The following is a 72,089-nucleotide window of genomic DNA, read 5'->3' on the forward strand; positions in this document are numbered from 1 at the left end:
TATCCTAAGTGAATTAAGTCTCACGAATATGATAATTAAAACAACAAAAGTTAATCTTTGGATAATAAAGAAAAACCCTCAAAAATTGTCGTAGTGTTAAACTTTGTCTACATTCTTTGATTGTAATGTATGATTTCAAACCGGTTTTTATGTATATAACAGCGATGCTTTAAGTGTATTGTGTAGTGGATATATCAGTGAAAAAAATATCTTTTACAAACTACACCTTCATTACTTAAGTATCTAAACTATCCGTTCTAAAACCAATGAAAAAAACATTTCCAAAACACTAGTCTATGTTCATATAAAAAGATTATAAACTTCATGATATAGAAAACCAGGAAGGTAACAGCTAGTCTGCGAAGATGGATGATTATTGAAATCAACACGGGATATTTATAGTTACATCTATCTTGTATGGGATTGATAAAGAAGTTTGTAAACAAAATTTTCAAATGAAAAAATAAAACTAAATATCACGTTTTCCGTCACAGTGAGTGATTGGAATTGAAAATAAGTTATACACATCTATAATATACACTCGGGAATGACACATTGTCAGACATAGAAATAAGATCCCTTACCAAGTGTAGAGTTACGTCCCTGACTAGATATCACAGCCCACATAAATATAAATGCCAAACATAAACATTTATAAGGAAGCACAATCATTTCATTATATCTTTTTTTTATCTTCGGTGCATTGTGCAGTTCATAGAGAAAAATTCAGTTTTCAACTTCTTACCGTATATGTCTTTAAAAACTCATCTGTAAGACTAAAGTGACGGATGAAAAATTCCAAATGTTCATCAAAGTTATTGAAATATAGTTAGGGCCTATCTAATTTTTTAGTCAAGAGATTTGTTACGGGGTTTTGTTTGAAGGAAAACAAGTTATGGTATATGAATTTATTGGAAGTCTATTAAAATGGTAAAATGCCTTATTTTGGCTAAGAAGTTTTAAGTTAAAAGTCGCAGCCTTATTCAGGCTTAATAATCATGGCTTACATGTATATAAGACTTAAGTCAGCGTTCCTTATTTAGAAAACCGCAGCTCTTATTCAGAGCTGAGCAAAGCAATAATTCCCTCAAAATCAAAACAATTAAAGAACAAAAAATACAATTGAAATTGATAATTTAAGTCTCTTCAATATTGTTTATAAAAAGAAAAGTCCTTAACAGATTTATTGACTGTGAATTTTAGAAAATCTAAATTGAGACAAATGAACCTTATATATGTTTATTGTGTATATGAAATACAATGGATACCAACATTATGCTACGTTTCTGAAGATTACTACTGGTTTCAAGATATCATGCGCTGGTTGATAATATTTTTTCTGATGAAGCAAACCTACATGTAATAACACCTGTAAGAAAATTCTCAAAATACTGCAGGCTTTCTCCTGATTTTGTGTGTTGTGTACAATTAAGGAAATGCCTGACAGAAAGAAAGTGAAATTGCTTAATTAATAATGAACAGAAAACATTTTTGAAAACGATAGTTTCAATAAATTTTACTAATCAGAGTCAATACATCTTGTTTAATTCATTAGTTATATGGATTATCATTTATCCTAGAGACACCAACAATAAGCAGCAAACAATATGATTTAAGGTTTGTTGATAATACAGCAATAACATTTTGCTGATCATAATCTAATAATTTATAGAATGTACAAGACCAAGGGAAGTGCCACCTGCCTAGGAATAAATGACTCGGAGTTTATGGTCAGACATCAGAGGAATCCATCTTTTTTTTATCCCCAAATACTATCAAATTAATTTGTCTGTACAAAATAACCCGCTATTTATACCTTATATTTTTATGTAAGTTTTAATTTTTCTTAAACCGAGCCATACGTAAACTTTCAGTCAATAAATGAATTAATTTCTAAATTTTCATCATACAGTAATGCGCGTTGCTGTCGTAACAAAAATGTTTGCAGAATATCAAGCATCGCTGAATACCCAGTGCATAACAATGTGTTATATCATAAGAAAACATCTGCTTCTTGGCTATATAAGCATCGTCCAATTAAGAATTAAAACATCAAAGTTTATAAACTGGTCGGCCCTTTTCTTTTTCATTTACTAGATTAGATACGCAAATATTTTGTTCTTCTCAATACCCCTTCACACCTCACCAGATCAAGCTACTAGACGTCTTTTGGAAGACTTGTTTTTTTTTTCAATGCGTTTGCTTTCATTTGAAAGCATTTCTTCCTATTTTTGCTAGCAAATAGTAATGGCTATGTGTGTATGTACATTTTATATATGCGAGTGCCACGTACACGCATGATTAAGGAAATCGAATGGTGTGGTTTTTACTTTATTATGCCTCCTCGTATATAAAACAACTACCAAGGGATAGCACTTCTAGAGATAGACAATCTAAAATACCATATAATACAAAAATTATTGGACTAATAAATAAACCGCGTTAGCGGGTTATGTACATTTTTTTGCAATTACCTCTACCTTTACATGTATAACCCACATGGATTACCAAAAAAACCATTTTTTAAAATATAACTTTAAATAATTCTTCTTCTAATTTTATTCTTTATATTTACATTTTATATTTTTAACAAATTAAAAAATTAATTGTTAAAGTAAGTATAATACACAAAATTACTGTTAATGCTTAAGTACATCAGTATGTTAGCTTAAAGAATCAGCCAAATTGTCTCCTATGAGAATTTGAGTCTGACATAATCATGAATATTTCGTGCATTCCGTAAATTGTTTGTAGTTTGCTGTAGGTTTGGACTAATCGATAAACGGGGCGTGTAGGTTTAGTCTGGCTGTTTCTATAGAGCTTTGAATCAACTAAAAGTTTCCGTAAGAAAAGAGGGAATCATATTCGTTTGATGTAAATATGATAAAATGAGTGATAAAGAGGTAAAAGTCAGTTCTAGAAATCTACAGAGACATTATGTTTTAGTTACTGATTTGTAATTTTGTATTATTTACGTGAATCACTTTATTTGTTAATATAATCTTCATTAGTTCTACAAGTAGCATAAGTATACAGAAAATATGGCAACAACTTACAGAGTGCATGTATCATTTGGTATCCCCGTCGGAACATTTTTCAGGCCTTCTCCCCAGCAACTCACAGTTTTACACGTTTCCATATTGCAATAACAGCGAGCAGGACAACCATTAGTCATACCAATAAAACACACTGCATATAGAAGGCGCGACCAAAGGATACAATAAGGTCCATTCATTTTAAGGCTCACGAAATAACTGTTCATTCCTAAATCGTTATACCAGTACTTCAAGTTCCAAAACTTGTTTTCACTAATAACCTTTAATAAAGTGAATAAGCGCAGTGTTTTAGTGAAAACGCAGTTTGATTTTGTAATGTCGTTTTGCTTATATAACACAGAAATAAACAAATGAAACACAATCTCGATTGAAAACCATTAAAATGATTGGGTAATTTTAATGTGCAATCATTTTCAACGTTAGGTCAGCTTTAGGGACCAATAGAATTGCTTTTAACATTACAGGAAAGTGTCAATAATGTAAATGATTAATTTATATTTTAGGTTTTAATTATGTTCAGGAACTACCGATGAAATAGTATACCTGGTATTGACATTTTGAATTGTATTAATTTTGGCTATTTGTAACGTGTTATTTTTTAACATATGCATTACATAATAAAATTTTATAACTGTTTAAATAATGACTTTTATGAAGACTTAAATATGTGCTGAATAATTCATTTACTGCTCTCAAATATGTTTGTTCTGGGTGATATCCCGCGCAATCGTGAGAGTTTACACTTTACACATTAAAATGATACTATGCTTACTAAGTAGTGTAACCTTTTGTTCATTTTTGTATATCATATACTGTGTCCAATTTTTTCTTCATTCTTTATTTGAAAATTCTTTAAAATTGAAATAAAAAACAACATGGCAGGATATTTCGAAAAAGCATACTGTGAGTAATGGCAATAATTGGGGGATTCCAGGGGAAAATATCTTATAACATAAATTGTAATTTTTCAAGAAAAAGATATACATTTATGAAGAAACGCATATTTTACATTGTAATAAAACAGAAATTTCAAAATATGATTTGTTCATCTAATTTGAAATTTAAATGCAAATCTTGAGCATTTTTGTAACAACCATTATGTTGTGTCATAACAAATTTGAAAATAAAATTGTAGAACCGTTGCTTTAGTAAATAAGGAGAATTCTAATATTTTTAGGCATTTTGACAAGGTGATAATCAATTATTAAATTTTGGAATTTTGCATCAATTGTTGAGAAAACAAATCAAGTATATCCTCAACCTTAGTGCAACTTGAAATAAAATTGAATTTTGCTAAAAAGAAGAAAAACAAATTCCGTTGCTATGGAATTTTCAAAAATTAAGAAAAAACAAATGTGTGATTTTTTTATGGAACTTTAATTTCCATAGCAGATCTGTTTTTCATAACAAAAAAAAAATAAACAGTTTCTCATACATTTATTTTAGGTTTAAACTGGAATTTTCACTTCAACATGAACAAAAGCTTTGTATATATAGTAAAGAATTGTAAGATCTCAAACTCGCTTATAACTCAATGAATGACACTTAACTTTTTTTTGCCTATGAAAAATGCCTTACTGAAACATTGTAAGCACTATTACTTCAATCGTAAAATCAATTTTTTACCAGAATTGTGAGCATGGTTAACAAATTCGGTTCTAAAAATAATACTAAAAACGTTTTTAAAAACTACTTTAATAATCATTTATGGTTTCCATGGTAATATCATAAAAGTATTGGTTTCGTCAATGTTTTTCCTACAATGAGAATTGCCAATGCACTTAAGGCTGTTTTTTTCTTTGATTGCATATCTTAGTGGGCAAAACCGTATTTCATGGCTTCAAATTATGTAAGGTTAGCTAATGTTTCATTATTTAAATGATGTTACAAACGTTTCATGGCTTCAAATTAGGTAAGGTTAGCTATTTTTTTCATTATTTAAATGACGTTACAAACGTTGAATAGGATAAAGGTACAACATCACAAGTGAAAATCAAAGTTTATAATAACACACCAGGCTGTGTATACAAAGTATTATACCACGCTCAGTTTGTAAACACGACCGGAAGTGTTATAGGACCGAAGATATCCAAAAATATGCATTCGATGCTTAAATTTGACATGAATTCATTAAAGTATTTGGCCAGCATACTAGTTTCGATCACACCTCAAATGCCATTGAGGTATATATACAGGCCGAGTTAGTTACGGTCGGTTGCTTTTTAATCAAACAGACTTCTAAAAGATAAAACTACACACTGTAGTGATATGACTGTAAAAAATGAATGAAGGAAACTACAATCAATAAAAAATGGCTTATTTTTAGAATTTCCAATGTATCCGCAATATCTTGCACAGACAGTGTTGTCTTACTTCGCATGCACATAGAACATGTATGTAATTCATACTGAGTGCATAACGTCTTCATCTTATTATAGACCACGGCTGCAATAAATCAAAAACAGTAGATAAATGATACTTAATCCAAGAATGTACAAACAGCGTACCATTGCTTTTACATGTATCAGATTCTTAACAGAGCAATCTGTTTTCTTAGCTCCATTCTGTCACTGCACGATCTGCTACAGTGCGTTGTTAGCGCGTGTGCAGTAGTCTAACAGTAACACACATGAGAACGTTCTTCATTGATCGAGGGTTTTTGAAATATGTGTACCTGGATTTTGGTCTTGTTTGTTTCGTCTTTCATTCCTTACCAGTGCAGTGATTGTCATACTATTTTTGTTTAATGCGCTTTTTTTAAAACTTTGCCTCCAGTGTAACGTGTTCGAGTGAATGAAATACATGAATGCGTTAAAGCATTAATATGGATTTGGGCCTTTTATATGGGGTGTGTAACGATGAGCAGAACAATAGAAATTGACATCTAATATGGCGAACGTCGGAGATAAAAGAGAGGAATCAATATATATTTGTGAATCCATGTCCAAGTAAATGCTGTCAATCGACTTTAATGTGAACAACTGAAACTCACTATTCTTTATCAGATGGATAAGTGCCATGATGTGAACGGTGCAAGTAGATTCGTAAATGATGTTCACAACCCGAAAAAAGTCCTCACTTGGTATGTAAATTATCATTGGTTGTAACTTAAAACCTCCCGATTTTTGAGAAGCAAGAAATACCATCAAACATAATTTATGGAAGCACGGAAACAATAATCAAAGTACCGAAGAACTGACGGGAGTTGATTTTATCGATGTTAACTTATTTTAAAATCAATGATATGTTATTTTGAATGACAAGTACATGTGGTTTCTAATCTGTATTTGAATTATGCACATTTTTATAATATGAATTTTTGGACTTTTTCGACACAAGAATGTTGATAAAACTCTATATGAATCATGTTAAGTAATATTTAAAGATAGAATAATTTCAATCAAACTATTTATCAGTGATAGAAAAATTTATGGAAATTATGGATCCAAGCAATATTGAACTCTCGTCTCGTTTAACCAAACGCTCGGCTATCGCCGTTAATCCCCGACAAACAAGAGAGACTCTTTGCTTGTCGGAGATTTGCGGAGACAGCCGAGCGTCGAGTTGAACTAGACGATATTGAACTCTGGCGTTAGAATACATACAACTACAACAAATATCTAAATTGTTCGTACCATTTAAAATCTGACTATTTTCAAGGTATTTATAAATATGTTTCCTTGAAAAACAATGCTTTAGTATACATTATTTCAAATTTATCAATTATTCTCAAGAACTATTCTTGTCAGCGGCGATGATTTATGCTTTGGTCCAAACACTGCTTCACTTTCGGTTTGTCAGAGAGTTGATTAAATTCAACTCCAAAAAAAGCATAAAGCATTTTATGTTTTAAGTGCCATTGAGAAAATAAAAATTGGTTAACCAAAACTAACGCTACAGAAGGTAACAATTTGTTAAAAACAACAAATATATCATCTACAAGTTTTTGGGTTTTTTTTGTTTACAGTTTACGTGATTAATTCTGAGCTTTTGTAAGAATGTCAAATGTATCTTCCGATGGAATGAAGAGATTTTTAAGTCAAGATATAAATATTCCGTAATCAATGATGAAATAATGCTGTTCTTGAATTTTAAGAAGAAATAAATACCCAATATGTGCTTTGTTCCTCTTACATTTTAATCGACATGCTTTCATCCACCCCCCCCCCCCTCAAAAACAATACAGCCTCAAAAGCAGAAATGCTCCAGTTTTATAGAAGTGAGCCTTATATATCCCCGTTACCCTAGCAAAGTTTAATTTCCATTCCGATCAAACAAAAACTGATATAAAGTTTGAGCTTTGAATGCTATATGTATGGATTGCAACATTAAACTCATGTCAGTGCCTACTGACATGAAAGTCCCTACTTTTAAGAAAATTTCCTCACTTCTAGAAATCCAAGGTAGACCAAAATTAAATACATCAGAATTAAAACAAATAACTTGTTAAACCTTAATATTTGTTTAAACAAGTAAAACACCGCTCTTGTTAATTATATTCATACAATATTTTTTATATATCGATCGTCGATTTCACATTTTCAAAAACTTAAGAATCTACTCTTTCCTTATTTCATTGGTGAATTAGGAATAATAAATATTTATGAAAACAGGACAGGTTTAACATGCTGACTAACTGTAGGTAAGTATATGCGTTTCAGTGGGTTTCCGACTATAGTTCTTATACAATTGCAGCCTAACTTCTACATGTAACTTCTTTTAACGATCATTTTCCACTAATTTCTTTATAAGCAGCATTTGAAGGTTCTTAGTCTTCCTTTGACATGTTCCTGCTTTTTGGTCTCTCCGGCCGTGCGATTCCTGTCCGATTGTTTCATGATTAAGATTTGTTAATTTTCACTATGATATATGCGAGCTGCTATTTTTTTAAGCAGGTAGCATCACCTTTTATTCAATATAACAAATCGAAATATGATTTTAAAGGAACTGATTCGATTGTTTTGCTACATATAAACTTTCATGGGAATTTGTATATTTTCATAATGACTGCAATGAAATGAAAAACTAGCATATATTTGTTAAATCTTTGATGAACTAGATTTCATCAATAAATATGTGTAGTAATTGTGTTTTGAATCTTATTCCCCACGAAATCTCATGACGATAAACTGAATACGTTAACCACATGGCAAGCACTGTACAACCTGATTCATTGAATATTGTCTCCCATAGAAATATTCATGTGAACTTTCAACACATGTCCAACAATTGTCATAGCTTAGCACCAGCCAGCATAGTACAGCAAAAGCACACTTAAAACCATGAAAAGTTGAATTTCTATAAACTCCTTATTTTTTTCAAACATAGTGTTATGTCTTGTTGCCTTTATGAGCCTGCAAATTAATGACGTTTAAAAACTAGCATATAATGAGGAAAACATTTAAATCGTGCATGCATTGCTTTTTTGTTATATGAATTGCAAAGCTAACTCCATTTTGGCCTCCTAAGTGTCATTATAAATGGTTTTAATGTACATATTACAACTAGTAACTCAAGGACTAGTCACAAACCGGAAGTTTCTAATTAAATTATATGGACGATGAGGAAGAATTGTTCGCTATTTCAGTCTTTTGTGGGACAAGGAGACTGGTACAGACCGATATCAGATGTGTTTATTGAGTAATATGTCCCCATAATTAAAAGGGTTCGAGAAAGGTTTCAGTTATCGTGATTAAACGTATAATCAATACTTGATTAATATCAATATACGAATGGGAAACTCTCAATTTAAGTATCCCCACACTCCCATTTATTTCTGTAAATATTGCAGCTTGACATTAAACAAATAATTTGATTTAATGAGCCACACTCGTTGTACGTAGCTTAAATACACACATTCTGTTTGCATAAATATCAAAACAATAACAATAGTACATTAGTTAGTTCAGATATCCAAATAGATGGAAGAGTATTAACATTTACTAAAAACAAAGTCTTGATTATTCAAATTTCACAAAATTGACCGACACTGCATTTTAAACGTTAAAAATGATTGACTTTCCGCTTTAAACCTATAACTCAAGGTATTATAAATGCACACGAAGATCATGTTTATATCAAAAGATTGTACTTTACTAACAGGTGATCTATAAATCATGTATTCAGAAGAATTTTTATAATTTGCTTTTATTTTAAATCACACTATCATTAAAGGAAAGTAATATAAAAAAAGTTTGCGATATTGTATATGATAAACGTCACGGTTATGAACAAATGTTATTATTGAGTTGGTAGGTATATAATAAAATATAATGCTTCAAAATATCTGTCTAATGCAATTTAAAAGCCGTACGTTGAAAACTTTTATATGTATATACAGGAAAAAATAAATAAAGAGATATTAGTTTTTGCACATTTCAATTAGGAATACAAAGGCATTAAAACTCCTATAAACATTTTAATCATTGTCAATAATGTTTGCATTAATCGAATGCATAAAAATCATTCAATCTTTTAAATGAAGACTAAAGTCTTGACCAAATACTGGCTTAAGGCAGATCCATGAAAAATTGTAAACACTGAGAATTCTTTAATGATCAGTTTCAAATAAAGAATATTTCAAATTTTGAATTCCTAAAACGAATAAATATTAAAGATAACAATATCTAAACACAGGTAAAAGGTGTGAGCTGTATTTGTTATGGCATAAAGCGAGCACATTTTATAGTTGCATATACTATTCACAAACCTGCATTGCCTAGAAAGGGTATATCCATGCATATGTGCATAGATATGTTCGACAAACAAAATTATCATTCAGAATCCCCCCGAAAGATTTTCTTTATCCGCACATGATCTCAGATGCCGAAAAGACTTTCATATATGCGTTTTCATAATGACTATAAAATAAATCTCTCTCTCTCTCTCTCTCTCTCTCTCTCTCTCTCTCTTCGTCCGAACAAATACCTAATTCTTCAAAACAGATGAGGTATTCGTCCGAAAATATATCTTATTCGTCCTAATTCGTTCGAGCATTGACGACTTCCGAAGCAGTAAAGCTCGCCTGGATAAGAATTATAAATGCGTCGTTGTTGGATAGAAATGAAATACGTCTTTACGGGTCATAAGTTATGAAAATAATGTTATCCTAAGTGTAGTCTTATTGATACAAATAGAAAAACTATATGCATCGTATGAAACGTATTATGATATAGAAGACACGATAAATTAAAGTAAATTAAAAGGCATAAAACGATACAAATACAACAAAAATCCCAAGCCAATCCAGTGTGGCAAGATATTTTGTTTACATCGAAGTTGAACTTGTGCGTGTTTAAAAATTTATCTTTGGGACTTTTCACTCCCCATGGAACAACATCAATCGAAAGCTAAAAAAAGCTAGTATTATTACGAATATGAGACAATAGAATACCCAGCATTGTGATTTTATTTTCATAAAAAAGTGTCATATATCGCAGTCAAAATACAGCGAAAATCATCAGGTGAAATTGGAATTATTTTGTCTCAGCCATGTTTTGACGTGAAGCTTCGAAGAATACAACAATCGCAATAAAAAATGTCGGATTAGCTCACCTGAACTTTGTCGAAATTTAAGATTTCACAATGATATAGGGGTGAAAAGCGGGCCATTATCTCTTTTATCTTTGAAGTGTGCATCAAACGGATACCAGGGCAGTGTAGGGGACTTATGGGGCTATTATTTCCCGGTCTCAAATTTGGGCTGTAGGGGTACCACTAAGTGGCTCCCATGGGTTCTGGTCCATTTCAGGGGTTTATATCTCACTTGAGATTGACCACAAGAACTTGCAAACAGTAAGATTAGGTAGAGGACCTCAAAAAGTATTCATAATAAGCGTTAGAGGGCACCTATGACCCCAACAAGGATCGAGTTAGCTCACCCGAACTTTGTCATATTTTAGCATTTCACAATGATAAAGGGGTAAAAGGCGGGCCATTATCTCCTTTATCTTTGAAGTGTGCATCAAACGGATACTAGGGCAGTGTAGGGGACCTATGTGGCTATTATTTCCGGTCACAAATTTGAGCTGTAGGGGTACCACCAAGTGGCTCCTAGGGGTTCTGGCTCAATTCAGGGGTTTATAACTCCTTTGATTTTGATTTTAAAAATTTGGAAGAACTGCAGGTTAAGCTGAAGATTTCAAGAGGTACTTAGGACAAGCGTTGGAAAGCGCATATAACATAAAAGGGTAGATTTAGTTCGGTTCGGTTGAGCTAAACTGATCTTAATATGGGTCATATGACCTTTTAAACACTTGTTATCAAGACCAATGAGGTCTTTTACTTTATTTTTTATTCTTAGGTTCTTGTGATCGAAACCAAATCAGATTAAAACCACTGTAATGAGCCAGAAGTCCTTGGAGCCACTTGGTGGAACCCCTCCAGCTCAAATTTGAAACCGGGAAAGAATAGCCTCATATGCCCCCTACACTGTCCTGGTATCCGTTTGATGCACACTTCAAAGATAAGGAAGAAATTACACCACTTTTAACCCCTATATCGTTGTGAAATGCTAAAATATGACAAAGATCGGGTAAGCTAACTGACCCCTTGCAGGGTCATAGGTGCTCTCTTACGCTGATATGAATTCCTCTTGAGGTCCTCTCCCTATTCCTAGTATTTCAAGTTCTTGTGGTCAATCTCAAGTGAGATATAAACCCCTAATATGAGTCAGAACCCCTGGGAGACACTTGGTGGTATCCCTACAGCCCAAATTTGAGACCGGGAAATAATAGCCCCATATGTCCCTTACACTGCCCTGGTATCCGTTTCATGCACACTTCAAAGATAAAAGAGATAATGGCCCGCTTTTTACCCCTTTATCATTATGAAATACTTAAATATGACAACGCTCAGGTGAGCTAACTAAACCTTTGTAAGGGTCATAGGTGCCCTTTAAGGCTTAATATGAATACCTCTTGAGGCCTTATACCTAATCCTACTGTTTGCAAGTTCTTGTGGTTAATTTCAAGTGAGATACAACCCCTGAAATGAGCCAGAACCCCTGGGAGCCACTTGGTAGTACCCCTACAGCCTAAATTTGACACCCGGAAATAATAGATCCATACGTCTCCTACACTGCCCTGGTATCCGTTTGATGCACACTTCAAAGATAAACGAGATAATGGTCCACCTTTTATCCCTATATCATTGTGAAATGCTAAAATATGACAAAGTTCGGGTGAGCTAACTCAACCGACCCTTTTCCTTGTCCTTGTTGTATTCTTCGAAGGTTCACGTCAAAACATGGCTGAGACAAAATAATTCCAAATTCACCTGATGATTTTCGCTGTTTTTGACTACGACATATGATAATTTTTTTATGAGAATAAAATAACTATGCTGGGTGTTCTATTGTCTCATATTCGTAATAATACTAGCTTTTTTTAGCTTTCGATTGGTGTTGTATCCGGGGGAGTGAAAAGGCCCGAGGATAAATTTGTAAACACGCACATGTTCAACTTCGATGTAAACAAATTGTCTTTTCACACTGAATTGGCTTTGGGTTATTAATGTTTTGCATCGTTTTATGCCTTTTAATTTACTTTAATTTATTGTGTCTTTTATATCATAATACGTTTGCATATCACTTTATACGATGCATATAGATTTTCTATTTGTATCAATAAGACTATACTTATGATAACATAATTTTCATAACTTATGACCCGTAAAGACGTACTTCATTTCTATTCAACAAAGACGCATTTATAACTCTTATCCAGGCGAGCTTTACTGCTTCGGAAGTCGTCAATGCTCGTAAGAATTATTTAGCATTAATCAGTTTTATATTAATTAAAAAATGTCGATAATTAAGTAAAATATAATTTTCTGTTCGAGTACTCTCGGTACTTTGATGAATTCCCTTATTGGCTGCTAGCTTCTACGGGCTTAGTGGCTGCTGTTTGTGGCTGCTAGCTTCAGCCTGGTATTCTCATCTTTATTCCCTAATGCAATATTTAGCATAAATTTGTTAAACGTGTTATGCGAGGGTTTTTTTTTATTTTCATTTGTTTCTGCTCCAAAACAAAAGCTATTTTACAAGACTCAAGATTAATATCATAGACAATTGAAGCCAAAAAAAGAGCAAAAGTCTACATTCAAATTTTATTCGGACATTGGTAATCATTCAGTCTTTTTTTCTGTGCAGTCTATCCCGGTATATCCTGTTTCACACTTACAATAACGTCCCGTCTGGTGTTCCTTACACTGGCACGTGCAGGTGGACTCGTCCAATGCCGCGCCATTGAAGCAGTAAATATTACAGAGACTGCCACAGTCAGCCCCTATTAATGCGACAGAAATATCAGGTGTCATTGTATTTACTTTCAGAAGCTGGATGGTCACCAAATTAAGGTATTCAATATATAACATCCACATTTTGTTCCCAATAAATGAATGGCCCTATATTCTTAATCATGATATCATTTTGTAGGTGTTATCAAATAAAAATACTCCACCATAATTTTGATTATGGTTTAATTAATCATACTTTAAATTCACACTGAAGTCTATTGGCAAGGTATGTTTTAGCAAGATATTGTAAAAAGGAATTTAAATCCGTAAAACTCTTTTGGTTAATACATGCAGAAACTTTCTCTTTATTAAAATGTAAAATAAAATGAATCATTAACCGCAGATAACTTGACAAATCTAAAAAAAAATTCATCTAGAGGAAATAACTCTTAAAAAAATCAATTTCCAAATAACCGGCTTCTTATATGTAGTCAGTCATGTGAATTTAGTTTATTTCAATTCATTGTTATCTAGCAATACATATTGAACTTGTGTAAAATAATTCTCATTGTTCAACATCCCATCATTATACATTGAATTCCTTTTAATCTAGACATAGATGTTGTATTTTTAAATCTCTTATTAAGTAACAAAGAATTCATTACATTTTAGCTTCAATTTTGATAATTTTTTAAGATTTAAACAAAGCTTATCAATACGTAAGTTCTTCAAAACCAGGTCCCAGAATCATGAACAAACTTAGACTTAAGTGAAAAATTGTAAACTGTCTTGATATCTCTTGATTAAAAATACTGACAAAATTGAAATGCTATTGAAAGTGATATGTCTTGATATAATGTTTTCAATTATAAATTTCCATTGTAATTTTATGATAAACCATTATTTTGTGACTGGTTGAAATTTTGACTGAAGTCTGAAATCGCTTTATGATCCCGAGGCCTACAACGTTTGTCCTACCATCTAACGGTATGCTAATCTTTTATGAATAATTACGTTGAATTACACTTTTTAGGTTTTATTAATTTTTGAGATGCAAATGACATTTTTCTTTAAGAAATCATCTTCTCACATCAATTTTCTGATACCGAATGGAATTTGGATTGAAATTGAATGTTAATACTTTATATTGGATCTTTCATGATTTGGGTGGGTATATGATTTCTATCTAGCAAGTTGTGTTCTTTCTATTCCCGAGGCTTGGCGAGGGGATAGTAAACACAACACGAGTTTGATATAAATCATTAACCTTTGCAGATCATGAGAGTTATGCAGAACGTCACAACTTTACGCATGGAAAAGTTTCCTTAACGATTTAACAAAGATGCTTTAACATTTTATTTCCGAAACTATTTTTTTTTTATCGATTCATGAAAACAATGAATAAAACGACAAAAAATGATTCACAAGTACAACTCCACACTTTTCAACTAAATAATGTTTGTACTTTTATTCTATGTCAATCAAGAACCATAACTATGAAGTCACATGACGTAAGAATACAGTGTAATATCACCAATTAATCCCATGAGTGATATCCACCGCATACTGAGCTAAGCATGTGATAGAATTATTTATCTAACGTAAAATTTGCATCAATGTACCACATGCATGGCATCATTTTCGCATATATCCTCTCGTTCTATTTTTGCTAACACATCTATAAAATAAACAAAATATCCCATATATTTTATTACCGTAAAATCCAGTAGGACAGTCACAAGTACGCAGTTTAAGGTTGTATGTCCCGCTATTCTTACATTCACCTTAAATAAATGTTAAAATAAATCTTGTAGAATTAGTTGTATTTAAAGATACATAGACAATGACCTTTGTCAATCTAAAAAACTGAAACCCTTATTGTCTAAATATGTTGTTATCATTCTGTACCGTTAATATTAATGAAGGTTAATAGCAATAAATTGTCTTTTTAACACTTTTTATACACGATTTTCAAAGGAAATTTGCTCTACAAATTGATGGATTATATTATAAAACATGCATTTTAGACAATATAAGATAGCGTATTTTATATAATCTTTTATTCCTATTGATTAAAATTAAGAATATAAGATAATCATATTGAATCAGCTGTTTATTAAAACTCACCAGTTTTGGGTAAAGAATAAGCGTAATGAATGCCTTTGTTTTCCAAAGCGTTCTTTTGATAAAGCTGAAATCAATAAAAAAAAATGCAATTACGGACCATTTTCATTTGGTAGAAAAATATCGCTTTGAAGACTTTTTGTGATCGGCTTCGGTCGATCACTATTGTGTCCATATGAGGCATCCGACAAATGCGTCCACGTGCGCACACATTCCGCTTGCATAAGTAGTTCTTATTTAAAAACTTGAAGCGTTGGTTTAGTTTTTATATAACATTTCACTCAGTTTTATTTTCAATTCATTTACCTTAAGAGATGCAAACATACATTAAATACAGTTCGACCTGTTTATTAACGAATGCACATTTTGTCTCACGCGTAAGAATTTCGATCGAAAATCATTCAGTAATGCAGTTGACCTCGATGAACTGACCTCGATCATGAGAAGATGCTCCATGAACTGAACTCGATCTATTGATGTTGCATAATAGTAGCTAGGAATTGACTTGATTTATAAACAAGGTTACGTTATGATGCGACCTCAATAACAAGTTATGGTGGCATTCAAATTTTTTTCAGTCGCATTAAATTATTTTATTACAACTCTTTCTTTGTATACGTGTTATTGCTCTTTGAAGAGCCCTACTCAGTATTCTGAAGAAGAAGAAGAAGAAGAAGAAGAAGAAGAAGAAGAAGAAGAAGAAGAAGAAGAAGAAGAAGAAGATACATTGATATTTACTAATTACGTTAAAAATATAAAACTACACAATGAGTTTACGAACGGCTTTCCCAAATTTATTTCAAAATTAAATTTGTTGACGGTTTATAATGATGAAATTATGGTATACAGATTCAAAATAATCTATGTTTTGTAAAAATTCTGTCCTTTTGTAATTATTTTACATCAAACTGATCATGTTGCTTGCTTCTAGCTATCTATATATCGTTATTTCCGATCATTCCTTTAAATGGAATACTTGTTGCAGAGCTTACCTACGTTGATGAATCGAGGTAATCTTATTAAATTATACGTAATGTCTATGACCTAGTTTAATAACCATGCATATTGCCTCAATATTTCTCTTAATAATCACTAATAGATTAATAGAACAAGTTTGTAAAAATTACCGTTTCAAAGTTTCTTCTCACATGGTGATGAAATGTTATTTTTGAAAATTTAGTTAATTTTTGAATGTGGATTAAAGGAAGTAAGTTTCTTAATGTGAAATCATACCTTGATGATAGCAGGCTCGGAGATAGGTCCCGTTGTATACAAGTACTCAAAAAATTTATAATGCCAGTAGGTGTTGGCAAAATTGACCGGATTTTTACTCTCATCCGTGTTCCACACCCAGCTGCTTCCAACATGGCTGACGATAACGGGGACATCATCTTTATCGTACATCTCTTTTGTAATGAAAAAGTCAAACTGTAAGAGAGAGAGAGAGAGAGAGAGAGAGAGAGAGAGAGAGAGAGAGAGAGAGAGACGGGGAATAAAACGAAATAAAGAGTTAAAGAGAAATAAAAATTCAAGGAACGAGTGAGAGAGAGACAGATAAAGAGAGAATGAGAGTTAGAATGATAAGGAATTTAATCTTGACTATAAATTAACAATGCCTGGATATTAGCTTGACATAATATCTGAGTTGAACATATTTTATTGACATATGATGCCAAAAGGATTGGACACAATTTCCAGAAACTTAGAGAGTCCTCTCCTTGTACATAATATATTACAATTACAAAATTACAATGCCATACGATGCTAGTTAACATTTATAACAGTTATAGTACACTTAATGAAACACAAATAAATAATTAGTTTTGAATGCTGCAACACTGTGCAAATCTAGAATTAAAATTAGTATGGATAATAAAGTTATGCAAATAATTAGAAAAAACTTACATAAATCTTTCACACTTTTGTATAAATATATGAACTTCTTTAAATATTTTTATATTTTCATCATAAGATCAAGTTTTGCCACATCAAAGTACATCAATTGTATTCAAAAAGTTCAACGATAAAAGGTCATACAGAAATGATTGTCTTAATTCATAATGAATATTTTTTTTCAAACGAAGAACAAGTAAAGAGCACCTTCCAAACTTCCACATAAACGCATTGGGTTGGCTCAATGTTACATCGATAAAGGTCAAAATTGATAACACAGCTATGCCTTAATTTCGTATGAATGATATTTTAATTTTTTTACCAAAAGAGAAAGTATCTTATCCAGCGTTTTCTCTTTTCAAAATCAATAGGTTAATAGCAGGGAAACTATCAGATTAATAGACTTTTTTGTATAATAACGATGATTATTGACAGTGAATACATCTTTACTTACCTATGAAGTTATTTTCCATTATCCACCAGTTAAACCAAATTTGTATATTATATGCTCCTTTCGGTATCTCAATCATGAGAGTTCTATTACCTGCAAAAAGTGTTTTATCTACATTGAAATATTAGTAAAACCCTTTTTTGAAATTGTGTACAGGATGACAATAATTTTTTTATACTTATCAAAACCCATTAAAAAAGACATTAGAGCATTCTATCTGGCATTGGTTAAAAGTTAATTTCAATGTTACAATATAGAATGAATTTTCATCCCATTAGATACGGAGGGGATACGTATTAAAACATTGTAACACTTCCGTAGGGCTACAGTCTTGTTGTTTTGAAATTAGGCGGCACTACCCATATAAGGTAAAGTTAAATGTCGCGAAACAAGTTACCTTCTCCAGGTATACCCGTGAATGTTCCCTGTATGACGTCACATGTGGACCCATCCCCACCACAAACACCACATTCATCAAACTCTTTTGTCCCTCCCAGGAAAGCATCGTCGCACCCAAAGATCTAAACATAAAGATATATCATAAACATGCAAGCATTGAAAAAAAAAATCTTGAAACATTGAAACAAAAGGTGAATTATAAGTACATGTGTACGTGCTTTCAGTACTAGTTAATATATAAGCTATTTTTGTTTTTTAAGTTCTATAAGCTTATCATCTCAGGACGAACGTCTTTCCTGGATTTTATTCCTGTTCTAATTCTCCCTGAGAAGATTCATCGAAAGCAACTACAAGCTTTTTTTTACGGAAAAATTTAAATAATCGTTTTATGTGTAATAAAATCCAAATAAAGTATGAGTCTCGAACCCAGAAATAGTTAGTCTCGCATTCAATATTGCTGATGCTTTTTTAGCATCGGAAAAAAGGACGAGTGGTCAGATCCGAATTACTAAAAACAATATCGAAACAATTTCATAAATATATTTTTTTTACTTGCCCTGCAATTTCCTTCCAAACAAATAGGAGTGAGACCTTTCTTTCTTGGCCAAGGTGAGCTCATGAAATCCATATAATTAATTACTTTGGCATCGCATGGGGTACCGTGCGGCATTAAGCCGAATCTTGTGAAATATGGCGATTTGAAATCACCCACTTCTTTACATCTAACTTCACACACATAATTTCCTAGTAAAAAGGATGAAATGGGTTCTTACAACATAATTTTATTTAATCAGCTGTTCATTACTCATTCTAAATTATTTTATGCCGTTCAAAAAACATAGAATAATGGGAGTTTATATGACATATTTATATTACAAAATATGAGTAAATATTTATGAAGCATTTTAAGCATGCGTGGCTATTTCTCACCAGAATGACTGTATCTATCCCCCGTTAAATTATACTCTGACGAATTCAACACTTTATTTTCAAGCATTGTAAGACATGTTTCTGAAGCTCTCTGTTTAATCAGATCTGCCTGTTTTGGACTATCATCGGAACATGGCTAGAACAGAAAAAAATCAAATCATTGTATTATTGGTAAATGGCGTCTCTTTGTTTTTCTTCACTGGTTTCTCCATGCATTGCAGTGGCAGCTAGAAATGTTACAATAACCTCTGGATTACAACTCTCCCCTCCTTCACAGCCCGGGTGGTTTATTGGGCTGTCAATGTTAGATACTGATGCATTTACATTGGTATAAACGATGTTTTTAGACTATGCAGTTAAACTTTAAACTTAATGGAGGTTAAAATATTCCTTACAGTTCATTTATATCAAATTCCAATTAAACGCTTCAATGAATTTATTAAACAGTTGACCAAATGCTAGTCTGGTTTTTTTTTTATATGTTTCAATAATATTCAGCAAAAATAAGATAATAACCGTGCATAAAAATGAGAAAAAATCACCTTGGATTGTTGCATCTTCGGCGTCTGTATGTTACTCCCACCCCACATGTTCTGGAGCAGGACTGCCACGCCCCCCATGGACCCCACCCTCCTGGTCTGATGATTTTAGGGGTTTGTCTGGCATCCTCAAACGTGGTACAAGTTTGTTTAAAGCAAATCTATGAAAAACTACCGATGTTTAACCAATACATAATTTGAAACAAGAAAACTAAACAATCTCACGAGAAAAGAAAGGATGTTCAACATTTTTTCTTTGAAAATCAAATGAAAAAAAGAATGATATCATCTCCGTCCTAAAAAATAATTTTTCATCTTTTAGACAAAAACATAAATAAAATCAAGCTATCATTTTTACAAGTGAAAACTCTGATTCAACGTACTTTTCCTTCGCCACAGTAAGAGCCGGGTATGTCCTGCCATCCATGGTTAAACATCTGGCCGTATAGGGCTCCCTCCGTAAGATTCACACAACTGTAAGCCTGGCAGTGCTACCGAAAATAGACGTATAAAAATTCTATGTTTCATAATCTATATGTTTCCTAATTAATCAAACTTCAATAATTAGGAAAGACGGATGGTCAGTGAATTAATTACCAGATCTACCTTGGGAAAAATCCAATTTTTTTCTTTTTTTTTTTCTTTTTTTTTTTTTTTTTTGCTTTAAGAAATGTGGTTTTCCTTAAGTCTTTAGACAATTTAAAGCCTTTTTAAAAAAGAATTATATAGTCTGAAATTGCCAAAGACCGTTAAGCCATCGTAACTGCGATAAGGATGAAAAGGTTGTTAAAACTTACTGAGTAATACTGAAACTTTCTATAAAAGAAGTTTGGACCGTATCTATTCTCACAGATGTCATCCGGACTGTATTCCTGATCTAATTTAAGAATATTTTTACAAAAAGTTAATTATTTACATATCAAGTTGAAAATGTGGTTGTAATTTTCTTTAGAAAAGGATTACTAAAATTATATTGGTAATAATACACAATGTAACTAAAAATTTCTTATTCTGTTATTAAACAGTAAGAAATCATTCTATGAGTATAATGAGGTGATTATTTTGACGAAGCGTGATCAACCCAAAAATCCCGAAGGATTTTATGATAGATTTGACCATGTCCCTTACCTCCTCCACCGAAATTATCACCTCATAATAGTCAAAGAATAATTCCTTATTACTAATATTAATTAAAAAAATTAGCAAATGTTTGATTAAATATAGAAATATTGACGTATTTATATGATTTTTTTTATTATGCAAACCCTGTGTGTATGCCAACGATTAGTCATTTATATTGGACTGTGAATTTGATTTGTAGTGTTATCAAAGACAAACACGCTGAAAAATGTGAATTATGAATAGAACTTTCAGTAATTGTACGATTAAATATAAGATTATTGATTATGCAAACCCCCATGCGCCCCAACAGTACGTCTGTGGAAATTATTGGACTGACAGGTACATTACAAAATCGATACCTCATGTTATCACAGATATATGCAATGGAAAATGCCAGTATCAGTGCGTTGACTTTGGAACCATAATGCTTTGTGAAATACTAGTTAAGAATATATAAATTAGTTATTTACCAATTAAAGATGAGCTCAGCACAGCTAAAGCTTCAGCTTCTCTGAACAAACATTGTGCTTTTTCAAGTCTGTATCAAAGAAAAGTGATTGTCCTCATTGAATAAATACATAATTATATATAACAAAACACATGAAATATTTATATCTTATCAGGAATTCAATTATGGTTTGTGTTTAACATAAATGCCATGCATTATACGATGATGCGGGCGCAAAGTGATTTTCAGACAACATATTAATCAAACGTCAATATGGCATACATGTTTAATCAATTAATCGATCACACTATCAATCGCGATAAAAAAAAACTGATCCATCAGAAAAAAAAAATTGTGAACCCCTGTATTCCAGCAGTGTGTTAAATTTTTCGTGAGAGAGCTGCAGTTGGCGTTTAAAACCTTGACATTATAAATGTAGGGTTACCGTGAAGGATATAAGTTTAATATATGTTAGATGAAAAGTTAGGTTAGTAACATTACATGTATTAAACTATCAATGATAAAATTGTGTGTACACACAATATCATAGGATACGCTAGTTTCGTAGTATTATAGCTATTTTTATATTTATTTTCCATTTATTTCGAGAAATACCCACTGAAGAAAGTTATGAAGATCGCTGACGCTACATGAACTCCATCCTACGCCGTATCCTTCCATGATACATACGTCACTTTCGTTACACCTGCCCGCGTCATGGTTTATCCCCAATAAATCCATATAATTAATTACTTTGGCATCGCATGGGGTGCCGTGCGGCATTAAGCCGAATCTTGTGAAATATGGCGATTTGAAATCACCCACTGCTTTACATCTAACTTCACACACATCATTTCCTAGTAAAAAGGATGAAATGGGTTCTTACAACATAATTTTATTTAATCAGCTGTTCATTACTCATTCTAAATTATTTTATGCCGTTCAAAAAACATGGAATAATGGGAGTTTATATGACATATTTTTATTACAAAATATGAGTTAATATTTATGAAGCATTTTAAGCATGCGTGGCTATTTCTCACCAGAATGACTGTATCTATCCCCCGTTGAATTATACTCTGACGATTTCAACACTTTATTTTCAAGCATTGTAAGACATGTTTCAGAAGCTCTCTGTTTAATCAGATCTGCCTGTTTTGGACTATCATCGGAACATGGCTAGAACAGAAAAAAATCAAATCATTGTATTATTGGTAAATGGCGTCTCTTTGTTTTTCTTCACTGGTTTCTCCATGCATTGCAGTGGCAGCTAGAAATGTTACACTAACCTCTGGATTACAAATCTTGGCTTCATTCGCATTGCTCTCCCCTCCTTCACAGCCCGGGTGGTTTATTGGGCTGTCAATGTTAGATACTGATGCATTTACATTGGTATAAACGATGTTTTTGGACTTTGCAGTTAAACTTTAAACTTCATGGAGGTTAAAATATTCCTTACAGTTCATTTATATCAAATTCCAATTAAACGCTTCAATGAATTTATTAAACAGTTGACCAAATGCTAGTCTGGGTTTTTTATACGTTTCAATAATATTCAGCAAATATAAAATAATAACCGTGCATAAAAATGAGAAAAAATCACCTTGGATTGTTGCATCTTCGGCGTCTGTATGTTACTCCCACCCCACATGTTCTGGAGCAGGACTGCCACGCCCCCCATGGACCCCACCCTCCTGGTCTGATGATTTTAGGGGTTTGTCTGGCATCCTCAAACGTGGTACAAGTTTGTTTAAAGCAAATCTATGAAAAACTACCGATGTTTAACCAATACATAATTTGAAACAAGAAAACTAAACAATCTCACGAGAAAAGAAAGGATGTTCAACATTTTTTCTTTGAAAATCAAATGAAAAAAAGAATGATATCATCTCCGTCCTAAAAAATAATTTTTCATCTTTTAGACAAAAACATAAATAAAATCAAGCTATCATTTTTACAAGTGAATGCTCTGATTCAACGTACTTTTCCTTCGCCACAGTAAGAGCCGGGTATGTCCTGCCATCCATGGTTAAACATCTGGCCGTATAGGACTCCCTCCGTAAGATTCACACAATTGTAAGCCTGGCAGTGCTACCGAAAATAGACGTATAAAATTCTATGTTTCATAATCTATATGTTTCCTAATTACTCAAACTTCAATGATTAGGAAAGACTGCCCGCGTCATGGTTTATCCCCAAGCTTATACAGAGAATAAATAAAAACATGCCCCAAAACATCGTGTGCACAAAGTGAAAGCCGCAGTTAGAAGGTGTATTATCATAAAGGTATAAAAAAGTTCTTACTTATGTCCAATTTCATGTGTAAGGGCCTTGTAGCCGATTAAAGACCGTTCAGCGTCGACAGAGCATGCATCGTCAGTGCAGGCTCCACCGATATATGCCATTCCACCATAGTCTGCAGGCACCCTGAACAGTTTCAAAAGTACATGAAATTACCAATGATAAGGCACAAGTATACAAACATTGTACACCCGAGACGCTTGTAAAATTCTGCTAATAATAAAAGATATTTTTCTTCCATAAAACATGTTCTAACGCCTTTCCAAAATATTGCATGTACATGTATCTATATTGTACTTACGCTGTGTGAGCACATCTGATGTCATACTTGTTAGAAACGTTTCTTGTACCCTGAAAGAAACTGGAGATGGTTTCATATAGCTTTTTTGACATGTTGTAAAAGCTCTACAATATAATAAGAGATACATGTAAAGAGATATCTAGAAGTTCAAAAGATTACTTTCTTACAAGTAGTCATTAAAGAAAATACAGAGGACTTACCGGATTAGTCTCCCAAAACTCAAGATGTTTAATCTTTAGTTTAATGTTGTATCCAAGTGTCTCAGATCAAGAAAAATACATTTGTGGCTAATGATCAAAAAATATTATGGCATAAGAAATATGTTTTGTCTGTCTGTTTGTATGTTTACTTTTGTTGTGACTGTTTGTTAATGAACCTGTTTGACTGAAATTTCAGGAATATTACCCCGTTGTACTTTAAAATCATCACTTCGACCCTTTTGGACACGTCCGTAGACGGGAACTGTGCTGTAAAGGAGCTATCTGTGTACATTCCTAGTTGTACTGCCACATCCTTTGTTGTCAACTCCCACTTAGTGGTCTTCAATGGAGGTTATACTTCATTTGTTGATGGAAGCATATCAGTTAGGACAAGACCATGTCAGTATAAAATCCCCTTGCTAAATGTTTCCGTCCTTATTGCATTTGTATTTCAAAAATGGTTAATCTAGATTCTTTTGATATATAACTTTGTATCTGGTATGTTGATGTTTTTATAGTATTCGTTCACATGAAATGTTAATATACTCAACCTTATCAAACTTTTGATAAAATCTAGTTTTTGTGCTCAGAGAAATTGAAATGTTTATTTTGCTCTTTCGGAAATTCCCTCCCGTGTATGTCTCCTTTCGTTGAACGCAATATTTCTACCTAAAAATTAAAAAAAATAATCCAGATTGCTAGAGCAATAAAAACGTACTTTTGTCACAAATAGATGTGGTGTTGAAAATTATGTTATTTCCTTTGGCACTTTTACACGAGTTTCAAACATGCAAACATATATTGATAATTGTTCTCATCGACTGATTGTGTCCAATAAAGTATTTCGTTAAACATCCAATAGCATTTATATTTTACACCCCCGCCCCCCCCCCCCTCTTAAAAAATCAACGTATAAAAACAACTTACCAAACATTTAGAATTTACATTACCAAATAAAAAAATAAATGGTTTGAATTTTACACGTTTCATTCCATTAAAAATTCGAAACTAAACTGCTCCTCAACTTTAAATTCATTCGAAAAAATATATACATAATTTTTTACAGTTTAGCGAAAAGTTTTCCAACATTTAAAAAAAAATCAACTCATTATAAAGTAATTTATGGTTTTCCATCAAGTATTCATCATTGTAGGTAAGCTTTGTTTCAACTAAAAAAAAGTAAGAGAGATTCAATGCACATTTTTCCATAAACAGTTAATACTTTTAAAAACAAACATGACTGATGATTATTTCAGCATGCAAAATAAAGCAACATAAAAATATTACTTACTATAACAAGTCAAGTCAATGCATATAGATGTAAGCCTAATTCTGCGTCCCATACATTTTAGCACCATCTCATGGAATCTGATTGCCAGTTGTTACGAATCGCTGCCGTTTCCTCGGAATGGACTGATGACTGCAGAGACTCCATGGAGTTGACACTATGTCGTTGAAAGTCCTATCTGGATCACAGGTGTATACCAATGCTAAAACCAAAACATAACGCTGAATACAAGAGAGACAATTTTAAATGTGCTATATCAATTTAGATCGAAAATATAGGATTTTACCTCATCAGTTATATTTCTAAGTCGTGAAGGGAGGATAGATGTTTTATTTTGAGAATTACTGTATAACACACCATAAGAAGTAAATTTTTACCTTATGGCATCATTTATCTGGATTGAACATGTAGCCTATTACAAATGTCACAAATGTCAAAGTATTCTAGATTTTAGAATTCGCCCAAGGTTAATAGAGAATACTCTTTTTTCATACAATTTTAAGTGTACTTTGTCATCCAGGTTTGTGTAATTTCTAATTGTTGAATTGTTGTAGAAATCATACAAACAATTTAAAATTGAAAAACGAAATGCACTTGAATTTATGTGCTGCCTAATATTCACCTTCTGAAACATGTTTGTTAGCCCATACCTCACAGTTCACCAAACCTGGATGGAAATACCTGTCTGTCCCATGATCACGGAGTCAGTAAGTTACACCAGGGGGGAAGCATGGTGTCTCTAACCAGCCCCAACAACAAGGATCTTACTATAATTATAGAATCAATGGTAAGAATTCAAAATAATTACAACAAACTTGAGTTCATTTTTTGTCCAACTTCATTAGGTTTTTAGACAAAATAAAGGATTTAGAATTTTAATCAATTGTTATTCGCCCCCCACTCCCGCCATATTCTGTCAATCTACAAAATGTCACTATACAACTTAAAGGCAGCTATGTAAGTAAAAATATTTACGTTTTCCAGTGTCTTTGCCTGTGATAAGACTACGTATCGATTTTGTACTATAAATTCCATAATTTCAAAGAACGTATAATTGGGGCGCCAGCGGGGTTTACTTACTTATATTTAATTATTTAATCGTACAATGGCATAAAATTATATAAATATAAGGAATAAGGAATCATTCTTTGAATATTAGGGGGTGATAATTTAGGTCAGGGCGTGATCAAATCTATCATACTAGATCTATTTAAGATTTTCACAACGTAATTCAAAAATTAAATTTTCATTTTTCTATTTGGTTATACACTATTTCAAATTGAAAATATATATAATATATACTATGACTTTATTATTAGGCATATATTTGCATTTTGCATGCTATTGAAAGAAACATTCAAAATATTCTAACTCCAAAAATAGCCTTTAAATGCACCCTAATTTTTTGGCATTATCAGGTTTGAATGCAAAATAAAAAAGAATTAATTTATCAAAGAAAGTTACTTAATACTAAAGAAGGTCGCACATGTCCTTAAAAACGTCTTCATTGGCCTATTTTGTAATCATTCAACTATGCTATAAAGAACAATACTGCAATTATTCTGTATGTGATCAAAATAATTATTGCAGGCAAGTATTTCAAGCGTATATGTGTGGAAGAGTAGCATCCATTTTGGACAGAATACTTCCCAGTCAAAATGCACTTGAATTTATGTGAATACATGAAGAAGAAAATCTTTACAGGATAATCTCTGCCATTCAGTCAATAGAATACAAACTAAAAGGACTGAACAGGTCACTGAATGGAGGAGTTGTTTTAACCAATCACCTTCAGTAACATTTCAGTCACCTTTTAGTTTTTTAACTTACTGAATAACCAGAGCTTCATTTTGTGTTTAACCCTTTGTTAAGGCTTTGTAGTTTCTTGAAAAATTGATAAATTCTTGTTTCTTGTTATCTTGAGACTCCGTTAATGCAACATCTTTGGAATGTTATTTCAATGAATATTCATATGCCTTAAAAATCTAAGCAAGCAATGGACAGCTAAGTATTCCTGTTAGAGTTGATGAAGTGATCACCATTACAACATTGTCAACAGGACAGAAAGGACAATACCCAAACTCTCCAGATGTTAAGCCATTCCCACTGCCATATAGTGAAAACTTTGATGGTTTGCACTGTTTATTTCATTTCACAGAATTTATTGTAATTGTAATAGATGCATATTAATTATCAACTTATCTACTCTTTAAATTTTTGTAACAACTATCTTTTGCATGAATAGATATATACAAAATTTCAAGGATGCTGATATCTGTTCTAACATCATGATTCAATAACTTTTCTGAACAGGATATCCTTATTTTTCTGAACCAAACAACTTTGCACAACAGACAGGTGCATATGAAATCATGAAATCGTCAGACCCCTCCAGAAAACAGATTTTAACACAGACTGTTTTGAATATTCCTGTTTCTTGGTGTCAAGCAGAAAAAGCAAATAAGTTTGTGAATATTATAGGCGATCATAACTAGTAAATGATCATTGTCATGGTAACCTTATTTGAAGGAGTTTAACAAATTCTCGCAAATAAATTGGTACATGTATATTTTCATTCAAAAACACCTAAACTATCTCATTATGCCAATAAGAAGTAACAATAAACAAAGGCGTACTTACTGGCATATACTTTGTTGGCTTGTTTAAACCTATTATTGCTTTCATGATCATCCAAGCAATACAAAAAATGTTATAAATTAAATATAACAAAAATTGTAGATTTTGAAGGCAATTCTACATATGTTAAGTGAATTTTTGTTTAATTATAAAAATAACAAATCTGTCAGTGCATCATTTTCTAATGTTTTTCTCTGCTCTTGGATTCTATATTGTTGTGACTTACGGTGACCATATCAAATAGTCTGTCTTTAAGTTTCCTTACCACTGACTTTAAAGACTTTCTCCTTTTCTCTATGGATTAAATCTATCAATATTAATAAGGAAAATAGGCTATGATCTTTATCTTGTTCTTTGTTTTCAGCTACATGAACAGATCTTCTTTTTAGACAATTCTCTGTGAATTGCTTTACTAGTGCACAAACCTTGCACTCTTCTCCATAAAACTGTATTTCACTACTTACGATAATTCAGATGTCATTCTGTCTATTCTTGCATCGTCATTTCAAGGAAATCATTTGAGTCATGTCTTTCTGTACGCACAGGGTACCCAGAAAATGTTGAGCCTTCACTCACTGCTCAACAAGTAGGCGTGTTTAAAACCAGAAAATCTGAGAATCCTAGTCATGGAATGGTGCTGACCCAAGTCGTTACCTACCCACCTATATACTGGTGTATATTGAATCTAGTCTTCCCAGTTGATCTCATAGGAAACTTTTCTTGGTTTGTAGCAGCTGCTCCATCTTATTCATACAAGTCTTTCCTCCAACAATGATCACATTTTACTGCTGAAACATACTTGCACAAAAATTATCTCACTTTTATGCACAAAGGACAGTGCAGTGATCTGTTGATATAATGATACATGCTAAACACGGGACATACCTTTCATTTTTTTTATTCTAACAAAGACATGCTGTTATGCAAGGGATTTGTTTTTGCTTGTAGGATCACTAAAGGTTTTGTTAGTTTCAGACCTTGATCATTATTGTGTGTTTGAAGTCTTTCTGCTTACATCAACTTAAATGAGCTCTGTTTGCTACCTGTTGTCTTTAACACTGTTGTAAATTATAGTTTCCTCTTAAAGTTGCTCACTACACCCTGAAATATTTTCTCATATCAGCTGAAAATCACTTGATTATGAGAAATAACATAATGGATAACAAGTATTTCAATCCAATAGGCAAACAAATGTGCAATTTTGGATGAAAAATTACATTTTCGAAAATGTAATTCAGTAAACATGAACCAAAGCTCAAGGAGGATTCGAACTCATGAACTCATGATCACGAAGCCCAATAATATAACCACTTTGACAAAACATATAAATCGCAATCTTGTAACGTAGTGTGTTAAAAAGTATCAATCTAGGTGTAGTGAGGTACCTTAAACCGAATCACTGATCAAAATTTTCTCGAATTGAGTAAATTTTAGTACGTTTGGCCATAAAGAGATAAAGAAGAAGCCACAATGAGGGACTTGGACACGATTTGAGATCAAAAAATTTATTTTTATTTTTTATGTATAAAATGGTTTATTGGTGCATTTTAAATGATTGACCAAAATATTAAATGTTAAAGTCAAGTTACAAGCGAGATACAGAGGCGAAAATTGATTGTTATGTAAACAAAGCTTGAGTCTTATAGTTGTTTACAAAGAAGTAATGTAGAGAATTACCATTTTTTAGACAAAATGGCAGGTAAATATCAATTTAAACTAATTCAATATCTTCTTAAATAATATTTTCAACAAAAGAAAATTACATTTGATTGAAATTTACACCAATACAACGAAAATGTAAAAAATGACAATATTCGAGTTTTGTTTACAAACAAAGAATTATAAACTGTGTATCCTGCTTATAAATTGATATTTGAGTTTCAAATTTTGACATGGCATTATAAACTTCTATATTTATCAGTATAAACATTGAAAATGGAAAAATAAAATTTGAAAATTTTAAGTCAAATCGTGTCCAAGTCCCTTTAAGGAAAAATATCAAGGATGGTATTTTTTTTTTCGAAAGAAACAACAAGTTGAGAATCTGTTGAGTTACACAGTAAAACTATTGAAAGCTTAAATCAATATTGAAATGATATAAGTTATGTGTATTTGTTAAACTTCTTCAGCTAACAATATCAAAACGTTTTGAAAACTATTTTGCTAATGCATATAAAATTATCCTTACTATATATTTTTACACCGATTATAATTATATTATTTATTGAAAAAGAAAATCTCTGAGATAGATCTTTAACATGATCTTAATCTATACGTAAATGAAATAGTATTCTTCTATTGTACATGTCTATTAAGAGAGATATAAAATATGGCCTTAATTTGTATTTTGTTTTGATTACCCATTCTTTGACATGAGTAACTGTCTATTTATAGGACTGATATTTCTGTGTCTGTCGAGACACAAATCCCCAAGGTCAGTGGAAGTTCAGGGACATTTGTTGCTGTCAGGGTGGATCAAGGGGGATGCAATGCTTGGGAAGCCAAGGTGATTTTTCTCTTTATACTTCCCGATCAGCAGAAATTTGTTCTTGCTAATGACTTGTGTAAGTGGTCATGTATTTTTGTTTTTAATTAATTTATTTATTTTTTGTTTAATTTAAATGCCCTTTTTATTTCAAAATAATTTGAATTTTAACCTCTCTTGTTGTTGTTTTTTTTTTCTAATTCATTTAAGTGTGCATGTGTTATAATACTCGCATTTAGATTTTAATAATTTTTGGTTACAGCTCGTACACAAGTTATTAAAGAGGGATCAGTTAATGTATCAACAAACGGATGGAATAATATAAGCCTCACTGTCAAAGTAAGTATACTGCTGATAAGAGAGGGAAATAAGTAGTACTGTGTAAACACTTTCGTGTCTTTAAACGAAAAATAACCGACAATTTTCAATAAGAAACGTTATAGGTCTTTTCTAATTGGAATGTTTTACTCATTTTCAGTCTGAGGAAAAAGATTTTAGAAAAATCTCTGAATGCATAAAATATAGAAACATTGATACCCAAGTACTGGATATAAATATGTTTGTATCTATAGATGTATAACTTCTGTGGATCATATATTTAGTCCAGCGATATTAAAATTGAGATACAAAAGAGATACTTATAGTATTGTATGATCTAAAACGGACAATTATAGCAATAACCTACTGGTATAAACTTTATGCATAAATATCTTTTTCCCCGTCTCCCGACTTTCTGTACTTATGGTATACATTTACGCAAAAGACATGATCATAGAACCAGAGACTAGAGTCGTGTATACAGGTACTTATCATTGACCTACCAGGCACGTAGCATCGTTTTTGAAAGTGGGGGGGGGGGGGGCAGACCCATCCAAAAAATCTTGACAAGCAAAAAAAAAAAAAAAGGGATACTTAAAGTTTCCAAACTGCCCCCCCCCCCCTGATGCTATGTGCCTGCCTACTAAGCGATCTTTTCTACTTTTCACAGTGTATCGCTAATAAGGGAGATACATTACATTTTAGAAATTTAAAAGTAATTATAATTATATTTTGTAAACATGCATGGCTATTAAGCACACAAGCATTTGCGAGATTGGCAATAATTACTTTACCAAATTACAACAAAGCCGATATAAATAGCGCGCGAGTTATTGATTGAATAAAATTCGTCGAGTCGAACCATTGTCAAAACGTGGATGTGTCACTAGCCGACAACATTGATATAATTTCTCTTTCATTCTCAGAATTCTACCGCTGTTGGCAGTGTGAATGGAGTTCCTTTGTTTACAACAACCATTCCATCTAAACCATCCAATGGATTTGTTGCCATAGATACAGATTCGTATGGCATAGCAAATTTTTATAATTTTAAAATGATGAGCTCCAAGGATATTGATATTTCAAAACTGAAAGCATCCCAAGAACTCAAATTTGTAGAAGATACAAAAATATATTTTAAGCCAAAAAGAAATCTACCGTAAATGATTTCACTGATGTTCATTACATGTAACTAACCGATTGTTAAATGTGTAAGACTGTGATATGTTAAACAAAATGTTCCATTGTTTTACTACTGTAAACTGTCCTGCTAGGTAAAATATGCGTACAATAATTATTCGCGAAATTCCCAAGTACTTATGCTGAAGAACTGTTCTCTTAAATAATTACACACAATATATTATACTTTCATATGTAATGTATTGAACTACATGTACACACTAACTGCATCAGAATGAAATTTGTTTGATTTTACACAACTTTCTACAAATGTTTTCGTTTCGCATCAGTGTATGAATGTTTATGATTATATGTATTTAGATTTTTGTGTTTTAGTTGATAAACAATTTATTTTGTAAAACCAACGGAGCTTTCCCCTATAAAATTTTGTTTTAGAAAAAGACCACATTTTACGAAAGTAATAAATGAATTAATGTTAATGGTTTTAAGAAGTTATCTTTATTGATCAAAATTAATGAAAATCATTCCTAGAACATTGCATTATTATTACTCAATTTGATTTCATTTATCTTAACTATATAATTGAATACGTTAAAAATCATAATGTATTTTGTTACGAAAGGAGACTGATATCAAACCGCGGCCTACGAAAGCCGAGAAGGATCATTCGAGATTCGAGATTCAAAATACGAGATTCGATATACGAGATTCAAGATTCGAAATTCGAGATTCAATATCTAAATTAACCAATCAAATCATGGATCTGAAACCTGTATCCTAGCAACATCAAACTGTTCTAAATAAAGATCATTCGTACATGCTGTTTCCTACAAATAAATGTCTTAATAGCTCTTATATAGTGGTTATAAAATGGTTAAATTAACATTGATGAATTAACCCCATACGATATAAACAATTAAATTAGTGATAACACTGTTGGCTTTGCAAATCTAAGTGGTTTTGTTTGCCCTGTATGCCCCCCCCCCCCCCCCCGAACAATTTTGACCCGAAGTGTATTCGCCCCAACTGTGTAAAAATCGGCTCGCGAAGAAAGATCTGTTTAATCTACATAATTAAAACTGAGTGTTGTTTTAGCTATGAAACGAAATTCAATGAAATAATCGACATGTCGAAATATAGTTAAACCATAGAGGATATAATGATTTACAACCTCAACGACACCAATCCAGATAGGAATAGTGTATTGTAGGGTATGGCAATGCCATTGTCGATATGAGAGAGACAGAGAGAAAGAGACAGACATAGAGAAAGAGAGAGAGAGTTTTGTAGTGTCAAATTCAATTGTGATTTAGAATTTGAAATTGATTTGATTTGATACAAGCATATATAGACAATAATTAGGCCTCTAAAAGGAGAAAAGAGAGGAGGTTGCTAGGGTAGGGCAGATCAACTAGCAAGTTTTATTTTTACGGTGTTAGCGCGCTGTGATTTACATCGACTCTCTCTCTCTCTCTCTCTCTCTCTCTCTCTCTCTCTCTCTCTCTCTCTCTCTCTCTCTCTCTCTCTCTCTCTCTCTCTCTCATTCATCACCTAGCATTTCCTTTTCCGTGAGGGGGTTTGGGGTATTTGTGATGTCTTACATTAGCTAGCGAAAATGATAAAAAAAACATGAAATTTTCTTTAAATTGTGTGCGGATGTTTTACTCAATAATCTGTTTTCAGTATATACATTTCAAGGGGGGGGGGGGGGGGGGGGGGGCTATGTAGTCCTAATTTTTTTGTCAGTTATTCTGTCCCCACTTTGTTTTCTCTTCGTTTTCCAGGCTTTTTTTATTTGGCTCGGCAAATTAATATAAAACTTTCTGTGTAGCTCCATAACGATGCACTGTAGATAAATTATGAGTAGTTTTACTTTTGATAAACAGGTACATATCTGTACTTGATTTTTAATTTTACTCTTTTAATCGGATTTAATATTCCAATAAACATAGGGTAGGAAAGAACAGACAGGAGTTTTTTGCGCATATCGTACTGTTCCATTCATTCATTACAGGTATTAGCGCTCATCGAGTTCGACTTGCTTTCCTTTTTTTATCCACTGGATTTAAAGCTAATAATTTTTGAAAATATTTTGAATTTATGGCCTGATTATATATAAATTAGAGCTACGCTGGTGCATCTATTTACCCAAATGGACCAAAATATAACCAAATGAATCTAAAAACTTTGACAAAATTAGTTTTAAACGTACGACTCATTTTTCAATTCTAATCGGGTATGTCCTTTAGAAAAATATTGAACAACACACATTTTAGCAAATAAAACGACAATTGTTTCATTTTTTTATGGGGAGGGGGTGGTGCCGGTAAAGGACATGCATTGCTTGTGGCAGTTGTGCTATACTCTCCTTTGTTATAATAGGTAATACTACATATTGATATAAAATGAAAGTTTCCAATTACACTGTAAATACCTTCTATCATTTATTTTGACCCGTGCAATAGTTTAAAACAATTATCAAAGCATGACTGTAATTCAACCGATCATTTTTGAAATTTATTTTTTCTGGATCCCCGCCTGATACCTCCGCCTTCTTGCATATTAGAAATACATGTACGTTGACCATATGTACACATTAACTTAATCGGCTATATTATGTGGCGATAACATTTTTAATCGATGTTTTTGCAGGATAGGTAATAAATAACAGCCTATTGTTGTTTTTTTCACTGATTTTTTTTAGATAATTTGCCGCCATCTTTTATGCATTCCACACACCAATCACAGTTTCTTTATTTGGTGTTCTGTGTGTATGGCGACAAATTTGTAAATTTGCACCACTCGCCCCTTTTAGCTTCACCCTGATTACATTTTATCTGGCTAAGTGTAATGTAGTTGTATATTAAATACACACATCTTTGTTTGCAGTACTTATTTACATCTTTAGAGATTTACTTACATACAAAGTAAACATTTGTATGATTTATACGTAATTATTGTCAATTTTGGTGAGGGGGGGGGGGGGGTAGGAAACTACAGAGAAGCTTAACTTGGCTGTGATACATATGCTTGTCTATACCTTTTATTTTTTCTTGAATGAATTATAACAAAATACAACAATTAATTTTGAAATATTCATGCACAATCAAATTTTTTTAAAAGTCTTACTGTTCTCTGCACAAGAAATCGGCAATGTGAACAAAATGGCACCCTTTCATTCCTACCTTTAATTGTAGAGAGTATTGAAAACAATTCCAAAAGTAAGACTCATAATAAGTTGTTTACTGATGAAAAGGAAAAAGAAATTGTATTAATTAATAATTCCGTATGATGTGATAATATCTCAATGATTTGTTTATAATCATAGTACTAGTGTATGACTTTATGCATACATAAAAGCAATAAGTAATGCTTATATTTATTGGTGAAACCGGACTGATTATTTATATTTAGATTATTTAGATACATGTTCTAATCTTCATGCGCGGATCTAAAAGGAGGGGATCAGGGGATTTGGACCCCCTCCTGGGAATATTGGAGCTTATTAAATTTACATAGTAAAATTATTTAAGGACAATGGTGTGTAGGACCCCCCCCCCCCACAAAAAAAATTAGCTACGCTTATGAAGTTCTCTACCATAACCGCATTCTAACACAAAAGGGGTGAATAAACCCGGGGTTTAAACTATTACTGGTGGTTGAAATACCCCAGGGTTCAAACGCATCAGGTGGAAATGCACAAGGACAAACAAAATCACTTAGATCCGCGAAGTGCACTGCATTATTTCTTGTCTACTTAGACATTCTGTGAAAGTAAATACAAATAATTATTTAGTTAGGTAGGGAGAAGTGAACATAGCATTCATTTGTATATAAGAGCATGTACGGATGATCTTTATTTAGAACAGTTTGATGTCGCTAGGATACATATTTTCAGATCCTTGATTTGATTGGTTAATTGGGATATTGAATCTCGAATTTCGAATCTTGAATCTCGTATTTCGAATCTCGTATTTTGAATCTCGAATCTCGAATGATCCTTCTCGGCTTTCGTAGTGGCCTGAATTGGTTCATTCAGAAAGTATGCTTGACTCACAACGTCAGTCGATAATTTTCAGAGTTTTGTCATCGGAATCTTATTTTATGGTAGTATATGTTAGCAACGCGCTGTGTGATTGCATGGGATATTTTGATTTGTGGGCTACGCCTCGCCTTCTGTGGACTTTACCGACCCCACAAAAATTTTTGAAAACAGCCAGTAACAAACATAATAAGTGTTTTGTTTTGCCGAGGACCTAAAATTTGATATGTAAAAAACAAAAGATAATACTAGTATATAACAATTAAATTCATATCTTAATTCTCTATTTTTTTTCACCTTCCTTGTCAGTCGTCTGTGCAAACCTGGATGCCATTGTAGGATTCAATACGTAACGGACAAAGGGGGGGGGGGGTCACTCTACATATTATGGGCTTAAAAATTAAAGGTATGGTTGTACTTTTGTGTAAAAATTCAGCTCAAAAAACGTTTCGTCCGCTATGTTCCGTATAAATCTTGACGCTCACCGTGTAAAGAAATTTAGAAGGCAATAACGTGGCGCGATTCATCCAATGACGTCGTGACATTCTAGTCCGAGCAAAACAAATATAAACGAAGAAAATATGAGCTTTACATTTTTAATTCGTAACAAAGCTTTAAAGCAAAAGTAAGGTAACTTTAGTATGATTACGTTTCAGTTTTATATTAAATTACAACTTGTGATCACCCCAGTTACATGCAGCAAAATACTTGCGTCAAAAAGACGTTCTTGTTTGTGTAAAAGATGTAGCCTATGTATAAGCTACTTTCTGCTATTGTTTTATTTCAAACCACGTAAATTGATTTGATTTTTAAAAAGTACGGTTTTAAAATGAAAATTGCTGTACTATTACAACAATGGTGTGTAGAAATGGTTACTATAAATATCAATCACTTCTGTATAGATAGGTAGAATATTACTCCTTTGTATTCATAAAGCATACCGTCACCCTTTACCAAGACATATGAGATCTTGTTGATACGATTTGTAACGTTTTTATTTAAATTTTTTGTTGCTACTTTTTCTTAATTATCCTGGAAATGTCAAATCAAAATGACATCAATTCTGTCAAAAATAAAATAACCCTGTAGATTTTTTTTAATAATTGACAACCGACTCCTTCTGGTACTTAAATCAAGGTCTAATAATAATGCAATTTTAAAAGTCAGCATGCATTCCAAACAACCTAAGCAATACATCAAGTTGTTGTGGAAAACGCCTGTGAATGAATCTGAATGAAACTGCAGAGGAATTCAGGTTAGACAGCAAGAAAAGAGGATAGCATTGAAAGCATCTCAACCATGGAAAAGGTACAGTGTATTATGTATGTATTTTATCGCTTCATTTATAGAATAAATTCAAACATTAGTGTCTCTTGTTTTATTTGCGCTCATCAGTCGTATTCTTACATTGCAACATCCTTAAAAAAAATGCAACAGTGTCAGAATAAAATCAATCAATATTCATAAAGATTTATTTCGTTTCCTTTACGGTCATTTGGGTTCACATAGAGGTACATGCAACTCTATGCAATTTTCCAAAGCTAAATTTAAAAAGGAATATTCTAAAGCAAACAGTTACAGTTTAAAGACATTTTATAAAATTTTACTAGGCAAAACGATATGTAGATATTTTGCAGCTTTATATTATTGACTTATCGAGATCCATTTTGTTGTTTAGAATTATGTATAGTAAACAATTGATATACCTGGTAGAATTAAAATATATAGAAAATGATTTCATTCATATACCTTGAATCTTGGTATTGAAATCTTATAATATACGTAAGCATATAAATATTTTTGCATACCTTACATTTGCCTGTATTTCCTGTTAATTCTACATACATGATGGGTATGCTGTACTTTTTGCCCTATTTCCTCTTGTGAAAATAAGAACCTAAACTCCAGGTTTTCTCGAATTTCGATCGATTTATTCTCATGACATGTAATACTACTATTAGGTACGTTCTTTATAATTTTACTTAAAACTGTTACATAAAGAACACGATGTTCCAACGGCCGAAGCGTCAACTTTTTCGGTTGATCTAAAATAAAGATAATATATTACCTACCTGTATTGTTTAGGATCCATTGAACAAAGTGTACATTATATTTGAAAAATAAACCCTCGGTTTCAAGGACTGCTTTCAAAGTTTGTCCGAAGCAGTAGTGACAAAATCTCCCTATTAATCTTATATGTTACAATGAATATTTTACATATTTTATAGCTAACTTTGAAAACCTCAGCAACTCGCCATTTCATTCGATTTCCCCGATTTTCGTGATTATTACATTCATGAAAAAAAAATTTAAACGTGATAATGTTTTTTTTAAATATGCATACACCGAAGAAATATTTTAAAGCTATGATTAGTATGAATAAATCTCATAAGAAAAATACTAGGCGTGTAATGATCCCTCTTCGTTGGTGTCAAATATTCTGTTTGCTTTGTAATCTCATATTCCGTGGTCTTGCGTATGGAGATTGTTGTTTCTACAATTATTAATTTTACAAACTATTTTGAGATATTTATTACATGCATACACATAAAAGAGAAAACGATCATTGGCGATTATCACTCTAAAAACATTGATATGTTTCCTTTCCTTTGATTACGTTAAAAATCCTGTTTTCTTAGGATTCAATAAGCTTAACGTTCTGATGTTTTCACTCTCAGATGTTTGAAAATTTTGTCTTCTCGATTTACTCAAGAGTTATTAATTAGTACCTTAAAATAAACTATCAGATTGAGTTAGAAAATATATATGCTGATTCTCATGATTGAGATACATATGATAGAAATATAACTTCACGTTTCATTGTTTTATTTTTTTTAAATTTTATACATTAAATTTTCTCAAATCATGTCGTTAAAAATCAAAGACAATATTACTCATCAAACTACAAAAAAATTACACCACATTAAATGGAAATGAAATCATGACCATTACAGATGACATGCTTTCGCATTATACTTGCCATATGGTGTACTACAGCTCATATTGTGGAATGGAACGTCAATAATCTGTTCTCCATTTAAATGACTTGGGGAGTTACATTTTGGTTCTTTATAATAAAAATGGTTGTATGGCAGCATCTTTTTTATCTCCATAAACACTGTAAACGGCTCTAAATCGCAGGTACACTCAAAGGGATTTCCTCCTACATACCTTTAGAAAAAAAGATATTTTGCAGTTATTCAAAAAACTACATGTAATTAAAACTTAGGTTCTTCACGCCATGGTGAATTGTAGGGCAGCATTTTTCGTGTCTTTATAAACACTGTAAACGGCTCTAAATCGCACGTACAATCAAAGGGATTTCCTCCTATATACCTTTAACATAAATAATTGTCTGCGATTATCCATATCCTAGATGTATTCTTAAACATAGAAACATAGAACTAAAACTTGGGGTCGATAGAAAGATACACGTATTTATCTTTGTCGTGTAACTGTGTCATATTAATGCATTTACTTGAGAATATGAGACTTATGAAAGTTCCAAATAACGGATTAGAATAAATATGTGCCAAAGATTTCCCTGCTCTCTCTCTCTCTCTCTCTCTCTCTCTCTCTCTCTCTCTCTCTCTCTCTCTCTCACACACACACATGTCACACCCAAACTGAATACTTCACAAAAACCGTGGTTGCATTATGTACCATCTACAGGTAGAGGTTTTATGATAAACTATTCTTAGAACTGCAATTAATTTAATTTTCTGCCTCGATGAATAAATCTGTAACTAGTACACCTATTGTCTATCTTACACAGAGTTCCCGATAACTATGCACGAAAACGTACGTAAGAGAAAATAATGAACGTACGGTTAAGACAAGGCTACAAACCATTTGTTTTTATGAACAAAAATCTTTGAAATAAAAAAAAATCCAGATGTACATTTTAATAATGCATTTTTATTTTTTGTTATATTTTCACAATTGGTTTCGTTCAACTACATGCTTTCTCTGAGCAAAACAGAGATCTGCAAACACACACAGCTACTTCTAAGTTCATATTTTTTTTTACTTTTTTGTGTGTGCCGTCTCATATGATTATCTAAATAAGTTTTTATATATCGAATAACAAAATTTTCCCACATTACAACGCACGTGTAAAACGCGTTAATGTGCTCGACGTGAGATGAGAATGGGTCTTATTTTCTAATTTCAGTAATAGAAAATTTGATTATACATGGGATGAATTTCATTTTTACGTATGTTATTCAGGTAATTTCTACATATGCTACATAAGTTCATGTATACATAACATATCTGGGGATAATCAATACTTTTTTTTTAAAATTGCTTCGCGGTTTATAAAGCGTAAACGTAATGGTATATCTTATAACATAAGTATAAATTAAACTAATTCCTTGAATAACTGATCGCTATCTGGTCGCCGATGTAACGAAGAATATTGACCCTGACTGAAAATTGATCCGGGGGTCGGAGGGGGGGGGGGGTGTGTGGTAATTTTTAAGGTTTAAAATGGAAATCAAAAGTCGTAAAATTTTTACCCAGGGTCATTTTACAACAGCTTGAACTTTTTTCTAAACTCTGATGGCTCCAACACGTTAAAAATTAACCTTGTTAAAAATTGAGTTCAAACACAGAGTTTTGAATTGTCTTTGAACTGGAACAGGAACTTGCTCTACGGGGTTTAAACGAACATGTTTATGCTTGAAAGTTTCAGCCTTAAATTTGTAATTTTTTATACTGTCCAATACATATGCATAGATTGCTAATTTGTTTTAGGTTGATTTGTCCGATTACAGCCATTTGATATTATTTTTTAGGGTTAAAAACTCGGTGCATGTAAAATTAGATGATAGCGAAGTCCTAGAAACCATTAAATATAATTCACCATATCCGTAATCCATTTGACGAATTTTTAATAATAAATAAAGCTAATTAATTCGCTATATACATGTCTCTCAAACCAGATGCTTACTTATTGAAGCATTAAATGAAAATACATTCTTTTGAAACCTATAATTATCGGATTTAAAATTAAAGAGTTTATGTGAAAATGGTATTGCTAACTTTTTAAACTAAAAAGAATTTCGTTAAGCAAGTTTTACAGTTCTTTGATTTTCACTTCTTCGGGATTCTAAATCACTCCGCATTATGCAAATTCGATATAACCGTAAAAGTTTGCAAGGGAACTCCATAAAACTTTGCATTATCTGATATTTCACTATATTCGTGTTTGTACTAAACAACTATGTATCCTGTTAAACTACGTAAATAAGGTTAAAAAAATAACCTTTTGTTTCGGGACAGTATTAAAAAAAATAACCTTTTGTTTTGGGACAGATGAGTCGGGTTATCGTAGTTGTTTATCATAATAACACTTATTCACATCCAAAATAAAAAAAATGTTTTAAAATGTCAGATTGTTAGTTTGTGCTTATTTTCTTATGAATTTAGAACCAGTTCAAGATCAACATTCCATGATGCAGGTCAATTTTCAACGGACCAGGGTCTTTATCAACACTTTTTGTATCAATATTCACTGTTTAAAAATGACCCCCGGGTCAATCTTTGACTTGGGTCAAAATAACGCTTTTCACCGGTAACAACAAACACACCGCAACACTAATGTTTGTTTTATTTTAATATTTCAAGATTTAATTAATCGAATATTGAATTTGTATACATGTAAGAATTCAATAATAAAATACATGTAATCAATAAGATATTAAAACTTCAAGTATTGAAACAATGAAAATAAATAATCAGATCAGATTAAGAGAGTTATAAAAAATCAATATGTTTATGTGACGTTTTAAATAGTTCTTTTTTTACAAATACTCACAGATTTGTTAGGTTCGGGAGTGCCATAAACATTTCCTTACTCAGGAACGTAATATTATTACCATACAGGTATCTACAATGAAACAGCGTCTTATAATTTTTACTGGCATTGATTCGTATATTATTCAAATGATCACAGACAAACAAATTGCTGTTTAATTCTTGCTTCTGATTATAGTTTTGTTCATCTCGATACTCTTAAACTAGATTAAATTCCTGGGCATCACAGTTTCAATTACTGTTCGGATAAACAGAACATACATTCAGTCATCCATATAAGGATAATCATATAACGTAACGTGAGATTTAAAGAGTCAACAACAAGCCGATCATATGATCATCAAAAATTGTCCGCGCAATATAATAAAGCATTTGTATATCCAAAGGACTTGCATAATGTTGCATGAAAACCTTTTTTAAACAAAAATATAGTTATATATATCATTTTTTCATCATGTAAACTTTTCGTAAATATAAGATAAACGTATGACACACACTACAAAATATTGAAAAATGCTTTAAAACAATAAAAGATACCATATCTCAAAATTTTGATCATTGACCTCATATAAATTTCATGCGTGCAGAATTAGGTCAATATAATAAGTTTAATACTATACATGTTTTAGTATTATCAACATTAATTTTTTTTTGTAAAATTGAATAAAAATGGGTAGGGATTTGAACACTGATAGGGAAGATTTGGACTGGAATATTTATAAAAAATTGTCAATGAAAACTTAATGCTCTGTATCTATTTAGTGCCACTGCCACTTATAAACTGTATTTCATTTTTAAAAGAGTTTACCAATATGTATTTTTTTCATAATTAAGAAAATCGATATCATAGTGAACCATTTTTTGGGATTTTTCTTAAATTTTCTAAAAAATACTCAATGGCCCATAGCTCAAATAGTATGTCATTGACCTATTTCGTTGAAAGTAAAAAATAACCAATGCCATACAACAAAAAGTATATGACACATAATGGATTGTTTTTCATTAACACAGTGGAATATTTTTTTCATTCTGAGTAAGCTTAAACGTAATCCTGTAATGATGAGTCGTTAGAAGAAGGTCAGGCTACTTAGTTAGACTGATATTTATTCGTTGAGCCAATCTAGAATCTTAGCATCCAATACTATCACACGACCTGGCGAGTTTTTAAGCCGTTTAATGGGGTTACTTTGTTCATAATAAAAAATACAATATGATTTACCCAAAGTATTCTAACTTAAAAGCGTTCTTTTATTTTTTTTATTGATGTCACCTCCAAGAATGAAAAAAACTTTGTTCCATAACAGAGAACATATTGATTTGTAACTCTCAGAAAAAACCGTCAGAATAAAACAAATCAAAGAATAATCCAAATAGCTATCATCCTTTAAATGAGAAACCGACGGTATTATTCCTAGATATTAATAAAAATATTACCATTTTGACCATTGATATCACATCTTATTCATCTTTTAAAATGGCAACATAAAACTCTTAGTATATAGTAAACAATTTAGATCTGATCCTAATGGTGCACAGCACTGTTAGGGTCTACTTTATTGTCAAACCAACTTGAAAGTACTATAAATGATAATAATGACATCACACAAAACAACCAGTTATCAAAAATGTAAAATTAAATTAATTTGCATCTTCGCTAGCCAAGGGTTTTCGGTGCTTTCCACTCGCCATAAATGGGGAGCAAAGTAGACCGAAAATCCTTGGCTAGCAAAGAATTCTAAATTTGCGATAAAACGATATGGCAGTCGAGCAATGGCAAGTTTACAGGAATTCATAAATACGCATTATTACCCTTTTATCTCCTAATACCGCCAGATAAGCTGTTACCCTCATCTCTACACACCTCTTGAGGCGGAGAGCTCTAATCATTCTTCGTCGCATTTAAGTATTTTATTCACCCCAAAACAATACATTGGACGAAAAGATTTGGAGAATCGCGTTGTCAAATAAAACAAATGACAACAACTGTACGGTGAGAAATATTCAATGAAAGACATATCAAAACAGACTGAAATTCAAACACACATATTTCAGAATCGTCGTAAATAGCTGTTTTTTTATGTCATTCTGTTATACCATCGCACATTCGCAAACCATTCATTGTAATACATGTAGATTGTGCAGTGACAACATGAACTTAAGAAAACAAAGTGTTTCTTGTAGAAACTGATAAAAACGACAACACGTTATTATTATTATTTTTTTTTTGGGGGGGGGGGATGTACTACTGCTTATTTATCATGGTATAAGAATTACGGCCGTTGTCTATAGTGATGCAGATGTTTTGTATATTGTATGAACTTCTTCGATGAGCACGCAAAGTAAGACACCACCATCCTGTTTTTATTTTTCATTGATAGTAGATTTTTAACTTCTTAAACGCATTGCTACAAAATACAGTTCATTCGGAAAGCAACCGACTGTAACTTTTTCGACTTGTAAATCGATCTCAGTAGCAGCTGGGAGTCGATCAAACATAATATGGCGATTAAATACATTTATAAGTTTATGTCAGGATGGAAAATAAACCAACATAATTTTTAATCAATCAGAAATGTTATAATGAACATTTATTTATGCAATCTTTATAGTTCATATTGCATTCAGTACCGTTAATTCGTATTTTGCATCAAACACCTAAATTATAGCAAGGAGGGTTTCTTTAGGAATGAGTCTTTTCTGGTTTTCGACTTGTCAAACGTAAATTTGGTTAACTGTACATTATATCACGATGAATTTAAGAAATTAAAATAGTACATTTTTTTAACTATTATACAATTTGGCATACAAATGGTAATCAATATTTAGAATCTAACAAGGACAATACTTTGGCAGAATATTTGCGTAGAAAAATATCACATGTTTCGCAATTCCGAATTTGTCTAGAATAATGAGTCTGTTTTAGCATTTTAAAAACAATAACATTAATATTGGATTTTTTAACTGATATGAGCTATTCAATAATACTTGGGTTTCAGAATATGCTTTTAAAATATGATTGCCTATCAAATTACATTTTTTATAAGCTTTTAAAGCGCCCATTTTATACATTTATTTGTGTTAAAAATCACTAAAGTCAGTTTTTTCTCTCTTCTTAAATGGTCAATATATTAGCTTTTCTGTGTCTATATCTTTATATAAATTCTTCATAATACGTAAAAATAAAAAAAAAATTATATTGGAAGTATAAAAAAATAATCAAAATATCTTAAAAATCTAAGAAAATTAGAGCTTAGCAATATCAGATTTAGTTTCAATATTTATTACAATTTAGTAGTACAAGCTGACAGATATTCTGATATAATGTCGTTCCATTGAAGAATAGAATCTTCATATCTTTAACAGATGTATTCATAACTGCAAAGAACTACATTTACTTTTATCACTCTTTAAGTTAGGAAAAAGGTATTGACCTTGACCTGATCTTTGTGCAAAAACAATGGGGGTCAAACTTAATTAAAGTGATAGAATCATTTGGGTATATGATATGTTTTACTGTGTCAAAATTTCATGGATTTCTTACTATATGAAGTTTGTTTGATAACGAGAAGACCCCTTCATTAAGGCCTAAAAAGGTCACTATTTAGTAACCATTTCCTGGTAAAGTATGTGATTTACTAATACACGATCAAAGGTTTAAGATCAGTATGGCTAGAGACTGAGATATGTGCAAATCTACTAGTAGGCATTGCATAGTTTATTATTGATCAAAAACTAACTTGTATCTAATATCTTATCGGAAAGAAGCCTGCTGACATAATTTTGAATGTAATACAACTTTTTTAATCATTGTTGGGTAGAACGTAAATATGATAAATAAGGAAGGAAAAATATCAGTCTTACAGTTTCTGAAGTTGTGGTAATCCCTGAAAAGTGTTGCAGTCAATTTGACTTATCTGGTTACTATCAAGGTACCTACATGAGTGCAAGGTATAATCATTTATGAGTAAACACGGTTTTAGATAATAAAGTATGAAGAGAAGCAATTTAAGTTTGTATGCTATATTTTACACGTAGTATATTTCATCGTTATGCACCTATTTAATGAATATATTAAAACTATTTACAAATCTTTCATTTCTGAGTTGTTTTATGTACAAGACCGTTGCTTTTTAACTTAATTTGAATGATTTTTTAAAAAACAGTTGGGGATGAAAGGGGTAAGTTTAATGGCATGCTTTTTCAATTGTTGCGTACTAAACACGCCTTTATCTGCACTGTTGTTGTTGATAATCAATATATAGTAGTGGTATTAACATAAAGTTAAACGAAGTTTGTTGTCCTAAACACTCAGAATCAAAACTTAGTCACTCAAAATCAAAACTTAAAGTATGTTGTAATCAAGCATTTTCAATTATACGTTTTTGCAATTTGCAACCAACCGTTGTTGTTTAACATTATTTATTCATGTAAAAGGGAAATTGCCGTACAAAAAAGCATAACATATAACTTCCATAATTACTTTTCGTAAAAAAAAATAGACAAAGGAGATACTGAAGAAACATTATTCATATTCGTAAAATCAAATCAATAAGACTCAACCCTGTCATACCTTGGGCAAATAAGTTGAATGAGTTGGCTAAATACAGCACTGATTTATATCTTCTTAACAAATAGCTGGATGTATATTTTTTCTATGGTTATGTTTGGTAACTTTTCATATTTACACTACCTGAGTTGTAATGATTCGTTTAAGATAACGATTATTATATCAGCGGCTTTACAATTTATACTTGATGGCTGGGTAAATTGTCACCGCAGATTTCTGGCACTGGGTTACTATAAGTTTTAGGAATCATGTACCTCAATTTTATGCAGATTTACAACATAGTAATTTTTAAATCAATTACTCAGATATATACACTGCTAGTGACACTAACTCTGCTTCCTACACTAGTCTCATCGTTCTTTACTATTATCACTGTTTTTCAAGTAAGAACGTTTACTACATGTGTGGCAGGTTTAACAGAACATATGTTTCAAAACTTTAATTTGCTCTTTAACCTTTTTACGTAACCCTGCATCTAAAATGATGGTTTAGTTTCCATAAAATCTCCCTTTTAGCAAACGTTATACATGTTTGTATCTCTGTATTCTGTTATTGATGAATGTTGATAGAATGTGTGAACCTCAGCACATTAGGTGATATTCATTTGACTTAAAATATGTATTCAGTAGAAGATTAAAAAAGGTTTGTTCCCATAACTTTTACACAAATTCCGCTAAGAGAAAACACACATATATCCGTTGAAAATACTTAGTGAAAATGGATAAGGTAATGAAAGGAAACATTATTTAGGCATCTTATATCCTTTTACTAAAATATAAACAAGGTGATATGCATAAATTTAATTATTTATAGTACAAAGTTTGTTAAATAATAAAATGTCAAATAATTTCAGCTAGTAAATAACAGCTGTTTATGATTATAAACGTTCTGTGATGACATAGGTCCTTTATCACACAACAGTAGAAAAATGAGATCAGGCAGCAGACCTTAACCTTAAACTAGTTCCATTTCAGTTCAGCTGATTTTCTTAAAAATGACGTCGAACGTTAGTGTAACTCCTCTATGTCATTTGATACCAACCAGTCGCCATGGTCAGAGTCATATTTAAATAGATTCATTTCTAAAAAGTCTTTTAGGAAATACAGGCCCTCAGCCACCAGCTCATACCACACAACAAGCAGTTTTTGTTGTTTATGTACTACACAGCTCTAGTTGTCGCACCACTTACTAAGGCATTGTCACAAGGTATGTAACACACTATGGCATACCCAGACACCAAGTGCCTAGTTCTTGACATGGTTTTTTATTTCATTCGATATTAGCAGTTTTCAACAATGTCTATGAAACCAAACTATTCAGGTCGGCTTTTCAATTGGTAAGCATTATTACCGGCGAAAATGATCTATCAAAACGCAACACTAGGCTTAATTATAAGGTTGTGCAATTTGAGCACATCTTACTCCTGTACAAAAAACGCAATGTTCTACACTCAAATATTTCAAAATTATCCAGCTGAATATAGGAACTACTATCACATTACCAATGTTCTAATTTTCAGGTCATTATGGATTATTTGCAAAGCCGCCAAAATAAACTAGGTTCACGTTTTTGGCATATTGGGTCAAACATTAACTCGCTTTAATTTTAATGCCGCTCTGAATATTCTGTTTAATACTCTTGTTCCACGTGGTATTGACAACCTAACCGTACGAAAGCCGAGAAGGATCATTCGAGATTCGAGATTCAAAATACGTGATTCGAAATACGAGATTCAAGATTCGATATTCGAGATTCAATATCTAAATTAACCAATCATTTCATGAATCTGAAACCTGTATCCTAGCAACATCAAACTGTTCTAAACAAAGATCATTCGTACATGCTCTGTCCTACAAATAAATGTCTTAATAGCTCTTATGTAATGGTTATAAAATTGTTAAATTAACATTGATGAATTAACCCCACACAATATAAACAATTAAATTAGTGATAACACTGTTGGCTTTGCAAATCTATGTGATTTTGTTTGTCCTGTATGTATTTCCCCCCCGAACCATTTTTAGCCCGTAGTGTATTCGCCCCAACTGTGTAAAAATCGGCTCGCAAAAAAGATCTGTTTAATCTAAATAGTTAAAACTGAGTGTAGTTTTAGCTATGAAACGAAATTCAATGAAACAATCGACATGTCAAAATATAGTTTATGATAAAGTTTTAAACCATAGAAGATAATGATTTACAACCTCAACAACAACAACAACAACAATCCAGATAGGAATAGTGTATTGTAGGGTATCAATGTCATCGTCGATATTCGAGAGAGAGAGAGAGAGGGAGAGAGAGAGAGAGAGAGAGAGAGAGAGAGAGAGAGAGAGAGAGAGAGAGAGAGAGTTTTGTAGTGTCATATTCAATTTTGTTTTAGAATATGAAATTGTTTGATTTGATACAAGCATATACAGACAATTAAGCCTCTCAAAGGAGAAAAGAGAGGAGGTAGCTAGGGTAGGGCAGACCAACTAGCAAGTCTAATTTGAACGGTGTTAGCGCACGTGTGATTTACATCGACTCTCTCTCTCTCTCTCTCTCTCTCTCTCTCTCTCTCTCTCTCCAAAAACGTATGTGTAATTAAAATGAAATGTTGCTCAGTTTTACAAACAAAAACAAATTCGTCTGTAAGAAAATTTGTTTCATTTGAGAGAAAGCTAGATATACGACTAAATATAATGAAATAGTCGGAAAACTGTCTGCGTATCTAACTTTTTTATCTTGGCCTTTGGGTTTTTTCTACACCCCCCTCACATTCCGATAGTATTCAACCCGGGGTCTATTTATCCCTTAATATGTTTAACTTAGGGATGTTTTCGCCCGGTTGTATAAACATGTGGTTAGTAAAGATATTATTTTTCAAAATAGGTTTTAATCTAACTAAAAATTACCAGTCTGGTTTAAGCAATGAATATCATTTTTTAGACAAAAAATGCAGGTATAATATTTGATCAGCTCTAATTTTAATATTTTTTGTACATTTTATGATTTTTTTTCAAAAGAATAAACTTCATCAGTATAGTTTTTTACATTGAAGAATTTACATTTATTTATAAATAATAAAATATATAAGTGATGGGGTGAGGATTTGTAGAGAGTGCTTAAAAAAGCCCTACAAATTTGATTGCATGTGTTCTTTAAATTGAAGTTTACGTACGTCATAGTTTTTAAAAAAAAAATTATATCTTCACATATCACTGGCGCTTGTATATACATATATAGCCAATGTAGTTTTGAATTGAAGAACTCCGACACTTCATGCGGAGATCCAGATACAACAGAAAAAAACCTACCTATTAGGTACTATTGAAACTTTTTGTAAACCATCGTGAGTGCAAATTTATTTGATCGACCATGTTCTCTAAAGGGACAACAACTCGAATATCGGAATAGCGCTGACTTGGGCTTTCGAAGGAAAAAGAAGGCGAAGAATGCCGAGGAACACCTGGAGGCGTACAGTGGAGAAAGAGAGAGAAGAACTGGACTGGAACAGTTGGTGAGAGGCGAAGGTTGTTGCCAGTGACCGACGTCAGTGGCGTTTTTTGTTGCACGGCCTCATACGTCCTCCAGGTAGTTACATGTAAAAGCTACAGTTAAGGTAAATTTCATGAACATAAATACCTTCTAAACTGTTTTTTTTAAAAATCGATCCAACATTTGACCTCTATATAAATGTCACCAATCGATATTATTAAACTGTTATCATTTGGGGAGGGGGCCATGTTATTTTCACTTTGAAATATTGAATATGTTGTAATATTTTGTCTAGAAAAGACCATGATCACTAAAGGGCAATGACTATATGACTCCCGTAATCTGCAGAGGCTTTTATAATTGTTATATTTTTTGGTGTTAAGAACAGGCTGCCGATGGCGTACATGATGTATCAATAGCAAATGTAGCAACCATATTATTGCACGTTCTACGTTTTTTATTGAATTATTAAATCTATTAAATCTATTAGAATAGCATGGTTTGGGTCGTATTCATGTGTCACCGACATATATAAGCCTGCTAAAACTTTAACAACATTTCCATTCCTAAAAGATATATATGGTCATCATCATTACACCACCAGTAACTAAGTGATATTTTTGGCAGTGGAATGAAACCGTGCAGCAAACATTTCTACATGTCCGTGTATGTTGTATACAAACAAATTGGCTGAGTAATACTTCTTAGGAATAATACACTAGAGTGAAAGACTTACAGCGTTTGAAGCTGTAATAACCCCTGAAAGGTGTTGTCGTCAATCTTACTTATTTGATTTTTTTTTGTTTGATGCTTTTTGTGTGAAATACTATTTTTAAGAAAATGGTTGTCTGTTTTGCATAAAAACTTAGTATATCGAGCTATATTTAAGGAACATCCGGCATAAAATAGTATAGTTTGTTTACTATCATTACTATTACAAGGTCAGGCGCGGATCGAAAATAAACTCTTAATGGAGTCTCTTCTAAATATGTTAATTGTTGCAACAGCAGAAACAAATATTTATTTGTATTGTCAAATTCATTTCTAGAACACATTTTATCCAGCAATTAATGGAGATAAATTTTATGTTCAAAATCAATAAACGTCTATATTTTATATTTGACTACAAGTACCTAGATTTTATCAAATAGTCTATAAACATGAGGCACGATTTTTACTGCGAAACTGAAAGGGTCAAATAAAAATACGTGGTCTAAAATTTAAATGACGATTACAATCGAAGGGATGTGTTGCAACCACTATTGAAATGAAACCACTATTGAAATAAATTATTTCAATAGTGGTTGGGAATGCATTTCACTAGTAAAATCACTTTGCAACCACTATTGAAATAAAACCACTATTGAAATAAATTATTTCAATAGTGGTTGGGAATGTATTTCATTTGAAGGATCCTTTGCAATACATTCCCAACCACTATTGAAATAATTTATTTCAATAGTGGTCTTATTTCAATAGTGGTTGCAACAGTGCATGTATTGAATACAATTTCTCCGAAATTCGAAGGCGGCGGACATATGGTAATGACTTTTGGGGGAATATACGGAATATTTGTTAAGGCGGACATAACGTGATGATTTTTTGGAAAAAGTGGCGGACATTTCCTGATGGCGGACATAACGTGACGATTTAAAAAAAAAGTGGCGGAATATCGTGACGGCGGACATAACGTGACTCAACAATCAGAAATATTATAATGACCACATTTAATGCAAACTAATAGTTCATGATACATTTGCGTATACTTTATTTAATAAATTAAAAAATGTCTCACAGCCTAACGAATTCGCCATTTGTACACTAGACACCAACTTTTGTAAAACATCTGAAGATGAAAAAAAAAGCGTTTATGTTTATCTTTTATCTATTTATATCTATTTAGTAAATAAAACAAATAACAACAACTACACGGTAAGAAATACCCAACGAAAGACATATCAAAACTGACTGTAATTCAAGCACAAGTATTTCAAAATCGTCGTAAATTACTGTAGAACGTTTCCTATGTCATCTATGTCATACTGTTATACCATCGCACATTCACAAACCATACACGGTAAGTAGTATATGTAGACTGTTGAGTGACAGCATGAACTTAAGATAACAAAGTGTTCCTTGTAGAAACTGATAAAAACGACAACAGGCTTTTATTTTTTATTTATCTATTATTATTTTTTTAATTTACTACCGCTTTTTACCATGGTATAGGAAGTGCAACCGTAGTCTATATTGATTTAGACGTTTTACATTTTGTATGAACGACATAAGTTTTCGATGAGGGTGCAAAGTAAGGCAGCGCTATCTTGATGTGGATACCTTTGCGAATCTTTCAAATGCTATACATTTTTTTTATATTTGTCATTCATTGTAGAGTTTTTTATTTCTTTTTTTTTTTTTTTTACATTGGTACAAACTATATTTCATCCATTTAGAAGTATATGCAAACTGGATGCCTCGTTCGAAAAGCAACCGACCGTGGCTCTATTGACTTGTTAATCGATCTCATTAGCAGCTGAGAGTCAAACAAAAATAATATGGCAATCAAATACTTTTATAAGTTCATGTCAGCATGGAAAATAAATAATTAAATACAAAGGCATAATCATTTATGAGTAAAACACTGTTTTAGGTAATAAAGTATAAATAAAAGAAATTTTTTTACGAACTTATAATTTAAGTTTGTATGTTTTATCTGACACGTAGTATATTTTATCGCTATACACTTATTAAATGATTTAAAAAAAAAATATTTACAATTTTTTTTTAAATTTCTCAGTTGTTTTAAGTACAAGATCATTGGTTTGTAACTTGATTTTTAAGATTTTTGAAAGGGCGGTTAGAGATGGAAGGTATGGGTTTGTTAAGTAGTGATATTTACATTAAGTTATAAAAATTTTGTTGTCCTAAACACTCAAAATCAAAACTTAAAGTCACTAAAAATCAAAACTTAAAGTATGTTGTAACCAAGCATATTCAGTTTAACGTTCTTGCGATTTGCAACCAACCATTGTTTTTTAACATTATTTATTCACGTAGAAGGGAAATCTACCGTACAAAAAATAACATAACACACAACTCACAGAATAACTGTTTGTAAAATATAGACAGAGGAGAGACTGACGAAATAATATTTAAATTCGTAAAATTAATTCGACTCAACCCTGTCATACCTCGGACAAATAAGTTGAATTAAACGGCTCAATACAACATCGATTGATATCTTCTTAACAAATAGCTGAATGCGTATATTTTCTATGGTTAAGTTTTGTATCATAGCATACATACACTACTTCAAGAAATATAATGGTGTAACGATTATTATATTAGTCGTCTGTTTCAAAACTTTTACCTTTACGTTATCCTGCATTTAAAATGATGGACTGTGGTTTAGTTTTCATATCTCGCCCTTTCAGCAAATGTAATCCTTGTTCGTAACTTTTTATTCTTTTATTGATTAATGTTGATAGAATGTGTGAACCTTAGCGATCTTCATTTGACATTAAATATGTATTGAGTGAAAGATAAAAAAAAGTTTTGTTCCCATAACATTTCCATACATGCCACAAAGAGATAACACATATATCCGTTAAAATACTACTTGAAAACACGCTTAAACACATCATATTTTAGATATTATTATTACTCTAGTGTTCACAATATGAAGCACTGAATAAAATAGTTAAAAGTAGATATTATTTTTTCTCATCGATTACGACACTTTACAGATAAAAGCGTACGATGAATGAAGTTCAAATATAATCAACATATTAGTTATTATGTATTTTTGTGAATTTATAAAAAATATATTTAAACTATTTTTTTTAATTTTGTTATGTAAAAATATTGATTAATTTATTCAATTCTTGAGTGCTTTTTATGACATTTTTTATATATAAAAGCGAATCTAAGGTCACGGTACTTTGTAAAATTAATTACAGAGAGATTAATGTTTAAATCTTAGTGCGATCATGAGCTGTTCAATTAATTTAGTAGATATTATTTGGCATATATTGTTTTTCGTTTTTTTTAATCGTTTTATTTTTTACTGTTCTTTTTTTCATAAATTTTAGATTCAAATTTTCACAGTTCTACTGCGCAAATAGAATGCATTCTATTCTCTTTGTAGTTTCAATAGCAATTACAATCAATAGTATTCAAGTTCTATGCTTATATCATGTACCAACAAATTTAAGCTAGAACAGCATTACAGAACACTGTATGCAGTTAATATCATAAGTATCCTATGGTGTTATTTTTTTCTTTTAGTTAATTTTTACATATCTGTTTAAAGGCTTTGACTTTGTTTGTATTTGCAATATCAGAGTGTTTTTGGAGTCACGTTTGCAAAAGTCTAATTTTAATATAACTGGTTGACTGTTTTTACCAGTAAGCATTGGAATTGATTTTTCTTCCTGAAATACATGCATAATTTTATTCTTAGTTTTGCTTTTTGCATCTGTATAAATGTTTGGTTTTGTTGTAGTTTCATTTTTTAAAATAGCAGTTTTGCAGCAAAGTTTGCTTATTTCATGATGTGACTTCAAAGTTCAAAAGATGACCTTTTTTTCCAGTAAGCATTGTACTAAATTAAAAAAAATCCATGAAATAAAATGAACTGTTTAACGCATTTAGCATTATACGGCCCATTTGTCGGGTAATCAAATTTTATAAATAGGATAAAAACATGAATGGAAATTTTTAAAGGAAGGATTAAGTAGAAAAATTAATTTTTCTTGATTCTCCTAACAAATTTTACTAAGAACAAGGTCCGCCCGATATAATTCCTGCTACATCATGGTGAAATGTCAATATTAAAAAGATTCCGTTCATGTGTAACTGTTACATTTTTTAAAAAGTTTTTTTCTACAAAGGTGGCCTGAAATACCGCCCCAGTAGTTTGACAGTAAATTTCAGAATGTCTCTTTCTATTTTAAATGTAATTAACTTTAAAATAAATTTATTCTTGTAGAATATCTTTCTTAAAAAGAAAAAAGAAATCAATCATATTGGAGATATAATTGGTCATTATTTTTGGTAGAAGGACAGTGCTTTCATTCAGTCTCCTTAAAACTTTAAGCTCCGTCCCACATTTAAAGCTTTTAAAACACACAAGCGCAGATGGAAACATTCTTTTTCTTCAGCTGGTCAATGTATTTTGTCAAAATTTATAAAAAAAAAAAAAAAAGTATGTAAAATTATCTATCTTTATGCACTAATATGTAATTCTAAAAAAATGCAAAAGTACAGTGTCTTCCCAATATAAAATGATGTTGTTTACGTGGTGTGAACTCGCTTAACTTCTCATTAGTCAACCCGTTTTCCAAAAAAATCTTAGTTTTTACTCACAATTTTCGAAGCTGTGACAGCCATTGAAATGCATTGATGTTAATTTGACTAATCTGGTTTGAAGACAGAGACCTATGAATGAACACAAGATATAAACGTTTGGGGTAATTACATTTTTGAAGTGAATGACTTGTAATAGAAAAAAACAAATATACAAAGGCGCTTATGCAAATGAATTATCCCTGCATTAAGTCAAATAGTGAGTTAAATTTCAAGTTGTGTTTCGTTTGCAAATATATTTCACATGTATTCCAATTTAGTTATCGTACACAGAAGTAAATAAACTCAAATTTATGGATCTGAAATCATAATGTACTACTTAAACTGTAAACCAATCTTTGCTTAGTAACATCACTATCTGAAGCTATGAAGTTCTCTTATATTATCTTATCACAAAACATTATTTTTTTCTAATTGTTGTCCATCATCATCAATAAAGTGTATACGCATCATGATTAAGATAGTAACACTTTATATATACAAATATTATAGCACATGTTGGCTTGAATGAAATATAAACACTTCCGGATTATACCAGTTTAACATGCTTTACCTTGCTCCTAACGTTTAAATAAATACCCCTTTCATTCAAATTCAGTAATCAGTATAGTCAACTAGGAATCTTTTTTTTCTTACATGAAAACATTCTTCCTACAATGTGATTGTATGACTGCTAGGGTTTGTTAATGAATCCACGGCGCTTTAAAAGTCATGACAATAACGACGGGTTCGAGTCAACGACTCCAAGTCTACAATAGGGGAACCACACATCAAGGTTGCAGCAAATTTACACAAAGATGAAAGCAAACCAAACACACAGAATATTGTCTACATTATTTTACAATGTCGTTTAGAAAGTTACTTAAGTAAAAATATATGGATTTATATTACGTGTACTGAGTTAATGTGCAAAATGTGAAAATTTGGCGCATTAAATCAAAACCTGAGGTTAATTTGTAAAAAATGTAAATATAACACCAAGCGGCTTAATAATAAGCTTTTCACGCCGTCATATTGTGACAAGATATGTTATACGATATAGATGAATTTGTTTAGATAATGAAATGAGGCGTTTCAACCAAAATTAAATATATGTAGTGGTATAATAATGGCATTTTTAATTCAATCAAGTTGTGTTATATGGTGTGTGTTCAAAGAAAAGAATACATAATTTTAAAAAAAGTAATGTCATATCAAATTGTATCACATCTTGTGTTTTCAAAGGAAAGGAAACACATGATTAAATAAGACATGTGCTCTCTTTCTTTCAAAGGTTGTTAAAATCCCAAGCTTGATGACGCAACCTCTAATTATAAATGGTCCCAATAGAACTAGAATCTGATTATTATTATTTAGGCAATCTAATATTTACGAGAAACATAAATTCAAGCAACTGCAGGAACATTGTGAGTGCCTTTGAACAATTTTAGAGTTTTGGTATACAGTAAATCACATCACATCACCGGTTAAATCTACCAATATCCAAAATGAATGTGGATTTTTTTTTTACACCTTTTTCCCAAATGTGGATGTAACCTAATTAATATAAATTAATAAAACTAATTAGTGTGATGAAATGCAGGATACCAGGGAAAGAGGATTATGTACAATATAGAAATATCAACAGGCATGGGCACGATTACTTGAAAATATAATTGATTGATTATTGATTACATAGTGGATATTTGTGTAATCGATTATTAATCACACTCATTTTAGTCATGTAATCGATTGTAATAGATTACTTTAAAACAGGTTTTCATTTAATGATCGATTACTTCTAGTATTTTTCACTAAAATGTAATTGATATCTCTTTTGAACATAGCGTATCAGTTGATTTGGATTTAGAGTAATATAGGGAATTTTTTAACAATGAAAAAGAAATTGAGACTTCAATTTCTATCTTTTTTGGATAACATTTTATAATTTCTACTGGTTATTCAAACATTAAGCAGTTTTCTTGAGTATTCTCTCTCTCTCTCTCTCTCTCTCTCTCTCTCTCTCTCTCTCTCTCAATAATGGTCAATCAATAAGAGCTCTAGTGATTTTTCTAAGACATATTAGATTCAATTATGAAAACAATTGCGGAGTGAACGCATACTATACAACTGATTATCTGATTATATACTCAAGTTAACCAATATTTATATGTTTAGTGAAAGAGGAAAATCATACTAACTACATGAATATAATCAATTTTACTCTAATTATAATATTATAAATAACACGGGTAGAGTATTTTTTTCCTATTTATATGTGCATCACAATATATTAATGTGAAAGGTAATCGAAAGTAATCGAAAAAGTTATTATAATTACACTAATTTTTATAGCTGTTATCGATTAAATTACGATTACAAGTAATTGAAAATCTCTTCCATTACAGATAACTGTCGATACTTGAAAAAGAGTAATCATTACAATCGATTACGATTACTCCATTACGATTACCCAATGCCTGAATATCAACATTCAAAATAACGGCTTTATACCATATTTAAAGCACATTGCATTGTAATTAGAAGAAATAATATTGACGGTCTTCTATCACAAAAAAGTACATAAATAGAGATCAGACAGCAGACCTAACTCTTAAACTACTACCATTTCAGTTCAGCTGATTTCCTAAAAAATAAGGCCGAACGTTTGTTTAACCCCTATATGTCATTTGATACAAACCAGTCGCCATGATCAACGATAGAGTTATATAGAGTTATATATAAATAGATTAATTGCTAATTGGTATTTAAAGAAATAAATGTAGAGGCCCTCAACCTCAAATGTTATATTTAAAATAAAGTGTTCAAACTTAAGGTAGCTCGCGGGTAACTGTTTGTGAGAAACACACCCTAACAACTTGTCCGCTTGATCCATTGGGCTCAAAGTTTTATATCTGACATTTTTTTGAGATTCGTCTTCGTTGTTATTATGTTATTGTGTTTAAAACACAGCAATGCTGATCAAATCAAGCAATGCAATTTCAATGACAGAAAAAAATATGCAACATACACATTTTAGTCCGTTAATGCATTTAAAAACTGTTCTCCTAATTTTGTTTTTTACCAATTAGACGAATTTATGTTACTCAACACAATAACAGAAGAGATAATTTAGACTCAGTTTATAAAGATTATCAATACGTGTTCCGGCTAATTTTTGCATTACAACTTTAAAGTTCTAATATTTTACAAAACCTAATATTTTCATTATGACTTTACTCTAAGTTAGCGCGACGTTATTATTATCTTACGTTTGAGAACCAAAAATTAATTTTGTTAATTAGATAGCAACACATATCATAACATGGAAACACTTAGTAGATATCATAAATACATATCTTTTAGTTAATATCGAATGCAGATAAACAATTTATGGAAGTCTGTAAAGAGAATAAAAATGACTTTTTTCTGAAAAAACTTAATCAATGCAGAAATAATTGCATAAAACCATAGAGGTAGTAAGTTGGTAATCGTATATAATAAGCAGCTAAATGGTTTAGATCTTTAGATCAGTAATTGAAGACACAACGTTTAAGTTTTAGTTGTAAAAGTAACGCATTTTCTATCATTTAGGGCCGAAGCATACCTAATAGAACATAATGTTACCCTATAAATCACGTCTATGAAATGTCATCACTTAATACTTAAGATATTTTATAAAGTGTAATCAATATTTTTGAAATATTTCATTTTAAGTCGTTATAGAGTATTTGTAATTCTCTAAAAAGTTAAATAATTATGCTAAGACGGTCAATTTTTTACGTCCATTATTATAATGATGTCAGCAAACCCGACAGATACCTTAAATGTAGACTAGCAGATAGTGCATAAACTATTATTTTAAACACGTTATCAATATTGCTCTTCTCCTAAACGCAATAGTTTCTTCAAAGAAAAAAAACTGTAACATGCAGACATTTGTTATGATTTGAGACAAATGACAAAAATGTAATTTCATCTAAAACGTTATCAGCCGTTCAGGGAGGAGGGTTTCTTGTTGTTAGCAAACACAAAACTTTCCCCGTCTCATTCTAATTCTCTCTCTCTCTCTCTCTCTCTCTCTCTCTCTCTCTCTCTCTCTCTCTCTCTCTTTCTCTCTCATAGTAATTGGTCAACAAAGTTTTAAGTTCGAGGACTCTGACGCATCACGCGAGGATCCAAGAAAAAAAAGTTGGTACATTTATATGTATTTGCTGTTGCACCTTGTTGTTAAGCAATTTGCACGAGCAAAATGACGGAAGTTATATCTAGAAACAACTTTCATTTCTTTTAAAATAATTTGTTTATGAATGCTTGTCGTAAATGGAACTCATAATTACTATAATATAATTCACACGATGCACATTCTTTAATTATAAACAAACAAACAATAAATAAACAAAAAAGCAAATAAAATGAATAACCAACATAATGTCTTCAATTTAAATATGATTTTAGTATCCTTGTATTTGCAATACTTTTATCTGATCACGTACTTTTATTGTATTTATCGTTAAAGACCCAATTTGAAGCCACCTCCCTTAAAGTTAATCTGGATTGAGATAAAAAAACCATACGCCTTGTCAATCACAAAAGAAACAATGACCTAAATCTGATTGACAGCTTTGGCAACACGTGTCAGCTCTACATCGGGACCGGGTGTGTTGATAGCAATTAACGGTTAAATAAACTTAATTATTGGCATTCCCAATTTTATCTACCGCAGATATGATTTCGTAGTCTGATTGCAATTGTATGAACATTGGAAATAAATCGGTACTGTGCATCTAACACTGCTAGAAATGAATAAGAGGGAATTGATTTTCTCTTTTTCTGATGTACGTAATTACGACAGTCATATTCAAAGAATATGCACGGATTACTGTGCAGAGGTGCGAGATCTTGAATTGGGTCCGTCGTCCTTAAAGGTGAATATCATGGAACAGAGTGCTTTTTCCTGAGTTAGATGGTCTTCACACCCCTTCCCCCCAAGGAATACATACTTTGAATGGTTAACAATATTTTTTTAAGGGATATTTTCTTCTTTATGAACGTTTATGTCAAATCCAAATTTTTATGAATTAAAATATAGGAAAAAAGGGTTGTCTTACGGCTTTATAAACCTACTTTAAGCTGTAGACGCCGCTGTTAGCAACCATTATCTAGTAAGGTATAAGAATTAAGTTTTTCAGAGTAGCATGGCTTGTGACTGAGATATGTGCAAAGCTACTAGCAGGCAATGATATGACCATTTATTAATCAATTAACAAACATGTATTCTTTTTTCAGAAAGAAGCCTGTTGCCATTATTTTACACACAGTATTACTTTTGTAATCTCAGTTGAGTAGAACGCATTGACTATACATTAACTAAGTAGGAATTGAAACTGAAGAACCAGGCTTACAGTGTTTGAAGCTGAGATAACCCCTGAAAGGTGTTGTTGTCGATTCCACTTATCTGATTTCTATCAAGGTGCCTACAAAAATACAATGTATTGTTGTTTATGTGTTCCGGAAACTGCTAATACCTGTGTGTCTGGTATAATCAAAATGTGTAATACGTTACAGGTTTTGAATGTTATGTGTGCAGTCTGTTTATGTATCGTTTAATAAAAATGGAATAACATGTGTTCTGGAAATGGTGGCTGTTTTTTGAAAAAAATAACAAAAAAACATTCATTTACATATAGAAGGTTAAATGATTTATGAGTATACCACAATTTAAAATAACGTTGAGAACATGTTTTTATTTAAAACGAAATATTTACATTCATTTATTTTGATATGGTTTAATTTTCGCTTTCATTGCTTCGTTTTTGATCGGTGAACTCCATTATCATTTCATAATTTTTCTCGAAAATAAAAGTAGTTCCTTCAAAATAAAATGTAAATTTTGATGAGAATTAAATTGCTACATAGATTTGTGCATGCTCTCATCACAACATTTGAGCGTAGCTTAGAATCATTTTCTACCAAAAAGAGAAATTCAGACAAATGCAGTACATATCACCTATCCCACATAAAAATAGAACACAACAAAAACAAAACAAAACCTTGAAATTAAGAGTGTTAAATGAGAGACGAACTTTTCAATGAGTTTAAATGTACCCTGATCAAACAATGAAATGCACATGTAGTTTCAGACGCATATGTCCGCTTGCAATATATCTGACACCCTTTTACCAAGATGGCTTCATAATTAAACTTTGGTTAAAATAAAAAAAAATGTTGTAGATTTAATCCAGTTGATTAATACTGCCAACAAAAATAATGAAAATCTTCAAGGAATATTTCTTTTTTTAGAGTACGTTTCAATATTTCTGAATAATGTTTTGGCTCACGATGAAATGTTATGAATGTATAATGAGAATACCATTCCGTGTAAGTATTACATTTATGTAAGTAAAAATAAATATTTACAAAAAGTCTAAAGTTCTTTTACAATTTGGTAAAAAGTTCAAGGTAAAGTGTAAGTTAAAAATAACCATAGTTTTTACTCACAATTCTCTTAGCTGTGACAGCCCTTTAAATGCGTTGTTGTCAATCTGACTAATCTGGTTGTTATGTAGCCACCTATCAATAAAAACAATGTCGCAACTTTCGGGATAATTACACTGTTAAATTGAATGACTGGTAATAAAAAAAATAATAATAAACAAACAAACAAAGAAACTAAAACGTCCATGCAAATGAATTTCATATTCATGCAGAAAATCAAACATTTGTTCAAATCTTAATTTTATTTTATACATATGTTTGTAGAATTCTCCTGCATAAAATAACAATACAAAAATATTTAAATCGTAAACCATAATCAGTAACTTAAACTGTAAGCTAACCATTTTCTACAATTTAGTATGTAAATCATATGCATTCAATATTTACAATGCCTTACCAATATATTGGTTCTCACTTTGCAATGAAAATATCCTTGTTTACTGTCTTAAAATTTCGTTTTGTGTAGCTCTGCTATTGTAATCTTATTGTTTACAGATAAGAACACACAGTGTATATTTTTTTGTCCATCCTCAACATTTAAGAATATACACACCATGAAAAAAGCATTTTAGCTTGATTAAAATATAACAATTCATCTTTATGATAATCTGTGCGGCATTTCGATTTTTCCAGAGTATATCAGTTAAGCATTCTTTACACTATTCCTCAAAAAATATTCCTTTCATTTAGTAATTGATTTGGTCACAGAAGAAAATGTGACCTGTCATAAAACTACTACTAGACTACTATGAATGGTCAGTTAACATCAAGTGCTTAATTAAAAAGTCATGATAACGACGGACATGAGTTAACGTCTCCAATTCTTAATGCATTGGCAATTTGAGTCAAATATAAGAAATGAGACGCTTTTAATGATAATCAGTTAAAATATTCTGCTTTATAAATGCCTAAATTATTACAGTTTAAATTTGCGTATTTGAGATCCTGATAAGTAACACACTTTAGGTGCGTTATTTTTTAATCAAGAGGCAGATAATAGCAGTCAAAACAACTGTTAATGTTCTTGAGTTTATAAGATATCTGTGATATTCATTAGATTTGCTTTACTTTAAACAGAAATTAAACACAAAACCTCACCAATCCATTCACAATGTCAAAACATCTTATTGATGGGCCAGGGTTGTGTAGAAAGTATGTACTTGTCTGTACTTCATATGATAATCAACTTTGCATCAAATATAATGTTGACATTGTTGTCAATTATGTTATTAAAATTATAAAAAAGATATTTTTGGCGATAGTATTTTTTCGTTGATATAAACATTACCGTTTTTAATCGTAGTTTAGCTCTGGGACACCTTTAAGGTAAAGTGGCGTATTTTTTTTTTGCTAAGAAATATTTGATTTATTTATTTAAATATGTTATATAAAGATATATCTTCACAATAAATTACGTAGTTCATATCAATCGGCTTAAAAAGATATAGAAATTAATAAATAATTTTTATAATTATTTTTGAGTCCACAATAGAAGAGCATTTGAATAAACCCTGCCTTAAATCGGCCACTTGATACCACGCTCAATCTATCATAACAACAATGGTGACGACGAGAAAGATAGGTATACCCGTAATACCGTTAAGTTTGACAGATTTGGCCAAGAAAGAAAAAAAAAGATTGACTGACAAGGATAGGAACAAAGGGATGATTGCCCTCAAAGACCTTGTGGATTGATTAGAATAGGAATTAAAGCCAAATTAAACTGATTTTATCATGAAGTTGTTGGGGTTTTGCTAGTCAGGTTTGTACGTGCTCCATGTGTCACATGTCTTTACTTTATAAGTTATGAACCACAAGTTGATTTTCGTTTAGAGAAATTTTTGAATAAAGAATAAATAAACACTCTCAGTACATGCATTTATCCCCGTCGGGGAGAGGGGATATTCACTCATTTTACCGTGTCGTTGATGCTAAAATAGTGTTTCATCTTTATTACACATAATTAGCAATTTATATCGTTCTACATTAATGAATAACGAAATAATAATGCTTCGTGTATCATCTGATAAAAGAATTATTTAATTTAAGACATGAAAAACGTGATTCTAATTTGTAAACAAACTGTTCTTCCATCCTGTTTTCAATACTAGGTTTTCCCGCACTCATGCACAGTGGCGTTACAAATGGCCGATCACATTAATATTCATCAGACGTGTAGCAAAGTTTAGAGACAACTAATTATAGAAAGAACATGTTTTACGGGCCTAGAGTGTGTGAAACGTCTAATTATAAGAAGCATGATGTATATTTTTACTAAATATCATGTCAACAATTTTACTCCAAATACGCCACACATACTTTTAACATTGCTGCGTAGATGAACTTCTTGCTTAATAATGTGAAGAACGCAATGATGATGCTTTAATAAAGTATGAATTAAAACTGAAAAACCAGACCTACAGTGTTTGAAGTTGAGATAAATGAGTTGTTGTTGATCCTACTTATCTGATATCCACAAAGGTACCTACATGAATACAAGGTATTGTAGTTTATGCGTTTCGGTAACTGTTTATGCCGTTTGTCTTGAAGAATATTTGTTGTGTATTCCGTCATAGGTTTTGAATGTTATATGTGCTTTCTGTCTCTGTGACGTTTGATAAAAATGAAGGAAAAAAATGTGTGCTGGTGTTTCTGGCCGTTTGTTCGAAAAAAGCATTCATACATACAACACATATATTAATTTATAAGCAAAACGAATTTAGATGATAAAATATGTTTCAAAAAAAGTTTCAAAAGGGAAATCTTAATGTTTATTCTTTTTTAAAAATTACATTCAATATATTTTATTTGCTTTGTTGGTTTTTTTACGGTAACTTTCAAAACAAAATATAAAAGGAACAGCCTGTCACGGTTTAATAACCTTTTTTTTTTTTTACTTTTTAATGAACCCAACTAACATTTTAATGGAGGGCCAGACTGACATAAAACAATTCGATAGCTTCGATAACCTATTAAGTTTGATAAAATCGAATTGCTCGAAGATTTCTACATGCTTTCAACACAACATTTTTGTTTAGCTAAGGATCATTTTTCAACTGTAGGAACATTTTTGACAAATACAGTGCAAATCTCACACACACCCATTTAAACAGAACAAAACAAAAACAAAACAAAAACTTGAAATTAAGAGTATTAAATGAGTGACAAAGTTGTCAATGAGATGCTATGTTAAAACTCTACCGGAATTAGAATTAACTGTGTACCCCTAAAAATCAAAAATACATATATTTTCATTCTTCATGTACCCAAAACGTGCCTTGACCACACAAGAAAATGCCACATTTAGTTTCAGACGCATCTTTTCGTTTACAATATGTGACGCCCCGAAGAAAATCATATTTTTAGGGTTTTAATTATCCAATTCTTAAGTTTACACCATAAAGTATTCATTAAACTTTTAAAAAAGTTATTTATTGATTGCTACATTGTACGGATAAAAGCGTAAAGTGAATATGGTTCATATGATATCATCAGTTCCTTAATTACTATTTATCATGTTAAATATAGTATTCTTTATTTATTTTATGCCAAAGATTTAATGTGCTATGCAAAACAAAACAGTTTGCCCATTAAACAAATTTTAAATAATTTCTATTACATGTTTAATAGAGAAACAAATCGATGACACACATTGCTTTGTAATTATGTTTGAGATTTAGGTTTATGTGTGTGAACATGTATATACAGGTTTAATAGGAACTATTCGGGTGATATTAGTTTATGAAGCGGATGACTTTTATCTTTTAAAAGTTTTTTTTTTTTTAATGAGAATGTGATACATATAAGCATTTTGTTTTTAAATCTGTTTTTATGTATTTCATCTTCAAAATGAAATTCAAAGTTTAACTGGCCAAGTGTAATAAATTCCTTTTTTGATTTGTAGTTTCATCTAATAAGAGTAGTATTACAGAACTAGAGACGAGCTCGTTGCAAGCAACGATTAGGTTTTCCGTCGTAGCTGCGTCATACTTGTGACGTATTACAAAAAATTGATAGCTGACCATAGTACAATTTTAGATGTGTAAACACTGAGAAACAAAGTATTATATTTCTGTGACCGCGTAGATTTTACGGTGATAGAGAATTCGTCTTGATCTGCATCGGTCGTGTGCAGTACGAACGGGGTGAGGGAATGTTGGCGTAAAGTGTATAAGGTATAAGGTTGTGGCGCGCTGTGGGCCGTAAGCTACAGTACCGTCAACGCGGATCCCGTATTTTCCGCGCACCCCCGCGGTCCAAATTGCAACGCGGTTTAAACACCTGTCTCAGGTAAAAACCGCGTGCCCCCGCGGTGCAATCACCCATAATGACAACACCCCCGCGGTTTGAACGATCGATTACAGGTATTAAAAAGTATCGAAAAGGAACACGAGTTATCTCCCTCGATTAAAAAAAATATAACATGCATTAAACGTTAATGTAATTTAACAAATGCATAAAGATAATCGTGATCCTTTTATAGAAAATCACATATTTTGAAGGTAAATATTTTTTTTTAATATCTGCTGTTTATTTCGTAATACTGGGGTAATACTGGGGTAATATTTGAATTCTAAAGCTGTTATCTGTACAATCTAAGGTGAAATGGGCCATGCCCGCAGGTGGTTGAAAAATCATGCTTTACTAACTTATTGATATATCGATATACGATTAAATTAAATTTTAAAATCTAACAAAAAAATGTAAAATTAAATTAAAAATTTATAAATATTCAGGTATGTTTATTTTCAATATCATTTTATCTTTTTATCCTATGAAACCGTTAAAAATTCATTCAAATTTTAAAAGTGGCTTAATCGCTCATATTACGGAAAATCACGTCTTTATAATTGCTGTAACAAGCGTCATTATTTTGATAAAAATTTTATGATTTGTTCGGAAAATTGATTTCAACCAGCTCTGTAGACCGACGAGTTGTAGCCTTATAAAAACACATGCTCACAATTAAATGTTCAAAGAAAAATCAGTTCTCCTAATTAAAACACAAAGGAAAATGGTACTCATTATTAAAATTGCATGATTCTTCACATCGCACGGGTTTTAATCAGTTTTAAACTAAGTGTTACCCTGAAAAGATACAGTGTATATACACGTATATTCTGTGATTTTCATAAAACAATGGCTAGACGTTCTGGTGTGCGTGAAGATAGGTATTTCTTTACAAGAAATGGAATAAGGTTGTTACATCACAAAACAACATGGGACGTTGTACATGTTATTAAATGCATACATCTCGAGTTACTTTTAAAAAAACTCAAATGCCAACTATTTTTGTACACATTTCCTTCATTGTGTATATATATTAATTATAAGTCGCGATCATTTCCTGTGTATAGTGATTAACAAACCTAGGGTAGAAAACGACATGCTCTAGGGGTTTTCACACCTATTCAAGACAAAAGAAAACCTCCAAATTGCGTACGGCTTTGTCTAACCGTACACCTAACTTACAGAGGAGGCTTCTTGATTGAGTGTCGCCGATCTTGATTTTATCTACGATCTTTATGTGTGTGTGTGTGTGTGTGTGTGTGAGAGAGAGAGAGAGAGAGAGAGAGGGGTAGGGGGGTAATGCTCTTTAGCCCCCCCCCCCCCCCCCCCAACGACGCCACTGCATTCAATTGAAATATACTAATATAAAAATTTCCTAAGTTTAGTATTCATAAAAGACATTGTGATTGAATCCAATATGCAGTTTCAGTCTGAGTCCACGTGCTTCACCTGTCAATCAAATCAGCCCGCGAGCTGCACCACGTGCTTCTTCCTTGATAAAGGAAAACAGTTTCGTTCTATTAGTCTTCAGGTAAAGGAAGAAAAGAAGTTTGTCTAACAATAAAGTTTTTAACACTGTTTATGATGTTTAATTTAATGATGGACACTGTGTTTGTGAAGTTTAGTTCGTATACAACGTTATTTAAAAAGAAAACTAATTCTCTCTCTCTCTCTCTCTTTTCGGGGGAAGAGACATGTTAAACACCTTTTACAGTTTAAGAAGGCAGTAAAATGAAACAGTTATTTATTGTTACTGTTAGATAAATTGTTTGATATACGGGTAGAATTTCTGGTTGTCACTTGTTGCAAGGATTATCCACCTGCCTCATACCCGTGAATTCTGTGCGTTCAAGCGAAGAGTGATTTCCTGTCAGTGCGATGGTTTCACACCTTTGTGTAAAACAATTGGGACAAATACAGGTAACTTTGACAGTCATTAAAACGTTGGAAAGGGGGGTACACAAAACGTTATAATTCGCTACAGATACGACGTATGTGTAGTAGCTTCATATTCAACACACATAAAATGATATCAATATCTTTTTATATTTTAAGGGTAAAGTAAAATTTTCATATTTTGCCGTTGATCGTATGGTATACGTACACCGCGTAGCGTGTGCTTGTCACGGACTAGGTTAATTGTCTTGAGTATCGACCGTCTCTCTCTCTCTCTCTCTCTCTCTCTCTCTCTCTCTCTCTCTATATATATATATATATATTGAAGGTTTTAGGTTTTTTGCGGAGGGGTGCATCTTAAACACGTTTAACAGTTAAACAGATAACAGTAAAATGAATAACTATTTATTGTTATTGCTGTTAGTAAAATTGTTTGAAAAACAAATGAAATTCCCGATGGTCACACGTTACACAGATTATCCACCTGTCTCATATACATGAACCAGTGTATTCTGTGCATTCAAGCGTAGAGTGATTTCCCGTCAATGCGATGGTTTCACACCTTTGTGTTAAACAATTGGGACTAAAGTCAAGTACAATTTACATGTACTTTCACAGTCATTAAAACGTTGAAGAGGTGGAGGGGGCGGTTACGAAAAACGGTATTCGCAGCTGATACTACATGTACATTTGTGTTGTAGCTTCATATTGAACTCACATAAAATTATGTCAATATAATTTAGTATTTTAAGGGTTGAGTAAAATTTTCATATCATGCCGTTGACCGTAGGTAAACGTTCTCAGTGTAGCATGTGCCTGTCACGGACTAGATTAATTGTCTTGAGCATCGAGAGAGTGCCGTAAAACGAGCTACAAACTGATATGGATTAAAACATTTTTGTAGTCGGAAATGTTTAAAATCATTAAAAAAGTGAAAATTAATATTTTATACTTCTAACCCTCTCCATCATGTAGATTACATTATAAAAATGATTAAATATTTTTGAAATAATAGTTTTATCAACAGTTACATGAAAATTATTACGGGAGCAGATGATTCTTTAATTAAAATATCTCTAAAATAATCGATAAGGAGTTTTGAAACGTGCATTAAAAATACGTAATCATTTTAATATGTGAAATGAAAACAATACATCAGACATGGCTAGCATAGAATGACTCTCAGTGTTAGGTGGCCGTCTTATTGTCTAATAGCATACAGGTAAAAATCTCCGATCACCTTGTTCAACGGTAGGTCACACCGCCGCGGTTTAAACATGGCTGCAGCGAGGACCGCGATGAATTAACCGCGATGGTGTAACGCGGAAAGGATTAAATAACCGCGGGGGGAGCGCGGTCAAATACGGGATCCGCGTTGACGGTACTGTAAAACGAAGGGTAGGTTTGTCGTATTCCCGAAGGTCCACCAGTATACAGTTCCAAAGAAATAAACAGGCAATTGATGCAGGATTCCACATTATTGGACGAGACTCAACGATGGCAACATTATAACAATTTAACAGACAGACATGTTACAAACAATTCGGATATGACCAGTGGTGGCCTCCGGACTCAAGACTCTGGGAGAGTCGGACGTGGCCGGGGCTGGCCGCCGTATTCCAGACTGCACATTGACAATTATACATAACTATTTATAAGAATCTTAACAATGAGTATAAATTGACAGGTAATGATATAAGTAAGCTGAGTGAAAGGTTCACAGATATAAAATAATTAAATAAACTCAATGAGTCTTTGATGTCCAAGAAATGAAAATCTGATAATTGCACAATCTTGTTTTAAGAGATTAACAGTCCTTGAGACATGACACTCTGTCTCTTTGAAATCACATATAAAGTCTGAAAAGTGTCAATCACTAAATAAAAAAGTAATTTTGTAAGAAATAAACTGTGAGAAAAAATTACGAATTTTACAAGTAAAGTAAAAAAAAAATATATAATTGAACAGTGCATTTTGCACGATGATACTACATGTTTATAAGCAAATACAGATCTTAACACGTTGTCTCTAGTTTGATTCGCCGCATTTTATTCACAGAGTGGGACTGTGGTTATGCCCGGTACGAAGGTAAAAAGACCATTGGCAAACGTTTTACACGCATTTTTATCGAACGCAAGCGCCAATGAATCTCTTAGTATATATGCGGAGATTTTGGAAATTTTACAAGGGGTTTTGAAGAATAATTTTGTATTTCGAGGAGGGGGAACATGCACGGATCAGAAAATTTTTCCGGGGTGGGGGTTGAAAAGTCAGACGGTTATTTGAGTTTGCCAAGGGATGTCCGAGGCATATTTGGTAAGTTTATAATGTACACGTAATTGAAAGAAATTTCGCTGGGGGGGGGGGGGGTCTGGAACCCTTCCCCTTCTAGATCCGCGCACGGAGAAGACCGATGCCGGTAGTTTTACTATAATTTTAACCATTTTTATTTAATTATTCATGTTCATAATTATCAGAAAACCAATATTACCTTTCAAAGCAGTTAAAACTTAAGATACGAATCATTTAGTCTCGGTGAGTATTGCGTCCGCGTACGAAAATAATGGCAATTTTCAAGAAATTCGGATGGACGTTCTGTGTCATAGGTCGTCCATCCGATTCTTTTTCTGACTAAAAGCTACAGACCTGCAGTTAGAGATTGTCAAACTCTTATTGATTATGTCAATTTGTTTGTCTCAAAGAATCATTTTTTAAATCAATAAAGTTTTACCTTAAAAAAAAGAAAGAAATCGGGCACAATTTTCAATGTTAGCATTTTACAATTTTATGGTCTAATAAAATTTCAAGAAACAACTCTTCATTGCTTTATCCGAAATATTGCATGAAAAATTCAAAATGAACTTGGATTAACCGCTAACAAACAGGCATAAAGAGAGACTGAGAACCAATTTCTTCTCTTTTTTTTTTTTTACATCAAAAGAAATTCAAAAATAAATCAAAATATATTTTTTCTTTGTATGCGTTCATGAAAATGTAGATCAGCAAGGGGTTCTTTGTCGTGCAAGCACCTACTTACATATATAATGTAACAGATTGTTACACGGGTCTACAACGATGACAAATATCGAAAAGGCAGTATTGTGGGTGAAGGATGAATGTGTAGTTTATTTTTGAAGTTTATTTTTGATACATGTAATTATATTTATCTGGATCGGTTATGTTTGTTAGTTTGTTTTGTTTATTAAAGAGGGGAATAAAGAAATGAGTAATTTCCAAGCACGTAGCATCGTTTTTGAAGGGGGGGGGGGCAAACTCATCCAACAAATCTTGACAAGCAAAAAAAGAAATTTTTTTTTTAGAATTTTCCAAAATTTTCAAAATTTCAATCATAATTTCATGATTTTGATACCATTATTTTACATGCTACAAAAATGGGGGGGGGGGCAACTCCATGATAATTCAATTTTTTATGTAAATTTAAAAAAAAATAGTTGCTGCGAGAAAAAGTGGGGAGAGAACATCTTTATGTCATATAACATGTGAAACTGATTTCATTCCACCCACAAGGTTAAAATAATGAAATAATTTTAATGAAAACAATATAAATACACGTCATAAATCCCATATCAAACGACATATTACCACTTGATTCTGCGCGTCTTTTTAATGAATTTATAAACAGCGGCAAATTCTAAAATGTATTTTTAAAGGTAATGTTAGCTGCAAGTCTGTAGACCTTGTATGAACAATGTCGGATGGTAGTCAATTTTTCCGGGATACAGACCGAGCGGTACATATATGCAGTTAAGGTAACTAAGAATGATTCCAATAAAATACTTTGTTGAGCAATGCAAGCTTTTAAGAAAGCAATACTTATATTTGTTTAAAATATAACACCCAAATACTTCGTCTTACATTCGCTATTTGTAGAACAAGCAGAACCAGTATCAGTCTGACCGGCCTCACCATATACATTGTTGGAATTTAATTGTCCTAGCATTGTATTGCTCTGCATGTACACAATTTCTTTTAAAAATTAAACACTTAACGTGTTCATCTATATGGCTACACATAACGTACACACGTGATTCAAAATAACCAACACGGAAAACGGTAAAGAATTCAGTCATTGAGTCTACATTTTATAGAACTTGTAAAAAAAAAACATTGCGGGTCTGAATGTTTGTTGATATGTCAATCTGTCAATATACAGTTTGTTAATTATTTTCGATTGCTAAGGCTACAGCGTATTTGATGAACATTGAACATTTTTTCCATGCCACTTTTTTCCATGGAAGATAGCGAATGTATACAAGTATAAAGC

The 72,089-nt window shown here is 31.9% G+C and overlaps 2 pseudogenes; one reads left to right on the forward strand and one right to left on the reverse strand.

The window, feature by feature from the left end:
* Positions 1-13,154: 13,154 nt before the first annotated feature.
* On the reverse strand, positions 13,155-24,990 carry LOC128182286 (A disintegrin and metalloproteinase with thrombospondin motifs 6-like; annotated as a pseudogene).
* A 1,939-nt stretch (positions 24,991-26,929) lies between these two features.
* Positions 26,930-31,924, forward strand: LOC128182287 (galactocerebrosidase-like; annotated as a pseudogene).
* The last annotated feature ends 40,165 nt before the right edge of the window (positions 31,925-72,089 follow it).

This window comes from Crassostrea angulata, chromosome 4 (genome assembly GCF_025612915.1).
Source record: "Crassostrea angulata isolate pt1a10 chromosome 4, ASM2561291v2, whole genome shotgun sequence".
Classification (NCBI taxonomy): domain Eukaryota; kingdom Metazoa; phylum Mollusca; class Bivalvia; order Ostreida; family Ostreidae; genus Magallana; species Magallana angulata.